General features: G+C 35.6%; 9 protein-coding genes across 11 annotated transcripts in view; 6 read left to right on the forward strand and 3 right to left on the reverse strand.

Annotated features, from left to right (window-relative positions):
- Positions 1-5,268, forward strand: part of LOC130972799 (AMSH-like ubiquitin thioesterase 3) — a 5,415-nt gene extending 147 nt beyond the window's left edge. Inside the window, 15 exon segments of the mRNA XM_057897200.1 lie at positions 1-169; positions 458-522; positions 632-707; positions 832-1,032; positions 1,150-1,241; positions 1,876-1,981; positions 2,073-2,119; positions 2,307-2,631; positions 2,786-2,875; positions 2,972-3,034; positions 3,550-3,579; positions 3,582-3,624; positions 3,963-4,025; positions 4,609-4,661; positions 4,821-5,268. The exon segment at positions 1-169 is cut by the window's left edge and continues 147 nt beyond it. Of these exon segments, the coding sequence (XP_057753183.1) occupies positions 71-169; positions 458-522; positions 632-707; positions 832-1,032; positions 1,150-1,241; positions 1,876-1,981; positions 2,073-2,119; positions 2,307-2,631; positions 2,786-2,875; positions 2,972-3,034; positions 3,550-3,579; positions 3,582-3,624; positions 3,963-4,025; positions 4,609-4,661; positions 4,821-4,874 (1,407 nt within the window). The 5' untranslated portion in view covers positions 1-70 and the 3' untranslated portion in view covers positions 4,875-5,268.
- Positions 5,269-6,523: 1,255 nt separating this feature from the next.
- Positions 6,524-9,638, forward strand: LOC130933250 (protein FAR1-RELATED SEQUENCE 5-like). Its single transcript, XM_057862814.1, has 5 exons — positions 6,524-6,867; positions 6,967-8,860; positions 8,965-9,045; positions 9,334-9,485; positions 9,617-9,638. Exons 1-5 carry the CDS (start codon positions 6,524-6,526, stop codon positions 9,636-9,638), a joined length of 2,493 nt encoding a protein of 830 aa, XP_057718797.1.
- A 7,968-nt stretch (positions 9,639-17,606) lies between these two features.
- Positions 17,607-18,515, reverse strand: LOC130933259 (uncharacterized). The gene has a single exon (XM_057862824.1). The coding sequence runs from the start codon at positions 18,513-18,515 to the stop codon at positions 17,607-17,609; it is 909 nt and encodes a 302-aa protein (XP_057718807.1).
- A 10,798-nt stretch (positions 18,516-29,313) lies between these two features.
- Positions 29,314-30,462, forward strand: LOC130933269 (F-box/kelch-repeat protein At3g06240-like). The gene has a single exon (XM_057862836.1). It carries the CDS (start codon positions 29,314-29,316, stop codon positions 30,460-30,462), a length of 1,149 nt encoding a protein of 382 aa, XP_057718819.1.
- Positions 30,463-36,929: 6,467 nt separating this feature from the next.
- LOC130933277 (transcription factor MYB111) lies at positions 36,930-38,407 on the forward strand. Its single transcript, XM_057862849.1, has 2 exons — positions 36,930-37,192; positions 37,780-38,407. The coding sequence occupies exons 1-2, from the start codon at positions 36,930-36,932 to the stop codon at positions 38,405-38,407; spliced, it is 891 nt and encodes a 296-aa protein (XP_057718832.1).
- Positions 38,408-39,903: 1,496 nt separating this feature from the next.
- On the reverse strand, positions 39,904-44,352 carry LOC130961663 (uncharacterized). Of its 3 annotated transcripts, none has more exons than XM_057887661.1 (6): positions 44,160-44,352; positions 43,397-43,540; positions 43,229-43,287; positions 41,306-43,138; positions 40,798-40,945; positions 39,904-40,683 (listed from the first exon to the last, which is right to left on the reverse strand). In XM_057887661.1, the coding sequence occupies exons 2-6, from the start codon at positions 43,515-43,517 to the stop codon at positions 40,022-40,024; spliced, it is 2,823 nt and encodes a 940-aa protein (XP_057743644.1). In that variant the 5' UTR covers positions 43,518-43,540; positions 44,160-44,352; the 3' UTR covers positions 39,904-40,021. The 3 variants fall into 3 exon arrangements, with proteins under 3 accessions (XP_057743644.1, XP_057743630.1, XP_057743638.1); XM_057887647.1 differs by having other exon boundaries at positions 40,798-40,948; XM_057887655.1 differs by lacking the exon at positions 44,160-44,352 and adding an exon at positions 44,071-44,124 and having other exon boundaries at positions 40,798-40,948.
- A 4,057-nt stretch (positions 44,353-48,409) lies between these two features.
- LOC130962448 (uncharacterized) lies at positions 48,410-50,193 on the forward strand. Its single transcript, XM_057888660.1, has 3 exons — positions 48,410-48,825; positions 48,895-49,127; positions 49,673-50,193. The coding sequence occupies exons 1-3, from the start codon at positions 48,676-48,678 to the stop codon at positions 50,013-50,015; spliced, it is 726 nt and encodes a 241-aa protein (XP_057744643.1). The 5' UTR covers positions 48,410-48,675; the 3' UTR covers positions 50,016-50,193.
- Positions 50,194-53,255: 3,062 nt separating this feature from the next.
- Positions 53,256-54,469, forward strand: LOC130938348 (GATA transcription factor 16-like). The gene is made up of 3 exons (XM_057867149.1): positions 53,256-53,546; positions 53,645-53,779; positions 53,888-54,469. Exons 1-3 carry the CDS (start codon positions 53,526-53,528, stop codon positions 54,173-54,175), a joined length of 444 nt encoding a protein of 147 aa, XP_057723132.1. The 5' UTR covers positions 53,256-53,525; the 3' UTR covers positions 54,176-54,469.
- Positions 54,470-56,325: 1,856 nt separating this feature from the next.
- Positions 56,326-57,433, reverse strand: LOC130939555 (GATA transcription factor 15-like). Its single transcript, XM_057867651.1, has 3 exons — positions 57,187-57,433; positions 56,964-57,080; positions 56,326-56,857 (listed from the first exon to the last, which is right to left on the reverse strand). The coding sequence occupies exons 1-3, from the start codon at positions 57,205-57,207 to the stop codon at positions 56,582-56,584; spliced, it is 414 nt and encodes a 137-aa protein (XP_057723634.1). The 5' UTR covers positions 57,208-57,433; the 3' UTR covers positions 56,326-56,581.
- Positions 57,434-60,948: the final 3,515 nt, after the last annotated feature.

Genomic DNA, 60,948 nt, shown 5'->3' on the forward strand with positions numbered 1-60,948 from the left:
AAAGAAAGAGGCTGATCGATTCAGTTGGAAGAAGGAACTGTTTGTCACTGACAATTTGGTTCCATTGAAGATGAGGATCGACTTGGATTCTATTGCTCGCAGAGTCGAAGTTGACAATCGCATTCCCCTTCGTTATTACTATCGTATCGCCGATAACCTCCTCAAGCAGGTACTCTATTCCCTAATCCAGATTCCGATCCATTCTGTTAGGGCTTTTCCACCATATCTATTCTGGAATCTTCTGCAACCACAGAAATAGGATCTTTCTCTTTCTAGCAACTCATTTAGGAGTGCTTCTATACAAATAGCTAATACACACTTGCTTCCCCCACCCTCTGATCCACCTTCTGCTTATGCCTTTGCCAAATACATCATATTTAGGATCATTAAGAAATGTTCGAATAATAGGTTTCTGAATATAGGAACTATCAATTATGCATTCTGTTTTTGTCAACAGGCAAGTATCTACCGGCAGGAGAACAATATAGTTGACTTGTATATCATACTTCTTAGATTTTCAAGGTAAATTGTTATGTGGATTTCCTTTGTTACCAACTGATAAGCTTGCAGTTTTCTTGGGCATGACCTTCTCCTTTTTCTGCTTAGTAAACTTAATTTTTGCCCTTTGTAGTTTGGTTTCTGAGACTATACCATACCATCGAGATTATCAAGCTTCACTTCATAATGAAAGAGCAGCATATAAGAAGGTTCGGAAATTTCTTTGCTACTTTTGTAATGGGTAGATAGGTGTTTGTTTTAATTTAGTAATTTATGTATTTGGTATTTAGTATTTAGTAATGTTGTGTGTTGCATGTCATTTTTCAATAACAGAGATTGCTAGCTGTAATAGATGAGCTTGAAGCATTGCGGCCTGAATTTAAACTCCTTGTGAACAAATTGAATAATTCACATCTTGAAGCTCCATTGCCTGGAGAAAACAGCTTTAATATGGCTTTGCCGAGTTCAGCAAATTCGTCCTTGGAATGGCCTCCTGTCAATAAAAGCTCTAACTCCCCCATGGATTTTCGACAGGTGGATAGTAGATAATAGAGCAATTTTTATGATTCTTCTGTGCGGGTTGAAAATTTTTTGCTCTGATGTGCTGGCACATAGTTAAGATCTTTTACTGTTATTAATTTCACTCTGCAGTCTGCTGGATTGGGTTCACACTCTTCATGGAAATATAACAATAATGTCTCATTTTCAAATTCCATCCCCATTGACAAGCAGTTTCAGAAACTGTAAGAGTTTTCTATCTAATTATATTCTATTCTTTTGGTCCTTCTATAGTTACATTTACAGGATGACTGTTTTTATGAGCTACATGTTGTTATGGGTCGCTTTGGTGTTCTGGCCATTCTGGAGACCATTACTTTGCTGGTCAGGTTATAAAATTGGATGACCCATGCTCATTGATTTTTGCTTCTTTTGTGTCTGCAATTGAAATTTCTTTTGTGCACTTGGATATGTAAGTGATTACATGTGGCAGATTTAGCGGATGGAAGTCCTTCCTGTCTATGTTTACCCTGATTCCCTCAAAAGAAAAATTAACAGTAATTTATAGGAGAGCAAATAAGATTGTATTATTATTATTATTATAGCAGAGTTTCTTCTTATAGCTCGCTCTTCAAATTGTAATCTTTCTGTCCAATGTCTTGGGTGGTTACATGCTGTTGCAGTCCCTTATCCTGTATTCAGCAGACCTTTAGTGCAAAGCACCTTTTGCTTTTTAAGCATCATGTATGTTTCATATTATCCTTGGGAATTAGGACTTGAGGAAGCTCTGTCCTATACATTCCAGATATTTTCATTTTCTTTTTTAAATGCATCTGTGTTGAAAGAGGAAATACAATAAATGTTTTTTGAGTTCTGCAGATCCCTTAGTGTACCTCCTCCAAAGAAGGAGACTTTGTCTAGACACTCATTCTTAGGGCCAAGTGGTCTTCGGGGCCAATGGCTTGGACCTAGTGCAGAAATTAAGGTAAAAACTCCAGTTTGACTTTGCAATGTTCTAGCAACATCAAGTATCTAAAATCTATAATTTTGATATATTGATATATGTCTTTATGCAGGTTCAATATCCAAGCAGTACTGATCTGACACACGTCAAAGATTCAAGGTTTGGCTCGTTCATTATTATAGTTTGGCTTTCTTTAAAAAAGAAATTATTTGATGTTTCACTTTAAAGGAATCTGATTATAAGCAAATGCTGAACACTGAAGGTCAACATTGTCATAGTTGCTTGTTCAGTTTTGTTTCCCTGGAGTATAACAGCCTTACACTTTTCTTGCCATTCATGCTGACAGCTTGAATCAGGCTGGGCAATATGATCTTGTGGCAATTAAAGAATTGGATCAAGGACCAGCTGCATCAACAATGAACTCGGTTCTCTCATTGGATGACGGAAGATGGTCGCATCCTGCTGTTGAGTCCTGTTCTCCTGTTGTAACTGAATCAAGGGAGGACTCCTTCCAGTTGCTCAAACAACCTTTGCCACCTCCTGTTCTTGCTCAGGTGTATCCCGAGTCTTCTCCCATTCCTCCTTCAAAAGTTGCAGATCCAAGGCCTGGACCAGCTAAATCTTCTCAGGATTCTGGACCTGGTCCCAGTACATACCAACACCTACATATTGTAAGCCTGATTTATTTTACGTTTTAAATGGAATTGTTCAAAGCACATCATGGACTCTCTTGGTCATTCATTGTGACTTGTTCTTATGTGTGGTTTGTTTGGTTCTTAAACCGGGTAATAAATCATTATAAGTTCACTTTACTCTGTGTTGCAGCCTGTGAAAATGATGGAAGATTTTTTGAGACTGGCTTCCGAAAACACACGGAAAAACTTAGAGACATGTGGTGTTCTTGCAGGGTCCCTGGTAAAAGAAGTCATAATTTTGTTTACTTCTGTGTTCCAGAAATATTTTGGTTGCTAATTTTAATATATTTTTGTGCTTGCAATTTCATGTCTACAGAAAAACAGGGTTTTCCATATCACTACACTTATTATCCCAAAGCAGGAGTCAACTTCAGACTCGGTAAGATAATGGTCATGTTTACTCTTGTGGTTCAGTTTTTTGTTTTTAAATGATTATATAGACTGTTTCTTCATTTTTTCTATTTCCAATTTTATCCTGTCAGACAAAGTGAGACTTCTACTGATCTGAGGTTGTGATGCATGGAGTTTATGAGTGTTGCATAATTTGTTCTTATTGTTATCTACTTATCTGAGATTATTTATCTACATTTGTTGTCAAAGTGCTACTAAACCTCTGTTGGAACTGTAAATCATATGATAGGATTTTCTCAATTACTTTTAAAGGAAACTGGTTCTTAAGCCAATTCTCTTGGGATTATTGTTGGGAGATAAAATGATTCTCAAATGGAATAATGCAAAACATATATGAATAGAAGCTAAATACAGTATTCCTTAAAATTAGGAGACTCAAGATTGTAATTCTCTCATGATTCATTAATGATTTTTTTAATTGTTTGTTGTAATTTTAATTATTTTCAGTTGAGCAATGTATGTCTAATTTAATTTCTTGTTCAGTGTTCAACATTGAATGAAGAAGAAATATTTGAAGTTCAGGACAGCTTATCACTCTTTCCTTTAGGCTGGATACATGTAAGCTCCATTATCCTTGACTGTCACTTATTCATTCTTAAGCTCTGACGGTGGGTTGAACCATCAATGTTTTCCCCAATAATAGATAGTTAGATACAACTGAAGATAGAAACCCTTTTGATAGCTAGCAGAACTTATTTGCATCCTTCTTTAGTGATCCTTTGGCGTGTTTGTGAGTTGAGGTTTTGCAGGGAAAGAGAAAGAAGGGATATATTTGAAGAGTAAAATGAACTCATAATTACTCTTCAAACTCTTCCCTGCGCTCCCTTCTCCTGAACATACTCTTATTGTACTAGCTTTAAATGTCCAGTTTATCTTATTTCTATATTTGATTTCAGACACACCCATCACAAACTTGTTTCATGTCATCCGTGGACCTGCACACCCATTACTCATACCAGGTAATATGGCATTATTATTATTCAAATTCTGTGCTATTCACATTGTAGATTTTGCTGGAGCAGTCTGTACATCCCTCCTGTTAAGGCTATGGAAGAGAAAAAGAAATAGTTGCAATAATGCTAGATAATAGATTCTTAGTTGTGGTTTGTAATAGTTCAGATAAAGAAGATAAAAGAGCAAATATCATGAATATTAATAGAGAACTGGTATGTGGTGTGAATTCATTGATTATGAAGATGCATGAATCGGACTAGGCACTTAAAAATAAACCCAATATAATAAAAATTGAAAACAAATATGTATTTGGTATCAGTTAACATGATAAGTTCAGGGTGTATTTTCATACCGACTATCATTTCACTTTTTATGATAACTTGTATGAAAATTTTAAAGTTTAATAACGTATGCTGTGCACAAGGCTAACAATTTGGAGTGCAAGATTTGTGGAAATATGGAGTATAAACTGCTCTCTGTTCTTTTTTCTTTTTCCAACAAAACCACAACTTGCAACGTACAGTCAGCAAAGGCATGTAACTGATGTAAGGTTACCTGAATGGTTGTATATTTTTTTTTCCTTTATAGATAATGTTACCGGAGGCAATTGCAATTGTCATGGCTCCTACAGATACAACAAGGTACATTATTTTTTCTTGCATCTATATGTCATTTTTGTCATAAATTAAACCAGGAAACATCTACAATAACCACCGCGAACAACTAAGATAAATAATGTTACTGTCCTATTTAACTTTTTGCACTAATTGAAGCATCAAACGTTTACTGTTGCACTGCAGTCCACATGGCATATTTCATCTATCCGATCCAGGGGGTGTGTCTGTAATTCGTAACTGCCAACAACGAGGATTTCATCCCCATGAGGAGCCTTCGGATGGAAGTCCAATCTACGAGCACTGTTCTCATGTCTATATGAATGCTAATTTGAAGTTTGATGTTGTTGACCTGAGAGAGAGATGATAAGTTAGTGTCTCTTCACAGATCACAAGTATAGTGGACACACGCATGCCATGTTGAAAGTTGCATGGGTATTATTATTAGTAGATTCTTTTGTATCTATGAACTATGAGATAGAGAATACCAAATTTACCAATTCCCAACCCCATGATTTTGTATTATACGAGTTAGAAGATAGTGATTTTGTATTACACAGGTGAAGAAGTGAGAAGTGTAACATGGATTTGTTATTGTTAATATAACATTTTCATCTGTGCCTAGTTATTGATATATGCCCCCATGGCTAGTTGGCTACTGGCAGAACCGAAGTGTATTAACAAGATAGATATGTTTATTATGATTCATGAATTTCGCTACAACTAATATTCAAACGGGATTGGGCCCACTCCTAAGAGGTGGTGATTACTCATCAATGCTTATAAATTTAAGGGAAATAATATTTTTAAGGTGATTTCTTCCAAACCCATGGCAATTTTATGGGTAAGTTATCCTTGCACATGTGTCTTCATCTCAGCCATTGATAAAAAAAATTTTCAACCTTTCATTAATTGCATTCATTGATAATAGCAAAAGCTTTTAATGAACATATACTATAACAAATACTACATTAATTATTGTATACATATACTATATAGTGTATTGGGGAACATTTATAATTATAATTTATAATCTCTAACTTGTTTTTCATTTTATAAAATACCCTCCATCACTTTCTGAAATTCAACATGCATGTCTCACAAGCCTTTTAAGTCATGTTTCACTTCCTGGAAAACGCATAGAACCCACTGCCCACTGGTTTTTTCGCCTTCGTTCTATACCCACTACCCAATTCTGAATTTTGTTATCCTAGAATCCACTACCCAACCCTGTTTGATTTTTTCGCCTTCGTTCTATACCCAGCGTCCATTTAGCAAGAATGATCTCCTTTGAGTAACAGGTTCCGGAACTGGTACTCTGCTTTCGTCGGATTGGCGTCGACGTCAACTGAGGAGAGGGCGAACGCTAAACTGATGTGGCTCCGGTAGAGAAATTTGTAGCAGAACTTCTGCTAGATCCGAAGTTGTGGCTGTTGGAAGCTGGTTTACCAACATTCATTTTTCGGCTGCCTTCGAATTAGGTGCGTCGGATTAGGTAAAGGTCACCTCCCTCCGACTCCGACAGTGCATTTTTTATCCGTTGAAGCTCAACCTCTAGTTGTGATCAAGGTATGTCCGATTAAGTTTTTTTCTTAATCCAGATTAGTTTAATTTGGATGATAGTCTATGCCTTTTAAACGGTTCTCTGTTTAGGGTGTTGGGTAGGTATCCTTGAATTTGGAAATTAAGTTACATTATCCAGTTCTATGCTGTGGCTAGCTTTGGGGAATTCAAATTAAAACCTAATACTGGGGTCGAAAATAATTGGGTTAGTTTAATTGGTTTTGGTTCATTTAATTTTACATGTAGCTTAGTTTAGCTTCCAGTAGTTGCTGCCATTGGCTCTGTTTATTGACATTTTTGGGTAAAATTATGGCAGGGGTTAAATTATGTCCATAAAGGAGGATGTTGTTAAGAATGATTCTGATAATGATTTGGGTGATGATTTCGATTATCAACCGAATGCAGAAGATGATGCTGATGACGACGATGTGGATTCGCTGGATTCCACTAGCAAGAGTGAAGAAGTTTGTGGTGTAAAAAGAATAGCGGATTTAATGGTGGAGGATATTTGGAACCTGGAGTTTAGGACGGAGGATGAGGCTTGCCAATTTTATACCGCTTATTCTTGTTGGCATGGATTTGTGAGGAAGGACGACGTGGTTAGGGATAATCAAGGTAGAATCATTAGCAGGCAACTTGTTTGCAACAAAGAGGGCTGGAGAAATATGAGGTATCTTGATATGGATGATAGATCAAGGGAGGCAAGGTCACTAACGTGAACCAAGTGTCCAGCTCGTCTTAGGGTAAAGCTTGACTACGGCTGCGGTAGATGGAAGGTATCATGTTTTGTGGAATCTCACAACCACGATCTGATGCCACCCCAATTTGCGCATCTGGTACCGACCAATCGTCGTCTAACTGTGACTGATAGAGTCCAAGTGGAAAATCTTCATAATTTTGGTGTCAAGAGCTGCCATATTATGGGGTATATTGCATTCCAGATGGGTGGATATCGTCATGCTGGCTTCACACGGAAAGATTTGTACAACCACATCGATCGCTATCGTCGGGCAAAAGTTAAAAACGGGGATGCCAATGCGGCAATAAACTATTTGATTGGCAAGTCAAACAACGATCCGCTGTTCTTTGGAAAGTATACGTTCACTAGTGACGAAAGGCTGGAGCATATTTTTTGGGCAGATGGGCAGTCAATTATCGACTATCACTACTTTGGAGATATTGTTGCCTTTGATTCAACCTACAAGAAGAATAAATACAACAAGCCTTTGGTCATTTTCTCTGGATGCAATCATCACGGGCAGACTGTTATCTTCGGCTCCGGCCTACTATCCGACGAAACTACAGAGACGTATAAGTGGTTGTTGGAAATCTTTGTTGAAGCGATGGGTGGGAAAAGTCCAAAAGCAGTAATAACTGACGGAGACCTTGCCATGCGAGATGCAATCAAGAATGTTATGCCTGATGCGACCCATCGGTTATGCGGATGGCATCTGCAGAGAAATGCATGTGAAAATATAAAGAATCCTAATTTCTTGCGCGATTTTAAGGGTCTTATATACGACAACAACGACCAGAGAGACTTTGATCGGAGATGGGCAGCCATTTTGGATAAGCACAACCTTGTTGGCAGTACCTGGATGGAAAAGACGTACGAAACTCGTGAGATGTGGTCCCATTGTTTCCTCTGGGATAAGTTTTTCGGTTACATAAGGACGACATCACAGTGTGAAGGTATAAATTCTCTCATCAGATTTTATGTTAATCGCAAGAACACCCTCATTGACTTCATGCATAACCTGGATAGGGCCTTAAAGGAGTATAGAAACAACGAATTAATAGCTGACTTTAAGTCTCAGTGCTCAGAGCCAGTGATGATTACCTCGTTGGAGGTATATGAAAGATCTGCATCATGTTATTTCACGCGAAACATTTTCAAGGAAATTCGTAATGAGATTCAGAGGGCAGGGACTTTGAATATAACGGTACTAAGCACAACCTTGGACAAGGTAGAGTTCAGTGTGACTGCTCTCGGAGACCCGGCCAAAGATCGACGGGTGGAAGTCGATAGAGGTAAGAATCTGTTCTCGTGCTCGTGCAAGCTGTTTGAATCACGTGGTATTCCCTGTAGTCATATCTTCTGTGCCATGAAGTTCGAAAACATACTTGAGTTTCCAGATTCATTGATATACAAAAGGTGGACAAAGAATGCAAAGAACGAATTTATTAGCACAGAAATGCCTGTGAATGATGACATCGAAAGGGTCTTAAAGTTTCGAGTTGGAGCGTTGGCATCGAATTGCAACAAGCTATGTGATATTGCTTGCAAGGATCTTGCAGACTTTGATGAAGTCCAGTCTGAACTTGTCAATTTAGTTATCCGCCTGCAGTCACGCAAACAAGGCAAGTCAACTCTTAATGTTAACGTGGAAGGCATCAACGATCCATTTGTTGTCAAAAGCAAAGGAGCCCCTTCCAAGAGGTCTTCTTGGAGGAAGAAGAGAGCATGCTCTAATTGCCACAAGTACGGTCATTACTACAAGCGCTGTCCAGATCTGATGCAGCATAGTGTGGAAGGTAACCCTCGCGATCGATCATACGGCAATGCATCAGCCAAGGACTCAGGTTTTAGTCCAGAAAGGTTTGCTAATTCTTCGAGGTCGTTCTCAATTAAGTCCGAACACCACTCAGGACCTAATACTAAGGTACGATTTGTTTATTCGTAATAGGCTCCTGCTGTGAAAATCTTGTTCGGTGTGTGTTCCTTTAAAAACCATTAAACTATGTGAATGTTCCTCTGTTTGGGCAGCCTTTTAAAAAGGGTGGAACAAGGAAGTTTACGGCGACGGGTATGAGGAACCGGAAGGGTAAAGACAACACTTTTGTTGAGGTAATTTTTTTGAATATAAACATCTAATTTCCGTGTCATGAACTGGGTAAATTAATGATGATCTCGGACTTCTTGTCTAAAAAAAAAAAATTTATAAAACAGCGGAGCCTCCATGAAAGCAGCGAATCCATTGACATCGCGTCCACGAATGGTGTTTTCAATAAAAATCTCTACTCTTTAACACAGGTATGATGCGTAAAACTCCTCTTAACCACTTTGCGATGAATGACCATTATGGTTTTATGCATGATTATAGTTTCTGATGGGGGATTATGATGTTATCAGCAGGTGAATGAGTCACAGCAGGACAAGAGACATTCATTCAAGAACTATGAATGCGTTAATGATGTCGTTGATGATAAATGTGATACACGACATGTGCAGATTGATGTCCGAGATCCGTTAACATCATCACTGCCTTGTGGCAACAAACAAGGATCGTACATGGCATTGTTCGCGTCGATGCACAGGACACTTTGACCATTTTAAGTTGTAGTTATTTACGTTAAGTATGAACATGTCAATTTTGGTGATAATGATGTTCAATAATATGTATGTGATTTGCTTACAGTGCTGTGTTCTCGTTGCAGTAAATTGCGGTTGACTTTTGGGTAACGATTTGGAACCATTGTGATTATGCAATTCAGTTGATCAATTAGAGTTGTGTAAATTGATTTTTTTCCCTACTTAGTCCATTATGATGACAATAATGTTGAATAATATGCATGTGTTTTGCTTACATTGCTGTATTTTAGTTGCAGTTTATTGTGGTTGCATTTGGAGTAAGGACTTCCTACCATTGTGGTTATGCAATACAGTTGAAAAAACAGAGCTGTGTTAATTGAATTTTTTTCCTTTCTTATTGCATTTGATTTACCAACCAAATTATTTGATTGAATGGGTTGTAGTCTCCAATGTTGAATTGTTCTTAGATGGTTACGAATCTCTTTTGTAACGTTGAGGTTGTGAATCTACTTTGTTATTATGGATTTCCTGTATTCATTGAAAATTTTATTTAAGGGAAAACGGCACACTGCGTATGAAAGTAGTTTGAAATATATATAGATATATGAAGCAGAGAATTCGTAAACAGAAACACATTTTTATTCGCTCATATCATAGTTTCGATTGTTAGGTTCAATAACATTTTGAGGTTGTTAGAGTCTTACATACTGACTGAATTTAACACTAGAAACAATAAATGTTTGAAACACTGCGGACATTTCTTTTAAGTTGTACAATAACGAATCTTTCTATGTTCTCAGCTACTTGACTACGGCATGACTGTATTTTGACAGGCAGGGTTTTCCTTCCTGGCATTGAGAGCTTGAATATTTCCAGAATGTAATCATCCAGCATCCGTAACATTGTTGACTATTATGACCTGATATTAAGAAAACTCATCACGACAACTATACACATTAGATGAATAAAAAAAATCAATTAATTCAGTAAACCTAAAAAAAAGGATCCACGAAACTGCTAGTTACCCTTTAGCCTTTGGGTTCTAGGTTCTTCATCAATTTCCTTTCCCAGTGTTCCACCTACATACACAACAACATCCTATGTTAAATATAAGTATATAAATTCAAAGAAATACATCACATGGACCAACCATACATTAGTCAGATTATTTTAATAGCTCTACTGCATGCACCCAAACACCATCCGAGACACTTGTACTCTAAATTACAACAAGAAGCATTTTTTTTACCTCTAGACGGATTTCTTCCGTGGAAAAATGAATCAGTGCCGCAGCACAAGTGCCTAAGTTGGTTTGGGAATGGTACTTCTCATTTTCACCATCTTCCTGAACTCTTGGGGGAGAAACAACGTCATCTGTTCCCTTCGCGCATCCTCGTCGTGCATTGAGATGAGATATCGTTAGTTAATATTTTGCTTTTTTCTTCCGTGCATAAGTATGTGGAAAAGGTACCGCGGTCGTAAGTACAACTATTCGTGAAACATAGACGGAGTTCCGCTACGTATTATCGAGGTCTGTAGCCAATGACATGTTGTCGAACTTTAATTTAGTGTGTCAAGCCGACTACAGAAGACGTTCCTTGTTCGGCTAGGTGGGAAGGAGTATCAACTCCAATTTTGTCGGAGCTACCAACTGGTGACGGAATAAAAGTCAGACGGAGGAATGTAGATGATAGTGTTTGGTTAAATGAAGGTTGGTATGCACTTCCTGAGTTCTTAAGACTAAAACATGGATATTTTGTGGTTTTCAAGTACATGCTAAATCCGTATACGAATTAATTGTGATCCACTTTGACTGATGCAAAGTTTGACTAGTCAAGTTTGAAATGTTTTCATAACGACCAGCAGGAAGTGATACGGAAAATCATTTCCCACATCCGGTGCTCGTGATGGAAACGGATCAACTTCGAAAATTCAATCATCTATTCACTCAGTAGGGTCATAAGGAATTCATCATGGATTTACCAGTGCACAAAAAAAATCACAAAATATCTATGCCTTAGCGCTAAGAAACCAACAACTCCATACCAACTTTTATTCAAACAGACACGAGCATCTATATTTTTTCTCAGTCAAAACTTTTTCCCGTAACCCGCTGGTATCTCCGACAATATTGTGTTAAAAGAGCCTAACCAAGTAACCCTGAAAATTTTATTCACATTACAACCATCACGCCATTGTCTTACCTTCATAGTCAGATTTGTTGGCTGCTTTGGATTCGGTTATTGAGTGGCTTCACATGTGACTGCAGTTTCCGGCATCCGAACGGCGACCGGAACCCCATGGCTGTCAATTTCATGGACCAACGTGCATCTTGGATCACAAAAGTCCACCCAGCAACACTTGGAAAGAACACTGCTTCCCGAACACAATCTGAAATCCCAGACAGACACATCAGGTATAAAACACTCAATAAGTCATTCATCAAATCAATTATATACATTAACAACCATGTTCCAACAAAATCATGTCCAAATACACAACCTAAACTGAGAAGAACTTACCATCGTATCGACGAAAGAGCCACTTTGATTTAGCGAGAAATAACCCATCCTGTGAGACGATACAGGGCATCCACGATACTACCGCTAATTGTGACGATTTGTGGAATTAGGGAAAACCTCAACCGAACGAGCGTTAATGGGGTGGAAGACAATCTGCCCATTTGTAAAACCCTCGCTTGGTGTTGGATAGAGTGATATTGGATGTGGATAAAGTCTTATCTCATTAGGATCGGCAATTTGTGGTTCTCGTTCTTCTCTTCCAGATCCACATCTTCTTATCTATGCGCTGGACCTGCAAAATAATAAAAAAAAGGCAGACACTCCACGCTAGACCAGTGGCCCAGCTGAGATCCAAGCCCAACCACAATAAATTACCCAACCTTGAGTGATTAAAATAAACTACGGTTGGGCTATTTTACTCATTGATTGGGCCGAATTAAGTTTTTACTATTATGTTCATGTATCAAAAAGAAAAACATTTTTCATTAAACAAAGTTAAAAAAAAAACTGGTGACATACGGCTTCATTCAAACATTACCGGTGTTTTCATGTTTCTCGATTTACTTTTTTTTCTCTAACATTTTGAGGTCAAACTAAACCAATTTAAAAAAAAAAAACCCCTTTAAATTGTCAATTTAAAACCCAACATATAAAGAGAGTTTCACATACAAAAATACGAGGTTTTGTTGTCTTCCTCGCCTATTGGGCCAGATTTTTTTTTTATTTTTTGTAAAGGCCAGCAAAGTAATGAATTTATTCTGGCTATACTTCAAAATAAAAAAATTAAGGCAACTCTGCCATTTGTACTTGGAAAACTAATTTTTGTCCAATCAAGTTAAAATGGAAAAGTCAATTAAAAAAACGAGCAGAAAAATATAACATTTGCGAATGCGATTCTGTTTTAGTTACTACCAAAAGTTGTTTTCAACTTAATAACAACAAAAAAAAGGAGTCAATATAATTGTGCAACAAACAAGAAACATATAATACTTTCTAAACCTACGGGAAAGGTCTTAGCATGATAATGACAAAGAGGTCAAACACAGGGCCTCGAAGACCCCCACACCACCTGGCTTGAAGTTGCACAATGAAGCAAAGTTCTCCCATCCTCCAGAAATAACACCGAAGCTACCATCCCTTTTTCCACTGTACCTTGTATATGTAGCTTCGACCTGTATGTGGCCATGTGTGAGGATGATAGGGTGCCTCTGACCAGTGAAGTGACTGAGATGAGGGACGTTCAGCTGATTATAACACAAGAAATTTCAGTGAGTATTAGCTAATTTAATGCTTACTTCAGTAAAACAACATTTCAACCAAAATGTTGCAACAACTTAACACTTACCAACAATCGCGACGACATCATGCGAGCAGTTAGGTCCATCACAAAAAAAGGCCACTTGCTTTTGACCTTTGCGGCAACCGCTCTAGCACTAGCTGAAGGAGGGATGTTGATACAATTTGCAATTTCATAATTACCAGTCCTTACATTTGGTGGTTCTTCAGGATCACGGACTTGGTATGAATTCTCAATGCCACCAAAATCAAAAATCCGGACTTGGAAAGTGGAGTTTCCTTTGTGTGTGAAATATAGCATGGAGTCCAGATTGATTTTGTACATCTGATAAAACTCCTCCCAGCCTCGAGTCAATGCAATTTTGCCACTTTGGAGTTGCGTCCAGAAGCACCGACAGGGGTTATTCCTTCCGTCAGGCACAACCAGGTCCAGGTAGGGGGTACGGTTTGGTAGCTCATCGGGAGTTATAGGTAATGACTGTTAAAAATAGGTAAACTTCTGTCAAAACATCTATAGCATTGCAAAAACTTTAAAATTAAGAGGTGTTAAGGAAACGGATGTTAATTACCAGTTTGAACATTGAAGGCCTTATTACTGGCTTCAGAAACCTCAACTTGTAGCTCTGTGTCGTACCGTCATCCATCGCTTGGACTCTCTTACCCTTGTCCTTCGAAGACGTCATCTATGGCAAGTGTCACAGAGTTGCCAAGTTCAAAAAGGAACAAAGTCAGAGTTCATTTAAAAAAACCCATACAGTCGAATCTTCTGATTTAAAATGAACACACATGCATGTTTTTGGAATTGGAAACAAAGTGGTTCAATTTTTCCACAAACAGTGCAACTATATTTTGTTGAAATGGTTTACTGTCGTGATCTATTGAATCTTTAATAGAACAAACTTAATGAAACCTAAATGCATAAAATCCTTTTCAGACGAACAAATCAGAAACCCAAATCAGTCACCCATTCATTTAAAAAATGCTTAACCGTCTTATTTTGATTTTACAAAGATTACATTTTTATTATATTGACACTACATGCAGATGATGATTAACAACCGATCACTATGAGGAAAAGAGTTAGGATAGAGTTTCACCTTGTTTGACATTTTCTCGGAGACGAAGCTATTGGAGTCGATGCCTTCAGCAGCAAATTGTGTGTTAGGTTGGGGTTGCTATGAGGAGTGTTTTGTGAAGGAAGATGGAAGGTGAATAGTGATTACTGAAGGATACTTATGTTACACGCTTGTGAATCAAAAGAAAATATAAAGTAAAAAAATGAGCGGTTAAAAACGCGGTGTTTTTACAAAAAAAAATTAGTAAGTAATTTAGCTACTTAAACTTTGTGGTTTTTGATAATCTCCAACAAATATTCTGTTCTATCCCAATAACTCCCCGTAAATCCCTCTCCTTCGAAGTTCGTTTTCAACGAAATACTAAATAAAATTTAATTTAACTTCAAAAAAAAAAAAGAAATCCTAGGAAAATGAAATTATTAATTGATTGCTATTAACCGCATTAATTTATGCAAAGTTGCTGGAACACATTTTAAGATTTAGGTAAAATAAGTCGGTTTATACGTAACTACTACTATTTCCTTTGAAATTTAAATTCTTCAACAGTTATTACTATCGAAATTAATGCTAGATTAAATTAAAACCGCTAGAAACTCGAAACAAACGTTTTAAAATTTTTAAAATTAAATTCAATTTTTTAAATAATCTGATTATTGGGTATCTTTTTTTCTTTTTTAAAATGCCTGTGACTATCTATTTGATAACTATTATTGTTTATATTTACATTCTTCAATGAAAATTATTAACTACATAAAACTAAAAAAAATCTTTGCACATTTATAAACGACACATTTCCAAAACATTTTGATAATCATGAATTAAAGTTTATTTTACGTTTTCCAAAATTTCGGATAACACAGAGTTGGCTAATATTAAGTACCCTCTACCACTGATTCGACGTTTGGATTAATTTTACATTAAAAGGATTAATAAATTCTCAACTAACATAGTTACATAGCAAAACAACTGAAGAAGAAAAAAAGTTATGTTCATTAATCAACTATTGTTCGTCTGAAAACTTCCTTGGCATCTCCCTCCCTTCAACCACAGCCATCGTTGAAGTAATTAATCAAGAATGGAGTCTGGATTCCGGTAACCATCTTCTTCAATTTTTACCACTTCGTTTGATAGCAGCCGTGTCTGTAAAGAATAAAATGGAGCATATTGAAATAACTGCATGCATTGATTAATTAAATAAAGAGTCACAAAATGTTTGGCTACTCCTTTCTTTAATGGTTTCGGGCCACTCTGTTTTATTCGTTGTTGTTTCTATATGTTGGTTTAGGTATGTTAATGCATTAAGGAACATTCAACAATCGTACAACCAGTTCTATGTGTTTTGGCTCTTTGCAACAGATGTACGTATATCCACAATTTTGCCTTCTTTTGTTGTTATGATTCTGTTAAGAAAACGTTTGGAAAACTAAGTTGCCATGGTTTTGTCTTATTTCGCCACAGGATGATGTTGAATTCCCACCTAATATTGTGAATCTCTTCAAGTAGTACAGTACCACTGATCTTTATTTGGTTGACACTCAAGACAATTGCCTCCACATCACACCCAAGCAAGAAGGTAACAGGTTCTGGATAAAGGGAGCTGATTTAGGGAGGATACGGCGCATGTACAGACGAAGCTCTTTGCTGAGTGTGGAGCTTAGGTACGTCGGCTGGGGAGTATTCTACATGCTCGTCCGGGACATTAACCGGAAAGATGAACCTCCGTGTGTTGTTGATGAACTGTATGCGGCGAAGGTTTTGCCTGACTATATTGTTCAACGCTTAGCTTTGGTGTGCGGGGCTTACTTCAACAAAGAAGCCCAACTTAGAGTCTACCAGACCGAGATGTTCCTTAGGAATCACTGCCGGATCCAACAACAGAAATATTTTGATACTCAGCAGTCAGGGTGAGTAACAATGGATCATTATTTTCTGGTCTAATTTCTCACGTTTTCATGTTTTATGCTTAAATTTTTTTAACTCAACTACAGTGTAAACAAGAGGCAACATGGTGGGGGGGCTGAGGCAGGTCCTAGTAAGCGACAGCGACCCCAGACCTCTCATGAATCGTCTGTCAACCAGGGGTCAAATTAACAGATTTATGCAGACCTATAAACTTTCCTGTGTAGTGTAATTAATCAAAAATGTTATCCTTAATGTGTTATTTTGTATGTGATGTAATGTGTTTGACATTTGGTGATCAGTTGTGATATACTATGGTTTGTATTTATGGTGCATATGTTGCTTTCTATTTTATTGCGACTAAGTTTGTTTATCAGCAGTGTATCGACCAGATACTGACTGCTACTGCATGCAAATACAATGCTACTGAATGCAAATGATACTTTTCGCACGTATCATATATGATAACATTAGTATTTTGGAAAACAATGGATTATGGTAAGCATTACAGATGAATAAAATTTCCCCTTAACAATCAGTGTTACCATGAAAATATAGGTTTAACTATTCTTCTTGTTTAAGATTTGTTTGTGGCCATAACAAAATCATTGTCACAATATTGTATTCCCTCAAGAATGCTGGGTTTATTTGATTTCTTAACTTTGTTATTCTTTAGTTGGAGCACTCTCCCGGTTTTGGGTTTTGAAAAAAGTTAAGAAAAAAAAGAAACGTACTAGATTTCCAAAACAAGTACATTGTCAGTGGCCCACTTAAATGTCATTTAGAATTTTTGGTCATAGTGTATAATCCTTGACATTTGAGAAAGATTTTTTTTTCCTAACAACAGCTTTAGTGGCCACGAATAAAATTAAAACTTATACACAAATTGTCTGCCATATACACCGGTCCGAATTTAAAATGACCAACAAAAAAAGATGAACTTCAAGTAATATTTTTCCAAAAAACATTCCTGGTATGTCTCTTACGTTAGTCCCAGCAAGTTCAAGTACATAATAATATCTTGTGTTTGGGAGGTAGATGGTGAAGGACTCCAAACGACATTAACTTAATTAATGATCGTAGGGTTTGTTATTTCCAATTTAAACTTCATGACCACAGCCGAATAAGGAACCGGATTAATCAAGATTCTATTAACAGAATCAAGTAACATGGAAAGATAATCTAACTTGGATATAAAAAATGAGCCTATAACGTACATTTCATCTCCCTTAACAAGTAAAGATTCTTTTGGAAGTATATTATTTTGAAAAAAAGACACTAACCTTTATCGTATATTGTATGACTAATTCACACAGCGATAATGTGTTCCTGTCCACCATCTGATCCAACATTTCATGCCTTGTATGGTATGATGAACGACATTTTTGTCCCCCATGATAATGCGCGGGATTGATGCGTCGTTGAAAAGAACGAAAGCAAAATCACCCGAGTCTTTGTCCCTCCGAGGCATGACTGTCACCCTTTGAACCACATGACCAAACATGTTGCAGAAAAACTCAGCAATGCCATCTGCAGTGGGCATGGACTCTCGACCAAAGCATACGGTCAATGTCTTTGGACGTTCCGCGTCATCCAGCTCCTTGCAGACGTACTTCTGCTTTCCCTTATCTTGCTCAGTTTGCCTTCCTCCTTGTTGCATATGCAATCCTCGGCCATTGTTATGTCTACTCAATGCATCTGGTGCAACCGATATGCACTGGTCCTGTGTGTTGAAACCCAGTAGTTCTTTAGGAGTCCTCTGGTACTCCAACCACACCGCATCCATCGTTATGTCGCCTAGAATTCTAGCGCAAATGGTTGATAGGGTATCGGGAATCAGAGTTAGGAGGACGGATCTCATCCTATGAACCTGGTATAACGTGAGCTCAGTTTTCAGCACGTGTCCGAGGGTTTCGAGTTTTCTGGACTTCTCCACAACCCCAGAGAACTCCTGAGATAGTAGGCATTGCAAATAGATGACACATTCATCGGCAAGACTGTTCATAAACCAGCCTTCATTTTTTATGGCAGTTTGCACAATACCATTCAGTCCTATTGTCTCCATTGACAATAGAAATGCCATGACCATCAGGGACTGTTTAACTTCACGGTGAAGGACTTGCGTCAGCATCCTGAATGCAGTTCGATCAATTCCATGGAACATTTCCAAACATTTGATTGCTATGGTTGAGGGCTTCCTTCTAGTATCCATGTTGTATGGGTTAGAATTTGTAAGCATATAGTTTGTAGTTGTAGTTTTCTATACTTAGACCACCAACTCATTTCCTCCTTCTTGTAGTCATGCAGCATGGTCTCCACTTTATTGCACCATCTTCTTGCTCGTAGTCCTAGACTAACCATCACCTACCTAAATGGAATATTATTTAATGGCCTTAATTACGTTGTATACATGTATATGATTTTATTGATACCACTAGGTGCGGTTTATAGTTTCTTCTTGAAAAAGAACATGTGATAACTTTATCTAGTAAGGCAAAATTGAAATTAAATTGGGTAAACCTCGCCATATTCTGTGAATCATAACAGGTTATTTAGCATAAGCAGTAATAATTTTTGTATACAATATTATCATTTTAATTTACATTACTGAATAGATCTTACTAATTAATTCTCTAATAAAATTAATATTTATAGACCAAAATAAAAATAATATATAAAAAGTGGGAAACTATATTTTTAATTAAAATTAATAAAACATAAATTTTAGAGAGAAATGAGAATCATTAACAAAAAGTTTAATATTTATGTTGGTAGTAATTGAAATAAATGAAAAAAAATTTCTGATAGGGTTAATGGTTTAGGGTCTTACAGTGAATGATAGCTAGGTCTTTTAGCGAACGGCTTCGTGTATATTGTTTAATGATTGCCGGTTTCTGGTTCAATGCGCACGGTCCAATGTTTATGGTTTAGTGAATAGGTCTTTGACTGAATGGTTTCGTGCTAATGGTATATTGTATGGCGGTTTTCGGTTCAACGTGTACGGTTTAGGGTTTGGGGTTTGGTCGTTAGGTCTTATAGTGAATGGTTCCGTGCCACTGGTTTATCGTTTGGCGGTTTCTGGTTCATCGTCTACGGTTTAGGATTCGCGGTTTGATCGTTTGGTCTTTTAGTGAACGGATTCGTGTATATTGTTTATTGTTTGTCGGTTTTCGGTTCAATGTGCACGGTCCAGTGTGTACGGTTTTAGTGAATAGACCTTAGAGTGAACGGTCTGGTGCTAATGGTTTATCGTTTGGCGGTTTCCAGTTCATCGTGTACGGTTTAGGGTTCACGGGTTGGTCGTTAGGTCTTATCATGAATGGTTCTGTGCCTTTGGTTTTTCGTTTGGGGGTTTCTGGTTCAATGTTTACGGTTTAGGGTTCACGGGTTGATCGCCAGGTCTTTTAGTGAACTGCTTCGTCTATATTATTTATTGTTTGCCGGTTTCTGGTTCAATTCGCACGGTCCAGTGTGTACGGTTTTAGTGAATAGGCCTTAGAGTGAACGGTTTTGTGCTAATGGTTTATCGTATGGCTGTTGCTGGTTCATCGGGAACGGTTTAGGGTTCGCGGTTTGGTCGTTAGGTCTTAGGGTGAATGGTTCTGTGCCTCTGGTTTATCGTTTGGTGGTTTACGGTTCAATGTGTACGAGTTGGTCAGTAGGTCTTATCATCAATGGTCTTGTATATATGGTTTTTTGTTTGGGGGTTTCCGGTTCATCGTGTACGGTTTATGGTTCACGGGTTGGTCGTTAGGTCTTATCATGAATGGTTCTGTGCCTCTGGTTTTTCGTTTGGGGGTTTCCGGTTCAATGTTTACGGTTTAGGGTTCACGGGTTGATCGCCAGGTCTTTTAGTGAACGGCTTCGTCTATATTGTTTATTGTTTGCCAGTTTCTGGTGCAATTCGCACAGTCCAGTGTGTACGGTTTTAGTGAATAGGCCTTAGAGTGAACGGTTTCGTGCTAATGGTTTATCGTATGGCTGTTGCTGGTTCATCGGGAACGGTTTAGGGTTCGCGGTTTGGTCGTTAGGTCTTGGGGTGAATGGTTCTGTGCCTCTGGTTTATCGTTTGGTGGTTTACGGTTCAATGCGTACGGTTCAATGTGTACGAGTTGGTCAGTAGGTCTTATCATGAATGGTCCTGTGTATATGGTTTATCGTTTGGCGGTTTCCGGTTCATCGTGTATGGTTTATGGTTCACGGGTTGCTCGTTAGGTCTTATCATGAATGGTTCTGTGCCTCTGGTTTTTCGTTTGGGGGTTTCCGGTTCAATGTTTACGGTTTAGGGTTCACGGGTTGATCGCCAGGTCTTTTAGTGAACGACTTCATCTATATTGTTTATTGTTTGCCGGTTTCCGGTTCAATTCGCACGGTCCAGTGTGTACGGTTTTAGTGAATAGGCCTTAGAGTGAACGGTTTCGTATTAATGGTTTATCGTATGGCTGTTGCTGGTTCATCAGGAACGGTTTAGGGTTCGCGGTTTGGTCGTTAGGTCTTAGGGTGAATGGTTCTATGCCTCTGGTTTATCGTTTGGTGGTTTACGGTTCAATGCGTACGGTTCAATGTGTACGAGTTGGTCAGTAGGTCTTATCATCAATGGTCCTGTGTATATGGTTTTTCGTTTGGGGGTTTTCGGTTCATCATGTACGGTTTATGGTTCACGGGTTGGTCGTTAGGTCTTATCATGAATGGTTCTGTGCCTCTAGTTTTTCGTTTGGGGGTTTCCGGTTCAATGTTTACGGTTTAGGGTTCACGGGTTGATCGCCAGGTCTTTTAGTGAATGGCTTCGTCTATATTGTTTATTGTTTGCCGGTTTCCGGTGTAATTCGCACGGTCCAGTGTGTACGGTTTTAGTGAATAGGCCTTAGAGTGAACGGTTTCATGCTAATGGTTTATTGTTTGCCGGTTTTATCGTATGGCTGTTGCTGGTTCATCGGGAACGGTTTAGGGTTCGCGGTTTGGTCGTTAGGTCTTGGGGTGAATGGTTCTGTGCCTCTGGTTTATCGTTTGGTGGTTTACGGTTCAATGCGTACGGTTCAATGTGTACGAGTTGGTCAGTAGGTCTTATCATGAATGGTCCTGTGTATATGGTTTATCGTTTGGCGGTTTCCGGTTCATCGTGTACGATTTATGGTTCACGGGTTGCTCCTTAGGTCTTATCATGAATGGTTCTGTGCCTCTGGTTTTTCATTTGGGGGTTTCCGGTTCAATGTTTATGGTTTAGGGTTCACGGGTTGATCGCCAGGTCTTTTAGTGAACGGCTTCGTCTATATTGTTTATTGTTTGCCGGTTTTCGGTTCAATTCGCACGGTTCAGTGTGTACGATTTTAGTGAATAGGCCTTAGAGTGAACGGTTTCGTGCTAATGGTTTATCGTATGGCTGTTGCTGGTTCATCGGGAATGGTTTAGGGTTCGCGGTTTGGTCGTTAGGTCTTAGGGTGAATGGTTCTGTGCCTCTGGTTTATCGTTTGGTGATTTACGGTTCAATGCGTACGGTTCAATGTGTACGAGTTGGTCAGTAGGTCTTATCATGAATGGTCCTGTGTATATGGTTTATCGTTTGGCGGTTTCCGGTTCATCGTGTACGGTTTATGGTTCACGGGTTGCTCGTTAGGTCTTATCATGAATGGTTCTGTGCCTCTGGTTTTTCGTTTGGCAGTTTCTGGACCAATGTTTACGGTTTAGGGTTCACGGATTGATCGCTAGGTCTTTTAGTGAACGGCTTCGTCTATATTGTTTATTGTATGCCGGTTTCCGGTTCAATGCACACAGATCAATGTGTCCGGTCAAGTGACTAGATCTCAGACTGAATGGTCTTCGTGGCCAAGGTTTATTGTTTGGCGGTTTCCCGTTCGATGTGTTCGGTTTAGGGTTCACGGGTTGGCCGTTAGGTCTTATCATGAATGGTTCTGTGCCTATGGTTTTTCGTTTGGCGGTTTTCGGTTCAATGTTAACGGTTTAGGGTTCGCGGTTTGATCGCTAGGTCTTTTAGTTAACGGCTTCGTGTATATTGTTTATTGATTGCCGGTTTCTGGTTCAATTCGCAACGGTTCAATGTTATTATGTTATATATGGAATTCTTATTATTTTTGTTTACATTAACTCTTTTTTTATTATTATTTATTTGATATTATACACTTTTATAATTGTAATTTTTTGTATTATTTTTATTATCTTTTTATGATATGATTTGTTGATTCTAGTAGGTAAAGTAACTTAAACAAAAAATAAATTGTAAATAATAAAAATAATCAATAATAGCATACTAAAACATAGTACTAAGTATAATAAAAATATACTATATAAAAAATATCATAAACATTTGTTGGATTTATTTTAATTACTACCAAGATAAATAATAATTTTTTTTATTATTTTTTAGTATTCTCTAAAATTTATATTTTGTTAGTTTAAATTAAAAATACATTCTGCCAATTTTAATATATTATATTTATTTTAGTGTATAAATATTAATTTTATTATATAATTAATTAATAAGATCTATTCAATTATTTAAATTAAGTTGATAATATACGAAAATTATTTAAGTTGGTCTACATTTTAGTAATTTTTCATCTAAAAGTGATTTTTAGCAGTATAATCCAAACAACACTTATTTTACAATGATTCATTTTGATGCAAAGATTGCCAAACGTAAATCACTTTAAGACAAACTTACTTTTCATCAAAATCAAGCTTGCAGAATTAATTTTAATGAAACTCCCATTTGTAAAATGTAATCCAAACACACACTACTGACTAGTTTTAATGTCTTCGAGTTAATGGTTCGAGTTTTATAGTGAGTATATCCAATGTTATGCTACTAAAAAAGTTCCAAACACATTACTAATAGTTAGTTTTAAGTTTCGTTAATAGCTTCCGGGGAAGGAAGTGCTTTGCGATGAGGGATGTCAAGTTCAGTCTCCTATAAGTGATAGGCAACGGGCCTAAAGGTGGAGAGCAAAAAAGTCATTACGCAATAAATTAGGATCCACCATAACTTAGATGATGAATGACCATGACAAACGAAAAATCAAAGATTTGTGTGGGAGACAGGTAATGGTATACACATAGTTAATGAAAAGGAATATAACTCATAGGAAATGGAAAAAAATTTTCCCTTTTCTCGAGCTAGCAGCAAATACGTGTATTATTTTCATGCTAACCTTTTCCAGTGTTTAGCCGTCGCATTAAACTTTGTTACGGACCAAATCTTTGACCAAGTGTGTGATAATAAGAGATAACAACAAACACAATTCTGTTATATGAGCATATTACTTTATGAGCAACTTAATGGAGACAAGCATTCATTACGAAAATCAATACAAATCTTCCAGAAACGGATTGGTTAAAGAAAAAAAATAGACGGTGACCAGAAAATGTTTAATAGCTTTGACTACAGCACAGGAAATTAAACAAATGTATTGAGCTGAATAACTTTAAATAGATCCAAAGGATCGATACCTTGACTAAACGGAAATAATTTTAAAAAAAGGTGTTTGGTTGGAGCCTTATCTTTTACCAATCAGAAAAAAGATTTTTATGTAAATTATTTTTTTCAATAATTTAGGAATATAAACTGGAAACGTAAACTGCCTCATATATTAGAGGTCTATAGCCAAATATCACTCAACTGTCAAAACTCCTTTGAATAGTAGGGACAACCTACCATGTTTGTTATTCTTTTAAGAAATTGTGCTTGCTAGTGGAGTGTAACTCATTAATTGAACATGTTGCAGTATTTTTCATGTTTTTTTTTAATAAAAAAAATAAACAGCTAAAACACCCAATGGCTGCCAAAGGAAAGCGACGCTCAACACAAAAAATAGAAAATGGAGACGACGAAGCCAAAAAGGAACAAGGTAGAAAAATATCAAGAAAAGTTGTCGACAAGGAAGTGATAGAATTGTCATCAAGGTTAGAATTAAATTACATTTCGACAAACTAGTCAAGTCCTTTTAAAACGATTCCGAATATAAAGTATTCATATTTTTAAGTTTTGTTTCTCACAGTCTCCGAGGAAGCACCATGCATGACCAGCGACTACATGTAAATTTTAACGGTGGAGCCAGCAAAGAGATAGGCGACGACTTCGGTAAAACTACAGTCGTAGAACCTTTCCTAAAAGAAGTTGTAACGCAAATGTCCACGATGATGAATACACTTTCAAACCTGATTGCTTCCCAGACCAAGACGTGTTATCCTGTGTTTGGAACTATGCCACAAACGATTAATCTTCGGAATGGTCCGCCCGATACCTTCAACCCTACAGTCATGCCTGTGATCATGAGCGGATTCAGCATGCCATCCGGTACTCTTGAGAGGAATCTGGATTCCTCCAAGAAGATTAGATCCAACATGTCCAGCATTCATCAAGCCGCGGATTCAATATCGCATATGGCTACAAAGTGTTGTTCAATGTCTCCGAAGTGTGAACAGACACCGCCAGATGATTATGTTATTTGCCGAAGTTTGTTCAGCGATGATGGTACTGGAAAGAAGACAGCTACAGAACCAGTTATAACGAGTAGCTTAGACAAGGCTATATATGTTAGCTACTTCAACCCCGCTGACAGAAAATTGCCACTAGCGAAGGAAACCGCAAAGATACCTGCGGTGGGTTATATCTTGTTAAGTAAGTGTTAGAGATTTGTTATGCTAGTTAAATATTAATAACTAACGGCTTAGTTTTTGTTGTATTAGTGGAAGCCTGTTCTGTTCCGTCCCCCAGCAGATATGGCACTGTGCAAGGACGAAGTTTCAGTCGTAGCCTACGTCTTCGGTTCAGATCTGGAGGATGAAGAATTGAATTCGGAGATAATCTCACAGACAAACTTGTGGCACGCTAATAAGAGAGTCATGTATACTCTACTGCCAAACAAACCATTGGTGGACGAGGTATGGATTTTTCAGTCATTAGCATTCGTTAATTTCTTAAATGAAATTCCTAACATATAAAATAATTTTAACAAGGGAATATATGTTTATATTTTTTCTTATTGGCCGTCAATCAACGAACGCTGAAGCAGATCATAAACCTCACATCTAGCATGCTCATGTGTGATGCACGCAAGGACACCGGTTTTCCCTGCTTATGGTTTTTACCCACTACGTTTTCGGTGAGTGAAAACCATTAAGAGAATCTCCATCTCCTGGTTTCAATTGATCTTATACATGTTTATGAAAAATTATATTTCAGCAATTTGCCCTTAATTGGACTCACTCCCCAAAGACTTTGAAACGCTATTACGCTGAGGAATACATGGGAGAGTTTGAATCGTTATGCAAGGTAACTATGTAATTTAATTCTCGTAATATATGATAATGTAAGTAAAAAAATCTTATTCCAATATAACTTGTTTGTGTATATTTTTGGTAGATTTTTGTTCCGATGAATGAGGATAACATGCACTGGTACCTGCTTGTAATTGACATTGAAAAAAGACATCTAATATTACTGGATTCTAAACCATGCGTCTCAAGCAGAACCAGGCGCCGTCGTTGTGCGAAGCTAATGGTAGTGTTTAAAAATTTCTAATAAGCGGAAGTAAATTCTAAGTTGATTCAACAGACACCAGAGTTGACAATTGAATTAAATTTTACTTTGATTACAGGCACTGTTTATTGAGGAGATGCTTGATGACTCGACCTTCTATGCTAACCAAACAACACACAGACCAGTAATTTTGGAGTATCCTATAATACACCCTGCAGAAATTGGCGAGCAGAACGATGACTCGTAAGAAACCTTACAAGTTATTATTGATTGTTGAGTTCTCAATTACTGAGATGCATCAATGAATTTGCTAACGTGTGATGAATACATTTTCCTTCTGCACAAGTAAAAGAGACCGCTAACATATCTATTGACGTTGTAATAGTGCTATACATTGCTTTTCCGGCCAGCCTTGGTTACGGAAGATAATAATTTTTTACAGAACTATTTCGTCTGCTATGAATTTGTTCCCTTAGGAGTTAAGTCGGTTATAGACTTCAATAAACTTTTTGTTACATATACCAGGAATGATTGTGGAGTTTGGGTGACAACCTGGATGAGGGAGTGCCAATGGAGGAGTAACTACAATATTAAGGTAGTTATAAAATAAAATTCGTTTGATGGTTTCATATATTATCTCAAAATTTTAATCTAACCTATGTGTCTGAATTCTTTTGTTTTTTCTCCTAGGTAAATGATAGCACTAGATTACGGCTGGCTATTGATCTGGTGATGAATCCGTTCAATTTGAAATCCCAAGAAGTCCTTGAAGCAGCAAAGAAATACTACAACGAAATATCTAAAAAGGAAGAGCGATTGGTTAAGGAGTTAGGAAGTATGCTCTGAGTTATTTATACCTAAGGCATTAAAATAATTGTGTCCATTGCATAGACTTTTAATACTATAATGCGTGCAATAAGTTATTCTGGTTATGTTATTTTAAGTACGTTCTGTTAATTTTTTATTGACGTTTTGGGTTGCGCTTACTGAAATTGAAAAAGCTACTGGATCGTAAAAAATATGATTATGTTATTTGAAGTACTTTATGTTAATTTATGAATGCAACAGCACATTCTGATATGTTAATAAAGAAAGGTTTGCATGATTTCGTATATTTTGTCAAACAATTCAGTAAACATGATTTCAATAATTTACCTAAATATGAACACAATATTAAACTTATTATATTTTTTAATTTTATTATGTGTAACCTTCGTTATGTTTATTCATCTAGTGATACGTATACCAATGCGTGGTTATTAAACTACATTTACATTTACCAAAACATAAGTAATACAATTCAATTAGAGTTTATTATGTGTATTTATTATTTAGTTTAGATTTACGAAAAGGTTTGATGAGTGATGAGGTTTGAATCCTAATGGATGGCTTCAATATATCCCGTCAACTTCATTTCCAACCGGTGTGACCTCTGGTTTTACCCTCTTTAAAAGTAAAACTTGACTTCCTAGAGAAAATCATTCGACAACACCATTGTAAACCCTCTCCTAATTCACTCACCGCGCCTATCAACTTCAGAGATTAGTCACTAATATTAGCAAACAAAGATGGAGCCAGAATTTCGGTAAGCAGATAAATATTTTTTTCATTTTGTTAACTATTTTTTCCACACACATGACCATCTGTCCTTGCATGGTTTGTTCTTTTTTAACATTGATTTCTTCTCAAGTTTCGGTTCTGTCCTTCCTTGGTTTCTTATTCTTAACAATACTGACTTTTCAACATTTGGTTCGTGGTGGCTACCGGCTAGTTACGTCAGTGCCTTAAGGAACGTGAGAAGATGCCCTGAACAGACTTTTGTCCTAAACCTATTCCCAATAGATGTAAGCTTACTTCCGGCGCCGCAGACACCACTTCTCCTTGAGGAGTTTTTTTATCTAATTTTTCTCAAAATCTATTTAACATCTAATTTTGTTTCTCTGACTATAGGAAGATGTAAGGATTCCACAGCACATTGTATGGCACTTTTCGTTCTTCACAACCAGTGATCTGTACTTAATAGACAGACAAGACAACTGTCTCCATATCCACCCAACTAGAGACGGTGATAACTACTGGATCAACGCAGCCGACATGGGGAGGATAAGATCTCTCTTTCGACCAACTCCACGGCTTATGCTGGAACTCAGTTACGTAGGTTGGGGTATCTTCCACATGCTTGCATGGGACCATACTCGTTCGGTAGAAATGCCCAGATCCGTTGATGAGATATATGCCTCCAACATATTGCCGGACCAAATCAAACACTGGCTGGCGGACAGATGCAACGTACACTTCAACAAGGATGAACAGGTGGCTGCGTTTGAGACTGAAAGGTTATTACGCCGGCAGCATCGGAGGCAAGAAGGTTCACCACCGCGTCCTCACGAGTCAAGGTAACAATAACTTGTTTACTGAGGAAAGTAAATCTACATACTTTATTGTATTCATTATTGTATAATAAATTTTCCAAAATTACTGCAGGTTCAACCGCTGTCAACAGGGGGGAGGTGCAGTGGGAGGACCTAGTAGGAGGGCAATCGCAGGACCTAGTAGGAGGTATGGAAGAAATTCGCCATCTGACTCTTCCGACTCGTCTGTGAACCAGATAACACCATCATCGTAGGACAAAAGAGGACAGATTAATTTGTTTAAGGTTTATTGGTGAAATAATGTTTTGTAGTAGTGTTTTGGTAGCCATGTCTATATGTACATGTTTACTTTTGTGGAAATCTTCGATTAGTATTCTGTGTAATAGCTTTGATTTTCTGAATGTAAATTATGGTGTTGGACTTCGTTATTTTGTTAATGTATATACATCTATGGGTTTATTTTTGATCAAGTCTCACACAAGTCTACCATCACAAGTATTTTTTTATTCCGGTCATTATTTGTAAGAAAATTTGGTAACAACGACTTTTTTATCATGGGGAAAACTTGAATGTTGTTTACCTGTGGCTGCATGGATGAGGGTGTGCCAGTGGTAGCTGGTAACATCCTAATTAGGTGTTGGAAATACTTTATGCTGAATCTGCGGAAATGATTAATTTGGGAGTAACATGGTTTTCTTTAGGATGAGGGGTTGTAATATTGTGATAAGGGAAAAAAAATTGGAAATCAAGTAAACAGATTAGTGAGTATATCAGCAAATTAAAAGTTAATAGGGAAAATTTGCGGCTGCTTCTAATTTCAAACTTAATAAACAAAAAATCAAAGATAAGCTTATTGGAGTATGTTGGAATTCCAACGGAATTTATTTACTAGGGTAGGCAAAAACTTTGGTAGACGAGACAAATTTAATGGTACACAACACCTAGTTCAAACAGGTTACGATAACACCGGTAAATACAATATTCTGCCACATCAATTCTCGTTGGATGCAACATCTCACACAATTAATAAGTTAGACTAATTTAGGTTCATTACTTAAAAGAGAGCAACAGACTTCAACAATTCAAAAACTACAAAGTAAACACAACCAAAAACCAAGACTACGAAACGCGCGTCTAGTAAAATGACTAAATTCCAACTTCCCTTGCCGATTATTCCGGATGAACTGCTACAAGAAATCTTCCTGCGAAGTAGTGCCAAAGCTGTAGGGAGATGTATGTGCTTGAATAAATTCTGGCACCGACAGCTACGCCAACCAGAGACATGCATACAACACATGCGAAGGCAGAAAGTGTTAGATCAACATGTTTTGTTTCATGTTGGATACTCACTACTGTTAATGGGTTCAGATTCACTATATATAGTGAATGCTGCTTCTGGAGAAGAAGTGCATGTTCAGCAACCTTTCGGAGTTGGCATCCATGGGTGGTTTCGTATTGTGGGAGTGTCAAACGGGAACATATGTTTCAAGTTCTCTCGTGAACAAGACGACACAAGACTTTTGGTATGGAATCCGGCAACACAAGGCTCTAGAGAAATTTCCGACCCCCACAGGGACCACGGTAGATCGTATTTCCCAGTATATGGTTTCGGTCATGTACCAAACTCAGATGCATACACAATCATACATATGTGCAAAAGGGACATAGCTGATGCCTACGTTTTTTTCTCTAGATATTGTTCAAGGCGTTCTACATGGTTTCACTGCGTTGATTGTCTCCCTGGTGTAGAAAAAATTGACCCTAACTCTGTTTTTAATAATGGTCATGTGTATTGGATAACTGGTACAGGAGATAGCTATGCTACACCCAAGTCTGTTTTATGTTACAGTGTTGAAGATGAATCATTTAGCGAGGTGTCTATCCCAGTAGGTGCAATATATACCGTTCACAATTTACTAACCCACAAGGAAAAAGTTGCACTCCTAGCTCATACACACAACGAATTTGGTTATGTCGCAGCAATTTGGCACTTGAATGAAGACGCTGGTGGAAACAGAATATTAGAGCAATACTGCAGGTTTGCGAGTCGAAGCATCAGAGAAAATCCAATACTATTCATGGATGATAACCTACTTTTGTTGGTGAACAATTCAAAGAAAAGAGAGTTACTCGTCAATTACAGGTACAGAGAGCTTGTGTTGACAGAATATGACATCGAACATGGCACTAGAAATCTATTGGTGAGGAGAGCATGGCGATACCCAGAAACGCCACACCCGATCACAGTAAGGTCTACACTCAAGTATTTTGCAGGGATGTTTCCTGTCTAGAAATAATTGACATTTAGATCTACTCCGACTACATGTATTGTGGAACTTGGTTGAAACTCTATGTTTAGTATTCCGGTTGAAGTTAATTATGTTTTTTTTTTGTTAATGAAATCCCCAGAACTGTTATGACACTGGTTAATTCCTAGTGTTTTTTTCTTTCAGTGAATGGCCTTTACAATTGTATGTTTTACATTGGTTTGAAAGAGCCAAAATTAAGAGAAATGGTTGCATAACAACCTCAATCTATCTAATTCGATGTGTCGTGTAGTCTTCCTCATGTACAGGAGATTTATAATGGTGTTATTCTGTTTCTAACCATCCTAGTATAGGGATTATGTGAGAAATAACAGTTAACCTACTAACATTTTACGCGAATATTCAATCAAGAAATGCTATTCCAAAAAAACATTGATCAAATTAACGGTTAACACACACATGAATGGAATAAATAGTTACATGGAAAAACTTGGTTTTCTTTTAAAATTTCGGAGAGAGTTGAGCTTAACAGGTTTCAAGCCAGTTGCTGCATTAATCCTGACTTGAATTATCCACTAATTGTTTTTGTAGCTGGCCCAAGTTGATAGATAGCCCACTTTACTTTTAGATAGACTTGAACTACCAAAAAATAAACGTCTTTCCAGGTTAGTTGACCGAGCCCAATCCCAAGTACGACAGAAAGACTAAATATTCAGTTAATTAAAGTAACAAACGCTGGGGAAAAAAATTTCGATGACCTTTGATCATATACTATGTTACACCTTAATACCTAACCAGAACTGATCCGGGATAATCGTGAATTGAGACAATTCGACCTATAATTCGACCAAAGTTTTCCTATGTAACACGATTCGACCAAAAAAGATGACATATAAACGGATATATAAACGGGCAATGTTACAAGAGAAACTTACATGATGGCCCTGGGTTTTAGGAGAACAGTTGTATACACCACTGCTTTGTTGGACGATGACAGAACCTAGCCCAGTGCACGGTAAAACCTGCAATAAGCCATATACTCATTGAATATTATTTTATAAGAAGAAAAAAAGAGCAACCCAGTACATGGTAACCTGGTAAGACCTGCAATAAGCCATTAGCACTCCATGAACAAACTCCAGCTTGCACTCTACCTCCATGGCCACGTCGCTGAAATGATCAACCCATTAGCATTCGTTCATTTACTTTGGATTATAGAGTAATAGAAATTCAATCAAGTGCATGAAGGAGTGAATAAAGTCAAACAAATTGAGCAAACAAAGGATTCAGCAATAATGGGAAGTTATGGTACTTTAAAAAGTCAGATCTTTCAATTGGAGTATTATACATCATGTGCAAGGGTATAAAGATGATGATCTACAACTTCAATACCTAATGAGATTAAGCCTTTAAAACCCATTATGTTAACAGACAGGCTAGCTTATTTCAAGCATCATAGCTTGCTGAACAATTTATGTGTATTAGAACAAAGCAGTGGCCATTCATCATGATCAAATAAACTACAAGTGTTAAGATTTATTTAGGTTCAAGGGATTAGGAATTTCGAAACCTATGCAGGAAATTTTCTGAAAGGAAAGCAATTAAACTTGACCAACAAGTTGCAATTCAACAAATTTCCAAAGCCTAACATAACATTCTAGTTTACTTTCAGCTTCTTCATTCTATCACAACTTAAAATTTATGCTGCACACTAGTATATAAGAAGAAAAACAGATCTTGTCAATTATCTATTGTGGTGGCTGCATGATTTGTCATGGAAGTCACCAAATCATCGGTGTATATTGTCATGCCCTTCTCCTTCCTACTCTTACAGAATTGCCGAAGATTGAGTTATAACATGACTGCAATCTTAAGCATTCGTTTTACTAATAAAAAGGTTGCTATTTTCTGGTATTCAGGCTGACTTACTACAACATATTAGCCTTCATACGCTATTGAAATTAGTAGGGAACTTTGGTAATTAAGTCACAAAAATAAATACCATAAAACATATACGTATCTATGGGTAAAACAAAAACACGTAACTAGAAACATAAACAAATTCCAAGCATGTTGCCCAAACCAAATGAACGTCTTCGACAATTTTTGCTTTTAAAGCTTCAAACATTTGTGTCTCTACATTCTAGTAGCAATTTTCAGCAAAGAAGGAAATTATTCTTAAGTTTCTGAACCTAATCGAGGTGCTTCGGGTTCTGGTTTGCAGCTAATCAATAGACGTTGTTGATGAAGCCTCCACGTCTCTTACAGCTGCTTCTCTAGCCTTTTTCCTCAACTCTGCTTCTCTACTTTTCTTGTTCAGCAGCTTCTCTAGTTTTGCTATTCTTTCCTCTACATGGTCTATCAAGTTATCCATTCCCAAATGTTTTCCAACATCACTCTGCTTCCCGTCACCCGATCCCCTTGTAGCCTCCCCCGCTCTGATCCTAACAATGTGGTCATCAGCCTAGAGAAAGAACTTGCAATGTGCTTCTGTCACCTACAACGAATAGAACACAATTAATGTAAGGGGTTACAAAATACTCCAATTCAATATAATCCATGTACGTCACTGTAATTAATCCCTAAATTCTACATCTATAAAATCCTTTCAAATTTTAGCATCCATTTTTAATATCAGATCAGGTACCATGTCAATTCTTGTCACAATCATGATTTTTAATCTAGGTAGATCTATTTTGAATAAATCAACTTTTTCCCAATTCTCAGTCATTCATCAAAATTAACTAGCACCAATATCAAATCATATACAAAATCAACCCAATTTAACATCAAATCAATAACAAAGTCAAATCATTTTCATAACCAATAGGCATGCAATTCCCAACAATTCAAAATCACATCCACAACAACTTGAGCAAGGTGGATAATAACCAAAATATAGAGTCTAAAACTCCATTCCAGAAAATTCAAATTTTAATCAAATTTTAGCATAATCTTAGTTCTCATACATAAAGAATTGCGTGGTTACCTTTAATAATGGGCATCCAAAAAATAACCTATTTGGGTTGGTGTCTGTCTTCGATATGTAACTGATGGCATATTTTTCACAGAAGCATTTTGGGGCCACACCATCTATTACATCCTGAGGTTGCAGCGAACTTGAGGTTGCATTTCCAGATCTCAGTTCCCGTTGTCCGCCGGCTCCCCCTATGCCTCGTCTCGTGTTTGAGGAGCATGCATCACTGGCCATCGATCTGATTAACATTTAACACCACCGAAGGACAACTATCATCATCTATTGCATTCGAACTTGAATCAATCTTCTTCGATGAACGGTGATTACAGAAAGTGATTAACAAAACAAATCACGCAAATCGGCTAAAAAAACAAAAAAACGAACGAATGACCTAGATGAAGAAGCAGTAGGGCTTACAAGGGTTTTCCGAGAGCGTTCTGCACGTGGGTCGCCGGAACCTTGCTATCAAGGGGATGACTTACATTCTTCGACGGTAAATCACAGAAAATGACACCCGCGTAACCCTGGACGAAGACGCAGAAGGCAGGGTCTTCCACGGGGTTCGGAAAAATCTGTCCCTGACGATGACTGACCTTGAAATCAGAGGATCGAGGTAGAAAAAGAGGCTGTGGACATTACAGCGGTATTTGGGGAAGGTTTTGCGAGTGGGTCGTCGGAAAAATCAAACGCTTAAGTTAAGGGGTGGGTATAAGAAGCACTGAGGTAGATGAAGGAGCTGTGGATACTACAGGAGTATCTGGGGAAGGTTTTAGGAGTGGGTCGCCGGAAAAATCAAACCCATCACCCACAGGAAGGGTAGAGAAGAAGAAGAAGTGAGATCATAGAAGGGTAAAAGAAGCAGTGAGGTTGAAGAATGAAGCAGTTCTTTTGAAGTGTCTTTTGAGAGGTAGAAGAAGAAGCTGTACACATTGAAATAGTATTTGGAGAATGTTTTGATTTGTATGGTATTTAGGGAGAGATTTGTAAAATCAACTATTTGTGTATTGCATCAAGTATAAATAAGTTATGGGGTATAATGTAAATAATATAAAATACAATGTAGTGTGAAAACATTTAATGCATCAATTAATGAAAGGTTGAAAATTTTTTTGATCAATGGCTGAGATGAAGACACATGTTCAAGGGTAACTTACCCACAAAATTGCCATGGGTTTGGAAGAAATCACCCCTATTTCTAATGGTCCAGATTGGAACTTCCCCCAAATTTAGAATGTAGACACTACTAGAAACCATTCATTGTACTATTTATAGTATAAATGGAGAGTTCATATGAATTGTGCCCCACAATTTCTTTTTCAGCTAAAGGGAAGAAAGGCTAAGATTTTGTTAACCACCTCGAAGAATTTACTCGTCATTAATCATCAAACAACTACTTGCATGTGATTAAAACTGAAGACCACATACCCCAAGCACAGATTATTTTACGGTCGCTTAGGCTCACTGCATTTTGTTCCACTTACTAGATCAGCATTTGTCTTTTTGCTGAAACGTTTTCACCTGTCACAAAATAAACTGACCCAATGCAAGGGATGAAGATTCAAAGAATGATAGTAACCTTACTACTTGCAACGACTCCACAACTAAATAGTAAATAGCAAGTGGTCGGTTGTCTCCTCCTCCACTTGTGTTGTTGTGTTACCTAATATAAAAATAAATAAATAACTTATCTCACAGCAATTACTACGACAGAGTGGTTGTAGGGTCACTACTACTCACTGGAATTGGAATACATGTCACACGGTTGCATCCGTATCCCTCTCATATTAATATTAAATCCTTTCTTACTTAGTTGTATACGCTTGTGTTACTCAATGTTGACTAGAGTCTCTGAACTCTGAAGGATAAACATATCACAACCATATTATTGATGATGACACATTCACCAAGAAACTTGTTCACTTTAAACATTTCGCACTGCCTTCAATCTAAAATACGTACTCATGAAAAATATTAGATTAGTAAGAGTGAAGTAAATTCATAACTTTTACTACAAATCCTATTTTATTTTAAATACCATATTAGGTAGAAATTAATTTATCTTGTGATCTAATAACATCAATTCATAACTTTAAATTATGAACGTAAACTATAAATCAGAATGGAAGTTTAAAAGAAGTGGACCTATTGAAGGAAGGGTCCTATTTTCATTTTTTTTTTCCAGCTTTGTCTATAGGTAATTCATTTCAGTAGTTAATTATTTCCGACAAATATGTCAGAGGAATGTATCTATTCCTCTGCAGCGAATCTTACAAGGAACGAACAATAAAATCTTAGAGGGAAAAACAATCGTTTGATGCTAACTATTACCTAGAGTGTAAAGACTCGACAAGAATTCAATATAGCATGTAATTGCGATCATTTTCTAGTTCAAAAAAAGCATTTTCTATCATCATTATTCAACACAACAATGTCATGCTTAAACATTACTGATGAAAACTCAGTTTCACGTAAAATTGATAACTGAGAACAGTTAAATGACTAAATTGATTTGACTAAATTTTCATTTAACAGCTCTCAATTATCAACTTCACGTGAAATTAACTGCACCTGAGTTTTCACCAATATTACTATATTCATTCCTGACTAACCAATAAAGTTTGGACTAAGACATGGTATCATGATAAGTGATTTCAAACACATACGTAGTATCTGTGTATGAATAATCACACATGCAAGCATCTTCTAAGTTCTAACCTTTATTTATTAACTAGTACATTATTGTACATACAATAACATTCTTAATTTAACTAGTGATAGCAAGCTTTTTAATTTAGTTCAAAATGAACACTATATTATTTCGTTCTAAATTGTAAATTGTATTGATCATAACAAATATTAATGTACTTGAGAGAAACCAGAAAAGTTGGACATGTATATAAATAAGCAGACAAAGAAGGTGTATGTATGTGTGTGTATACTGTATAGTATTCAAGTCATAAACATATATAGTAGGTTTGATATATGTATGTGCGTGGAATGAATTGAATATTGAAACCCCATTTATTACTCTGACAAGGAGGAGGGCCTCTAGGGGGTAATAATAAATATATAACCGTAACATATACGGTTTTTATAAGTTGATCTTGTGGTGGCAAACTGGCTATACTAGTAGTAGTAGTAGTAGTAAGTAGTTTAGTAACCCAATCCTCTCATGAAAATGAAAAACGTTACATTACTTTCTTACTTACTTACTTACTTACTACATTGCTTGGAACAAACTCTATCATCATTTGTTATGCATCTCTCTGACAAATTCAACCTAAGACACTGTACTACTGTAGCACTTGCATTATATTATTCATCCTTCTGAGTTATTATGTAACTTACTTACCTACTTACCAAAGTAGAAACGTCAACATTGTAGCTAGTAGCTCATACTATGCATATACATATATATATATATATATATATATATATAGTTTCATTGCATTTGCATGAAGCAACTACTATCATCACTCTATTGGTAGGTGTTGTTAGCATATCATCATCAACGATGGGAAGAGCTCCATGCTGTGAGAAAGTGGGGTTGAAGAGAGGAAGATGGACAGCTGAAGAAGATAGGATATTGACTCAGTACATAGAAGAACATGGGGAGGGTTCATGGAGGTCGTTGCCCAAGAATGCTGGACTCTTAAGGTGTGGTAAGAGTTGCAGACTCAGATGGATAAACTACCTCAGATCAGATGTCAAGAGAGGCAACATCACTCCCCAAGAGGAAGAGATCATTGTCAAGTTGCATGCTGTTCTTGGTAATAGGTATATATATAAATATATGCTGCCTCTCTCTAATCACAACTTGATATGTTTAATTAAATTGTTATTTAATACCTAAAGATAAATGTTTGTGAATTTTCGCCCTTTAATTACAATACTACTTCTACTAGTTTTCTATTCCCTTTCCTTAATTATTTTATATTATCATTGCTGTTCAAAACATGCATGAAAAATTACTATCATAAATAATAGTGATATGCTTAATTAGCTAGCTTTGAGTGAATCCATAGAAGCTAGCACTACACATATAGAAGAAATCTGATATAGTGGAAAAGAAGCATCAATTATATTCCTAGCTAAGACTAATATGAAACATTAAATTAATCAAAACTGAAAATAAAATGATAATTTTTCCAAAGTTAAATTTTCCTCAGTTGTAAGTTCTAATAATAAGTTAATAACCAACCACCATAAGCTAATGCTAATGCAGGAGGGTATGAAAATTAGCATGTGTTTACAGTTGTAAAGAAATGAATAAATCATAATTTACCAAAGTAGTTTCTTGTATCTGAGTGGGAAATAGTTAATTCTATTTTGATGATGTTTTGTTTGGTATGTAATAATTGTAGGTGGTCAGTGATAGCAGGGCATTTACCAGGAAGAACAGACAATGAGATAAAGAACTATTGGAACTCTCATCTCAGGAGGAAAATTTATTGCTTCATGAAATCTTTGAATGATTATTCCTCCTTCCCTCCCACCATTGACATTGCTGCATTAAAAGCTTCCAAGAGAAGAGCACCTACTCGATCTACTGCACCTAATAAGAACTTAGAATTAAGGGACACAAAAGAGGTGATAATGCTTCAACAACCAAGCATTCAAAAGAATAATGGTGATCATGATGATCATGAAGCTTTTAATGATGAGGAGTTGGGAGCATATGAATGGTTAGATGATGAAATAATGAAACTTAGTTACATGTTTGAGGGTGGTATGCTTGTAAACTATGGTGATAATAATAATGAAAATGATGAAGAGGAGAACAAGAGTGTTAGTGATTGGAACACTACTAGTGCTACTACACCTCCAAGTTCTTCTTGTTCTTCTTCTTCTGTGAGTTCTGTGTATGATTGGCATCATCATCATCATCATCATGATATCCAATTGGCAAGTAGCAGTGTTCAATCCTATAATAATAATCAATGGGACCTTTTTGAACAAGATCAGATCCCTACTACCTTATGGGGTAGGTAAAAATTGTATTTACCTAAACATTACTTTCATGGTCATTCATGTAATCATTTTGTCGTGTAAAAGTCAATAAAGGTGTATTATGTATGCATGCATGTATTAGTGTGTTCTATATGTTCCACAAATGATGCTAAGGTTTCTTGTTTAGAAAGCTGTTATAATATGAGACATAATTAAGGGGTGTTTTCTATTGCCTTTTATTTTGTGCTGGAAATTGTCTAAATTTTGTCCTCTTTATGATTTTGGGAATACACTATTTTGTGTTTGAAAATAATAAAGTTTTAGTTTCTTTTAGCCAATTTTCGGCGTATTTTTTTTTTTTCATTTCTAAAATTAAAAGTGAAATTCGAACCGAAACTTTTTGGTGAGAATAAAAAGATTATTGTCAATGAGCTATAACTCAAATGAGATAATTTCTCTATACTCACTTAGAGATAGGGAGTTCGAGATCTTCAATTTTTTTTATATTGTTTAATTTTTTTTAACAAAAAATCACGAATCAAAAAATTCAATTTGTATTTTTAAAAATTAAGAATTTTTTAACATTGAAATCGGACACTCTAATTTTTATTTTCAAAATAAAAATTAAAATCGAACTCTTCGATTTATAATTTGTCTTTCTTACTCAAATAAATCGAACAATCCGATTTAATTAATATCAATTTAAAAAAAATAACTTCATATATATAAAAAAAACTAATTTCTAATAATAAAGTACTACACATATTTGATCCATATTAAAAAAATTAGCAGTTCATTTTCGACTTCGTAGAGAACATCTATAATTAAATGTACCAAAGCTAAGGAGTGTATAAAAAATTTGTGTGCATGAAAGCTACCTCAGCTTCATGAATCATGATAGTCCCATATTAATTCCCTATAAATTAATGTACATAGATAACAATAATCTTAATGGGCACTCGAATTCCGTTTTTATGAGAGCGACCTATGACCAATGTCTAAGTCTGAATAGTATAAGGGAATTGGAACTTAATTTTATCCCTTTTTATTTATTTAAGAACTGGAATTGTGTAAATGCAACAAAAACAAAAACGATTACAGTTTATTAGTTTAGTTGATGTTATATCCAAGAGTCACCAAACAATAAAACCGAAAAGAATTCAAGTAGCATTTTAGTCTCATACACATATCCCTCTCTTTGTGATTAATTAATTATCATAATCTATATTCCTATAATCCTATATAAAGTAGTTGAACCACTTTAATTTTCATTTGGTCATAATATTTATTGCTCATAATATCCCTGTGATAATACTACTTTACACACAAATTTTTAAAACAGGTTCAATCTTTAATTTAGAATAGAATGATTTAAATGTTATTACTATCTTTTAATAACTAGCCAAAAAGATGAAATAGGTACCTATTAACTATTAAGCCGCAAGTTTTAATAAGACATAATAAATGTTCAACTTCACCATAATAAACTTTTGTACCATGCTATGATGTGGTGTGACATGAACGAAACCAAGATTGTTTTAGACAAGCAAGACTGAACAAAATGAAGAACTTGCTATTTCCATGAATGAACCAATAATAACTCAGAGTTTCAGATAATAAAAACAATAATTTCATGGCCACTAAAAAGATCAGGGGTTATAATTGCAAGATATCAGCAACAACATCATCAAGCAAGGAATTCAGTATCTGATCCTCAACCTCTGCACCAAGTTCAAATGCATCAACCTCAAAATCTAGCCATCTTCCAAATTGATGGCTCATATCCTTGTCCACAAGCTCATCCACCATGGAATCTCCCATCCCTCTCCAGCTTGAAATTTCCTTGTACACTTCCTTTGCCAACCATTCATTTCTTCTCACCATTTCAGTCCCTTTGGCCCACATTTCATATCCACCATTAACACAACGCCTGCATCTTAAGTCCAAATATTCACTCACACAATCAAATATCACTTTCCTCCTTATCTTACATTCTCCACCATCACTCTCATACCCTGCTTCTCTCTGGCTTTCCAACTGGTTGAATAGATGAGGGTTCACAATTTTGTGAGAGCGGCCGGAAGCGAAGTCCATGTACATTTGTTCAACATTGCATAATATCTCTTTTACATAATCCAACTCCCATGTGGTTGATAATGCACTTGTGCTTGTGTGCTCCTTATTTACCATCATAGTCCTGGTTGATGTTGAACAAGCTGAATCACACAACTCTGTATCAGCTTCTGCAGAATAGAACTTCCCTGAGAAATTCAAACCATGAACTTCCTGTGCTTGAGCAGATAAGCTCAACTTGCTACCTGAAATAGATAGAGTCAAGATTAGCACTCTGGAATTGCAAAATAACAGATTATGAAAGAGGGAATATGTTGGCTATTTTTAGGCATGATGAACATAGATAGTGCTGCTGTTACCTTCTGTGCTAGTAGCATCGGTGCTGAATGAAGATTCAAAGGTTGCTGCTGAAAATGAAGGTTCAAGAACAGAGATTGGACTTGGCAATCGACAATTGAATGAATGTGGTTCTACAAGATTGCTCTTGCACTCTTCCATCTTATCACCCTGCTGATATTTTAAGTTAGTTACCATTCAATATTGAAAGCCTAACAGGGAATATATGCAGAATTGCAATCGTACTTCCTCATTTCAACGGTAGGGTAATCACTTGTAATGTCAACTACCCAGTTTCATTTTCACATTAATAAATGACATTCACACAGATTTGGTTTAAACAAGTAACACAACTCTATACAGCAAAGCAACATAGCAAGACGTTACTACCCCTGTATTAGCCTTTCTCTTTTTGGGAAATCGGAGGTAATAAAAAATATGCTTAGAAACATAACTATGCTGCTGATATTGTTCATGCATGCTTGAAAGGGGAAACAAAACAAGCCAACAAGAGTTAATATTGTAACATACCCATAGTCTATGTTTGGATGATAATTCAGGAAGACCTGTGAAAGAAACTGCAGAATCAAGGCTTCCGCATAACTTATCAGCTAAAAGCAGGTCCTGGTCCCTCTTCAGTTGCAACTGTGGAACGAAGTTAACTGAATCGGGCGTGGTCACCACATCTTTTGATTGTGGTCCTGTACTAGAAGATGGCCTCACTTTAGAAGAGTCATCACAAGAGTACTCAAGTCCATTTGTCAATTCCCTCAACTTCTGTTCCAAAAGAATGCCTAATGCATCACCACCAATCACATTGTATGCAATGGGAGACCTTGCATTGTCTGTGTCAAGCAGCACTCTTTTGATGTGATGGTCAAAGGGAAGTACACCAGTTTTCATGCCAGATTTTCCAGATGTTTCAAAACTGGAATTGTTTCTCGCCAACGGCGTGGTGAAGGTGAAGGAAACTACATCCATGTCTTTCTTTTTTACTTCATCATCACTATGGCGCTTATTACTTACTAGACTAGACTGAACAGGCCTCTGAGTTTTATCAATAAACAAATTATCAACAACCCTATCATTCCAGTCCCTATCTGTGGACCTCTTCTTTCTTGGGAAATTGTTTGTGTGGGTATACAAAACTTCCTTTTCACTATCTGTCAGCTGTGTGGCCGATTTTTTGGAACCAACTTTAGATTTTGCAGGTGTTTTACTACTAGAGCTTCTATGACACCCGGAGTCCCCCATCAGAGATTTTCTACGGTGTGAATTTGAAACTATTTGCTTTGATGGTTGTTTGTCTTTCTCAATTGAATGGTTTTGTTTCAGATTATTCTGCTTGAGAACACCAGAAGCGTTCTGACTAGAGGGCTTCTTATGCAAACCTTTTTGAACATTTGCCCTGAGAGGCTGGTGAGTTTTAGCATCAGAATCTTCTTTCTGATCCACCAAACTTCTTCCACCACTTGAGTTCAAGCCTTCCCTTCTTTGAACATTCACTTTTGCTTGGATGGCAAGGGAAATAGACTTCCCTGCATTCTTCACAGACGAATCTTCTTTTGCTTCGGAAGAAGATCGGGTGGGAGCATCCACGGACCCATTCCAGCTTTTGTTCAAAGATTGTCTCTTTAGATACTTGACAGAATTAGATTCAACTGACCTCTGAGAAGGTTCAGAAATCCTGCTAGTTCTATGAGAAACTTCCCCTTTTTCTTTGAGATCTCTAATTCTAGGGGGCATTGAAGTTGACCCAACTAGAGGACCTTTCTGTGAAGCCTCTGCTTTTTCTTTAAGATCTCTTACTCTCAATGATACTGATGATGATGATGCAAGGTGTGCTCTAGCCTTTGTAGTAGCTTGGGGGCTAGGTTCAATAATTCTTGCAGCAGCCTCCATTATATAAGCAGCATTATTTGTTGGAATAAAGCCAGGACTCTTAATAGGGGACAAAAGTTTATGGTGTGTGACAGGAATTGTTTTAGCCGCTTTGGGAGGCATTACTTCACTTTGAAACTTCTCAATTGGTCTGCTAAGGTTGTTCTGAGGCTTTGGCTCAATGAAGTTTCTAGAAGAGCCCTCAACCTTTTCAACCAACTTCCCGGAATACAGGTTCTGATGGCCATGCTGATGATTGAGATTAGTCCTCCAGTACTGCACATCTTGAAGGGATCGGCTATCAAAATATGGGGAAGAATATGGATCATGAAAACTGGAAGAGGGCAAGGAATCCAATCCCATAAGCCTAGCAACCACACTAGGTGCCCTTGTTCCGCACATGTCGTCATCTGTAACGGATGAAGCATAACTGTGATCACTACTTCTAATGCTTGCTCCTACTCCAATCTCATCTTCATCAGCCTGGAATAATCAAGCAAACAACTATCAATTTCTTCCATAACAAAATATAAATACTGAGAAAACAAGTGATAGTGATAGTGATACTCCCACCAGATAGGGCTGCATCATTGACAAGTTGCCATCAATTTTTCTTCTCTGTTTCAAAGATCCTGCAGATGATAAAAGAAAAGGATACCAAGATAAAAGTGAATTAGACAATAATTGACACGAGACATAAACACTCATTTGTATTCGTATTCAATATAAACAGACAAGTACCTGGCAAATCTGACTTGGTTGCAAATAACTTCTTCCGTGATTTCGAGGTCCAGTCGAATAACCGGAAAAGACCACCAACATACCCACCTTCACTTTTTGTCCCTTCTTTTTCAACTCCCATTTTCAAAGCCAAATCCAATTGACCTTCAGGACATATTAGATCAACAAAGATGAACAATTGAACATCATTGATCAGGCAAGAAGAATAATAATCTACAATCCATCTAAAGAAGCACAAAGAAAGCATGTTTGAATTTTGAATTTGAATCCTAATTCATAGCAGAAAACAAAGGAACATAACTATTTATTATGATTTAGGAGCTAATGCAGCCTAAACCAAAACATTGCATTGCAGCAATATTGCATATAAAACACAGTCGACAACTTTTCGATAAGATTATTCAGTGCATCTCTAAATAAGGATACAATTGGACCGAACTAAGGTCAAGGCAAATTCACTTTATAGATCAAAATCTGCTTTTCTCTAAACCTCCAACCTCTTGGCTTGGATTAACTGACACAACACCAGAAACAAAATTCTCACATTGATCCTGAATCCTAGTGCTTCTGATTTATGAACTGATGATAACTTATCACTAAGCAACTAATCAATAGAGATACACATTGGTTACTTAAATTCAGCTGATCAAATAGGAAAATCTGAAGAACCTAACCTGAATTTGAGGTAAAATAAAGTGTAAGGAGTAAGGTCCCATTAAAGGAAAGAATCAAACTTTAAAGTGGCATTGATGCAAGAGCTTACAAATAAGGCAAGAGATGAATCAGCAAAGCATTGGTTCCTGAAGCAGCGTCCACCACCAGAACAGCAAAGAGATTTCGAAGGTGAAAAGGAAAAACTAATTAATTAGTTCATTCATGAGAAAAATGAATGAATTGATTTTTGAGGTGAAGAAGAAGGGAGTGTGTGAATGTGATTGTGAATTGTGAAGGGAAGCAAATCGAAATAAGAGAGAGACAGAGAAGGTGTAGTTTAACGTTGGGGAAGGGTACAAGTACAATAATTTTTGAAAAATAAATAAATAAATAAATAAATTATTTGTTTTGTTTTGGTGTAGGAATTAGGAAAAGAAAAATAATGTATTGGGAATTTGGCACTGGCATTGGCATAGGCATAATTAATTAAATTGAGAGAATGAAAGGAGTTTCATAACGTCTCTATTGTATTGTATGGTTGGTTGTGGAGAGGGATTACATTTCAAAATTCAAATTGCCAAACAAGGCAAAGTGGTCCAACGAGACCGGATTGCACCGCAATGTGTTTCGTTGATTGACGCGCCTATCGTTGACTGCCACGTCATCCCATTATTTTTTTCCCGGAAAGAATAACTTGGGTTGCTTTGGCCCATTATGTTTCATTGGTTATACACTTTGGGCCCTTTATGTTCGGGTTTCCATTAAAATAATCTTATACGGTTCACCCAAAAAATAAAAAATATTTCACTGCATTTAAATATCTAATTACGGAATAATATATTAATAAAAATAACTATTTTTTATGTTAATTACATTAATAATCATCTTAATAAACTGATGTGAATGTACTATTGTGTAAATGCATTATACTATCACATTGACTAAAAATAATTTTTCAAATTTTTAAATTACTCTATATCCAACTACAATAATTTAAAAAATATTTATAACCTCTTATTAAATTAAAATAAAAAAGAAGTTAAAAGTCTAATTTTTTTTGGTGTCTAAACAAAATAAGAAAACAAAGTAAACTAATTGAATTGAGTTAGAGTAAATAATTTGTTCAAGATCTTTATTAGGAGAATTTCAAATGACATAATTCTGATAAACCAAACTTCCATAACGCGCTAACCAATTTGCAGCTTTGTTTGCTTCACAACCAACCCATTCAAAATGGACGACCCATCGTTTGGCCAAGAGCTCTTTAATCTTAGCAACTAGATCAGAAATATCGGACATGCCACCATGGACATTATAATACAAAAGATGCAAGATATCCAAAGAATCAATTTCACATAAAATATATTTAATGTCACACTCCCAAAAACTAGAATGAATTCTCTCCAAACAGCGAATAACTCACATCTAAAAATACTACCCGAACAACTCATCACCCAACGGTCATTAGAATCTCTTCTAAATAAACATATAGTTCAATTTAATAACTAAATAAACAAAATCAAAATACATCAAATGAACATTCTAAAAATATAAAATTTATTACTTATAAATAATACTTGAATACTTTATATCACGTACATTTGAAGCAAGTATCACCTAAAGATTGGTTTATTGTGGAAAATCCTCTGCTAGTGAAACTTGACTTAGTCTGCCTGGCACTTTGGCAGCAACTTGACACTGCTGCTATGTGCCGTTTTCTTTCTGCCATTATTGCAGCATAGATGTGATCTCAAGAGAGCTCTCCTTGCCAGTTCTATCTCCATATTGGATTTATTTATTTCTTCGAACGATGTTCCTTGGTTGTAGCTCTCAGGTTCTCTTGAACTAGTCATGGTTCCCAGTTTTTGAAGATGCAGAGCCAAGATGGTCAAAATTATTGCTATATATGATGCTGAGATCAGTGTCAAAGAATGCTTGGTAATTTATAGCATGGTAGGTGTCTATATTTAAAGTGGTTTTCTTATATATATATCTAAACAAGATGCTATAAGATTAAGATCAAGATCAAGCAGCAGGATTATCTGGGGTGCAGAAGCCAGAAAGAATCACTTGTGATATAATTAATGTTCATATTATCTGTGGAATATGTTAATGCTGTTTTACATATTAAGGAAACTTAAATGGTTGATTTAATTTTTAAGTAGCTACATGAAAACCGTGAATCAAGTTTAGTTAGGTAACCATTTTTGTTGAACAATATGAACAACCACCAATCAAATTAAAACACACCACACTTCTAAATTAACCCTCTAAATTTTAATATTAAAATAACCATCCGTACACTAGTAAAATGAACATCCGATATATCTATTGTTTACATTGTTTAATATTTTCATTGTTTACCTATACTTTTCCTAAAAAAAATTGTAGAATTGTTAAATTAGTTATTCTGCATTAAATCAAAGTTCACAAGAACACGACATAAGATCCAAAAATGCTATTATGAAAAAACGGGCCTATAGAGAAAAAAGATTCAAGATCCAAGGAATTTCGAATTCTTTGAAGTTTTGAATTGATACCCTGATATCGTCATATAAAATTTATTTTGAGACCGTAAAGGTTAAAATACATATAACGGATATAAAAAGAAAAATCATTATTCTAGCAAAAGGAGAAGAAAATGCTATAGGTACAAGTTTGGTTATTATAGTGACAAGATACATGAACCAACTTAACTATTAGAATATTTTTGTAGATACTTTTTCTGACGTAGTCTTATAGCTGAACAAGTTATTGGTTTCCATTATTTATCATCAAAGTAAAAAATACTCCAAACATTACCATAATAATAATGTGATGATGATGATGATAATAAAAAGCATAATAAAAGATTTCATAGTGGTTAGAGTGGTGGATATAAATTTGTTTTTATTCGATTTGGCAGAAGTTATATATTATTCTTGGAGTAGCACCAATGCTACCGACTTCACATTGCTATTTGTCAATTCCATATAGTTTGGCATCTATTATCATCACTTTTCGAAGCTTATCAGCAATTTCCACCTCATAAAAGTCATTTTTTTTTTCTTCAAAAGAGAGAAATAAAAAAAAGACTTTTATAGTTATGCCCAGCCAGCACTTAAAAAAAGACTATTGTTGAGGTTGTAAGATCAAGTAGAATAAGGAAATTGGTGTTATATTTAATTTGCTTCAAATCTGAATAGTAAGGGAGTACAACTTTGACCCACGCTTGCCTTGCCTTTCTTTATCTCCTCTGTTTGTTCATCAAACATTCTCTTACGCTGTTCACAACTTTTTGTTTTTCATTTCCTGTCTAAATAGGGAGAATATTATATGTTTAATACTTTAATCTGACTAGAATTCATAGACATTCGAAGTTAAAAAAAAAAAAAAAGTATAGGTGAATAATTTCTAACGAAAATTTTTTAAATAATTGTAATTAATAATTATTAAAATCAGATCTAATCGTTCAGTTCAATTAGACTAACTGAAAAATATCAGTAATCGATTTAAATCGATAAATTGGTTTAAGATATTTGATTTTTAAATTTTAACCGATTTAAAATAATAAAATAAAAATTTTTAAAAATAATATATTTATTATATATAAATATATTATTTTAACTAAACACTCACTTTGTAATTATTTTTTTGCAAAGTTGATAATGAAAATAATTAGATGATTTTGACAAGTTTAAATAAAGGGTAAAGTATTAAATTGGTCATCTATGTTTAGACATTATGTTTTGGTTTTTAAGGTTTAAAATATCTTATTTGAATAAAAAAAAGTTTTATTTAGCTCCAATGTAGTGTCACCGTGAGATCAAAATTAAATAATTAATGAAATGTTCTACAAGATAACGGTACAAGAACAAGGTCGATAATTTAGAGAACAAATACAAGTTTCAAAAGCACAAAATCAACCGTAAATGCATCAATACATTTATTTATTATTTTTTTACAATTTAAATGAAATATTTTCTATAAAACTAAAGAGAATTATAAATAAATTTATTGATACTTTGTGCCTTTGGAGCTTGTACTTGTTCTTGTACGGCTATTGTCATGTATGACATTTCGTTAATTATTTAACTTTGACTTTACGGTGTGACTACATTGAAACTAAATGAAACTTGTTTGGATTCAACTAAGACACTTTAAATTAAGGACTAAAACAAGATTACACCAAAATATGACGAACCAATTTAATACTTTACAACTTTACCCTTAAATAAATTATTATCTAATAATTTTCAATTTTCAAATTCATAGACAACTCCATATGAATTTCTGCGAGTTTGATAACCGATTCTGTTCTTAAAATGTTGTATTATATATAACGAATGTCGTTCATTGACCATGAGAAAGAGAAAAGTGAATTAACTGATGAATTGAGAAGAGGCATAAGAGGTTGAGGACGTGGTTGTTGTATGATGAGTCATGAGTCTAGCTTTATTTATTAATTAAGAAAAAAAATTGGCATGTGTGATGAGTGTGAATGCTAATTCGTATTAAAATCCACACACATATGACATTATATTGGGAATCTTGGGGCTTCATCAAGCTTCAAGTAACCTTTGCTCCAAGCAATTCTTCTTCCTTCATACAAATCCATCTCTTGCAAGACACAATTCAATTCAAGAATGGCAGTTACACATGCTGATCTCGAACCAAACACAGGGAACACATGTTTGATGAGCAGCAAAACTGGTGTGTTCCTCGTACTTCTCACAATCCTATTGGGACTCTCCTCCTTCACTCTCTGCCTCATAGCAGAAGCCACACGTTCTCAGGTACATAATAATAATCATCATATTAATTACTCAAATCTCTTAATTAATATATAATTAATGATATGGCAGGTGACATGGATGAACACAAGAAAAACAGAATGTGTATACAGAAGTAGCGGGAAAACGCCATTGGTATGTGCTGCTTGTGCTTTTGTTGTGCTAGCAATCGCCATGGTTATGGAACATACTTATCTCTTAATCACAGTTAGTAAATCATCGCCAACCTTACTCCACTTGGATCCTGAATCCCCTTCTGCCAACTCCTTAGCCTCCCATGCTGGATTTTTCTTCATCGCTACCTGGTAACACTCTTTCCTTCTTCATTTCGTGCTTTAATGTTCATTTCTAGTAAACTTTAGAAATTTAGAAAATCATATTCAAATTAAACCAGACTTCAATTAAATAACTAAACCTTAAATTTATGGTTGAAAGTAATAATGGAACTAGAATAGTAGAAGCGGAGAGAAGCAAGTAGGTGGGATTATTGGAGGAAATTAAAGCACATTTACTAAAAAGATAAGAAGGAATAAATGCTGATAATGATTTTGCATATGGTGCAATAATTCCAAAATTAAATAATTATAATGCAAATTAAAGAATTTACTTTTAATATATTACTAATATAAAATAATTATATATATTAATTATAAAAGATATAGATATAATTAAAAATAAATAAATAACATATACAAATATATAATATTAATTAGTTAATTATTAATTTTTAGTGTACATCATAAACTTTAAATTCTGAATGAAATGAAGCACTGTACTTAGGTAAGCATCAGTGAAAACAACATGAAACCTAACACGTGTCAGATTGCATATGTTGTTATGTTGGATATAGGATATGTTTTGCGATTGGGGAGATTCTGCTGCTAGCAGGAGTGAGTGTAGAATCAGGGCATCTGAAGAATTGGTCAAAGCCAAGACACACATGCCACGTCATCAGAAGAGGATTGTTCTCTTGTGCTGCTGTCTTTGCTTTGACCACAGTTTCCTTAGCTTCTGCCTTATACCTCATAGCAGTTCGTGCCCAAAGGTTGTCACGCCAACTAGAACAACATTCTAGAACCCAAGTTCTTCACACATCTGAAGCCATTGTAGTATTCCATGACCATGCCAATGCTTCTCCTTCTCCACCTCAACCAACGAAAGACACTACAATATTTTCCGTTTACAAATTATAGTAAAATTTGAGGTAGGTTTCACAGAGTGATTTATAGAGAGAGAAAAAAATGAGAGGAAATATGGGATAACATGATGAGTTTTGATCAAAATGCTAACTATGTAAACATCATTATTATAGCTGCTGATATATTGAGAAAGTCTTGAATCTTCTACAGAAGAAAGAAAAAAAAAAATCTTCCACTCGTAGGAAATTTCTGTGCTGGTATGGTCTTAAAGTTTATGTTATTTTTTAATTGAACAATTTAAAAGAAGGGCCAATTTTTTTTCTTTAACAATGGGCTAATACTATGTCATAACTAATTGAAATTAATAAATCAATGGGACGGTATTAAAATGATAAAACGGCTACAAGTAAAATCCAATTTATATGCCAAGACTGGGCTTGGCCTTAAAATTATAGCAACTGAAGAATCAAGAATGATTCAGAGTCTGTATAAACTGTTTGCATTCGTATTTTTTTTGGGTTTACAAAGGTCCCTAAGGCCCAAACAGAAACCTAAGCTAAAGTGCTAAACAGTAACTGGAGGGATGGCAACCCCCATATCATCACTCATAACTAGCCTCTGGTTCATCCTTGGAGGGGGGAATTCCAGTATTTAATAGAATTATTTCAAGTTTCTAGCGTATGAAGCTTGACGGAACTTTTTAGTTTATCTAATATTCAGGTCCAATTTAGTAGGTGACTAGGTATGTAACTTTTCTTCAACTTAGTCCCATTATTTTTCCGAGTTAGTGAGATATGGCTCAATGTTTGCATGTTTAAATTGACACTCTATTATTCTATCATAAAAAAATTGACACTCTATTTGCATCCATAACTAGAAAAAAAAAGCACTTTATTTGTGATAGTAGACTTTGATTGCAAGAAGTTTACCCATTGGTAAAGAATTTTGAAAATGAATAAATTGTAGTCCCATTTTCATCTTTTCAAGTTTTTTTTTTATGATGAACAATCAATATCTCCATCTGCATGATTGAAAATTTATAGATACTCTAAATAGAACTCTAAATAAACAACGCAAAAAATAATATTCTACCCATCATTAGACCGCACATAAATTTTTAGAAAATATCTCATTGATCAAGTATAAAAAACAAAGTATAAATAGAAATTTTTGTACTCAGTAAAAGAAGAACCAAACCAAATCCTAAAATAAACTTAGGTTCAAAAAAATCAGAATCAAAGTGAACAAAACAAACAAAGGCTAATCCAATAACATATATAGATTGCCAGAAAATGATAAAAAAAAATTAAATTTTTCGTCATTAATTTTGTTGAGTAAACGAAGAACCTTTACACCCATTCTCAACCTCCATGCTTCTTTATAAGCACTCTGTGATAAACAAAACGTCACTAGAAACACTTAATCTCCAACAACTTTTATTGTGTTTGACCCATGGAAGAATTTTTTTTTGTTTGTGTGTCTAAAACTCAATAGAGAAGGAGAAGACAGCTGATAAAAAAGAAAGGGTGTAAGGTTTCAGTATGGGAAGATCTCAAACGTCCTTATTTCAAACTTCTCGACGTCTTTTGGCTATGTTCAGTGTGGTAAGAGTTAGGTTACGTCATTAACGGCGTTGAGTTTAGGTGCCAAAAAATATATGAAAGACTAATATGGTGCATTTTCTCGAATATGAAATTCAAATGATAGCTATTAAAATTTTAGGGACTAAATCAGTACAACTTGTTAATCTTATAAACTAAAATGGGTCTTACTCCTAGTAGGTGACAAGGTGTGTAAAGAAAAGTCCTTTATTTATGATAATAGACTTTGGTTGCAAGAGTTCCATCAACTAATAAAGACTTTTAAAAGATGAATAAAATGAGTCCCATTCTTATATTTCTAAAATTTCTATGATGGAACTTTATGTCCATCAATACTTCCATCTCTTTGGTTGAAAATTTACAGGTATTCTAAATAGACAACACAAAAAATTAATGTTCTACCCATCATTAGACCACAGATAAACTCATTTGTTGCAAGAAGTCCACCCATTGGTAAAGAATTTTGAAGATGAATTGAGGCACCATGTATTGACAAAAAAAAAAGGAATTGAGGCACCATGTGAAAGCTTTCGAATTGAACCAATTTGAGCTCAATTGGCAACACTAAAGACCACTAAAATATAGCACGATTCCGTGGCTCATTCAACAAGCTATTTTACCTCCGGACTCAAGAATTTGACGCCAATCTCTTCATGAGCTCATTCTTCCATTTTTTCTTCTTGTTTTTTGGGAGGTTATATAGACATTTTTTATGGTTGGTTGTTGTTATTCAAGTTGCTAATTATCATATAAAAAATTACATAAATAAGTTCCCTTTTTTGCCAAATTCTAAGTCTCCCCCCTTTAACTATACATCTAATACTACTCTTATCAAATTAGCATTTCTCATGTACATGAAATCATGAATTTGAAATAAAATAAGAAATTGACCTAGTTGAGACTTGAGAATGGCCATTGCTTCGCAAAATATACATGATCCGTCGGTCAACTTTCCTCATGAATCCTAAATTCGAAATGGATTTTATGTTTAGAGACAGATAATGACAACCACCATCAAATAAGAACTCAAGGGGTGCAGATGACTGTGGTCAAGGGTTTGAGTCAGAGCTTTTAGCCTTTTACATATTTTGGCTTTACTAATTAAATCTATTATAATATACGATGTTGGTACTTGAGAATTAATATAAGGTGATCGGGTTTAATGATTTGTCTTGAAAGCTCCTTTAATTTTGTTTACATTCAAAAGTTGAATGAGACACATCACATTGTGAGAATAAGGCATTCTTTTTTCACACTGTCCTAATATGAATATAATAGAACCAAAGCTCTCATTTACTCCGAGTCCGAGAGCATTTAAGAAATATATTAATGCATTTTTCTATTTAATAAAATTTATTAGTTTCTTAATTTAATTTAATTAAATGAATAACAAAAAAAAGAAACCAATTAAATTTATAATAATTTATTGATTAACTATAAATTTTTAAATAAAGGTTAAATTCACAGCAAATTAATCTTTGTCTTATGAAACGAAGGATACCTGGAGGAGAAAAAAGACGCCATTTCCAAAAAGGACAAAGTTTAATAGTAAGAATAAATGGCGCGTATATATTGATTTGGGGAGTGATTTGGCGGGGGGAATGAGAAGGGCTTTATGGTAATTTTAGAATGCAACGGAGAGTTAGGGTTTTTGTGGTGGCCGTTTTATAAAGGGGGGCTCCTCTTTTTTATTTTTGATTAGATCTGCTGCGGCCGTTGCGCGTGTGTTCCCTTCCCTCTTTCTTTCGTTCTCTCTTTCACTGCCACACTCTCTCTTTCTCTTTCCTTTTCGATTCTTCTTCGCACACCACACACTCTCTTCACTCTTCGCTCACTCACTGCATGCCTCTTTGCTCTCCACTCACTCCTTCATTTCTCATTCCACTTCTATCTTCTCTTCTCTTTCTCTCTCTCAATTCGATCATTCCATTTGCTCTCAGATCTTGGATTCTCCTTTCTCAACATGGTGGATTCAACTGGAAAAGTGAGTACCTACTTACTCTACCTTCACGATTCATGATCCTCTCTCTTTGATTCTCAACTACTCATATCTGATCACCTTAATTTGTGCTCTGATTGCAGGGATCGGACTCCGATGATGCAAGCCCTAACTCCGCCGCCGCAGGTAAAAGTCCAACAACCGAGCAGAAGAAGACGTGCGCCGACTGCGGTACCTCCAAGACTCCTCTCTGGAGAGGTGGCCCCGCCGGCCCCAAGGTAACGCCGCCACCTACACCTACTGCCTCACCTTTCGTGATCTACCAGATCAGCTCACGGAAGCACTTGATCTTACGTTTCTTACATTTGAATGTGATGTTTTTTCAGTCTCTATGCAATGCCTGCGGGATCAGGAGCCGCAAGAAGAAGAGAGCCATTCTCGGAATCACAAGAGGAACCACCACCACCGACGATGTTAAAAAGGGGAAAAGAAGCAACACCGTCGCCAATAGTAATAATAACAAGTTTGGGGATAGCTTTAGTTTCAAGAAGAGGTGGATCACAATGGCGAGGCAGCGATCGAATCCTGCGCACACCCACAGGAACAAGTTGGGAGAGGAAGAACAAGCTGCTTTCCTGCTCATGTCTCTCTCTTATGGATCCGTTTATGCCTAAGAGAATCTCTTCAATTCTAGAATTATATTAATCAATTAATTAATTAATTAATCAATCAATTACTAAGAATATTGCAGCTAGCTTAGGCTATGATTAGATTTTGTTCTACCATGCACTTGTACCGCCTCCCCCTAACCCCCTTTCTAAGTGTATATGTAATTTGTTTCTATCGATCCATCTTGTTGAGTGTGTGATCATGAATTGTTAACAAAATCATTCAAGTCCAATTTTGGTGATTTACTTATCCTCGTTTCTCATGTTGTAATAAAATTTGACGCTGCGGTCCAATTTTTCCTTTTTCGTTTTCCTGCATTATCTATTCTATTGGCTCAATTTCTGCGGCGTTCAATATGAAAAAGCAAATGTTGCGCTATGTAATCTTCATTTGGAATTTGTATGAAATTGAAGCGAGTGTCGATTTGCTTGCTTGACAAAGTTGAAAAGGGCGGGATGCTTTACACATTAGATTTAGTTGATGCCATTGTCCAATGGGATTATTTTTTTGTTCAATAATAGTGCGAATTATTATTTTAGGAAAAAAGTATTTAACGAGAATGCTAGAATAGGTCGCAATTGGGGCAAAAACAAAACAAATTTGAAGACGAAAGAAAAGGGGAAATCTTAGTTGCCGCTTGTTTGGATCGTGCTTTTGCCAACAACTATCCTTTATTTGTCAAGCTTTTATTTTTATAAAATATTTTCTAATTTTTGTATATTTTTTATGCAATAAACACTTTGAAAACTTGAAAATTTAAAATTTTCAATACATAATTTGTATGTTTAACACATTAACAAGATATATGATTTAAGATACATGATATTCAACTTATAAATGTTTTAGCTTTTACTATTCTTGTTTAAACGATGAGGGGAAAAAATGAAAAAGAAGGAACTAGAATTAAAGAATAAATCTTTAATTTAATCCCTAACACTTCTGTTGAAAGATTAAATGCTAATCTCCGTTATATAGTTTCAGCACCATTGTTTTCAGCCACCTCTTATCCTTACTTCCAGATTTCTTCTCTTCTATATATACGCTTTCAAGCAGAATTTAGACATAATAAAAGTTATATTTATATTAGTTAATAAAGCTAATTCGAACTACATATGTAAGAGAATAGATTTGTTGAAGTAAAGCCATATTTAGTTAAGATGTAATCTTACCTATTTGTTGGCGTTAAGACAAGGAAAGAAAAGGAAATGACACTATTTTTTTGAAAGAAATATCAATAGATAAAAGAAATCTTCTGACTTGGAAAAGAAATGTTCACTTCTAATCATCTAATGTGAAAGAAAATGAGGGGAAAGGATGTAAAACGCCATTTGTATCTATATTTTAGTTTTAAGAAAACGATATCTACTAACAATTGCTTTAGAGGTGGGTACTAGTTAAGAATATCATTAAAAAAATTATTAAAAATTAGGATCGTGCTAAGAACATTTGTTAAAATTACTTCTATTAAAAAATTTTAAAATTTTCTTCACTAAATACCTTTAACAAGTGATTTTAAATGAATAAAAAAATTATTAGAAAATATTGAAAAAATAATATATAAATCATAGTAACTAATTTGATAAGTAATTTTTTATTTAAAAGCTCCAACTTTAATAGGCACAAATGATGCGTACGAGTGAATGACGGTGGCCTTGAAATGTGACGGACAAGGACACAATCACACAATGACACAAGTGTGTGAGTCTGACTGCTGATTCTTGAACCTGAATAGCCTTTGAATGTACATGTTTAATGTTTTCTAGAGTCAAACTAGCGGGAACTATGAATTTCACGTTCCCTCCTCTTTTAAATTTCTTTCCTTTTTGCCACCCTTCTGACTTTTTTGAAATACAAATTAGTGAAATTACACATTACGCAACGGGAAAAAAGATTAGATGAATCAACAAACCTAATCATGAAATTATACCGCCATTTTTACTTGGGCAAGTCCTTACATCAATTTCACATGTGTATATGACACAACTGATCCCCGATCTATAATTGTCGGTGTTGTAGCCTTGGAAGAAAGAGTTGATAGTGCCTGAAATTAGATTGCAGTGTCAAATTCTTCACAAGAATTTCGGGTGGTTATACTTATACCAACAAAATCGCAATTTAGGGCATGAAAAAGACGATGCAAGAAAAAAACAAGGCGTAACAATGAGAAACATAGATAAATAAAATTACCAAAATTGGACTTGAATGATGATTTCGTTACATTCTCATTCATGATCACACACTCATCACAAGGAAACAAATTACATATACACTTAGAAAAGGGTTAGGGGGGGAAGCGGTAGTACAGGTACATGGTAGAACAAAATCTAATCTAATCTAATCTAAGTCTAACTAATCTAACTCCAATAAACTCTTAGTAATTAATTAATAAATTCTAGAATTGATAAGGGGATTTAAGCATAAACGGATCCGTAAGAGAGGGACATTAAAAGAACAGCTGCTTGTTCCTCCTCTCCCAACTTGTTCCTGTGGCTGTGCGCGAGATTATTCGATTTCTTCGTCATGACTTGCCTCGCCAATGCCATAAACCGCTGCTTGAAATTCAAGCTATTATTGGCGGCGGTGTTGCTCCTTTTCCCCTTCTTAACATCGTCGGCGGTTCCTCTCGTGATTCCGAGAATGGCTCTCTTCTTCTTCCGGCTCCTGATCCCGCACGCGTTGCATAGAGACTACACAGATCGAAATAGAATGTAAGAAACGTGAGATCAAGGAATTCCATGAGCTGATCTGGTAGATCGCGGAATGAAATTGAATCGAAACACAAGGCGGCGTTACCTTAGGGCCAGCGGGACCACCTCTCCATAGAGGAGTCTTAGATGTGCCGCAGTCGGCGCACGTCTTCTTCAGCTCGGTGGTTGGACTCTTACCACCGCCGCCGGAGGAGTCCGATCCCTGCATCGCAGCACAAATTAAGGTGATCAGCTATGACAAATTGGTAATCAAAGAGAGAGGATCACGAATCACTGAATCGTGAAGCCAAGAGTAAGTAAGTACTCACTTTTCCAGTTGAATCCACCATTGTTAGGAGGCAGAAGAGAAGATCTGAGGTATAGGATGGAGGTAGGGTGAATCAGAGTCAGAATGAGAAGCGAAATGAGGTCAGAATGTTGGAAATGAAGAGCGGCGGCGGAAGAAGGCGGCGTGCAGTGAAGAGTGAGAAAAGATAACAAGTGAAGAGAAAAGGGAAGGTCTCACCGGCCGCAGCAGATCTAATCACAAAACAAAAAGAGATGCTTCCTCCCTTTATAAAACGCCACCTCAAAAAATATAAAAAGAAAAGAAAAAACCCTAACTCTTCGCTCATTTATTAAAATGACCGTCCTGCCCTTCTCACCCAACTCATCACCCGCCAAACCATTTCTCAATTCATCGAATGCGCGCCACTCAGTTAGTTATTCATTTACTTGCTAATAATATAATTGAACGGTAAAATGCTATGGTAGTAGTTGAAATTTGAAAAGAAAGGCCAAATTATTATTTATTCATTATTACACGTAAAGTAGACACAGCTTTCGTCACTGTATCACTACATCATTATTCAACGCAGTCTTCCCGTATATAGGTTTAATTTGAAAAGGAGGCTGGAATTAAATTACTTCCTCTTCTTTCCCCAACAGCATATCATTTTTCTTCTTAGCATATTAGTAGGTTTTAACCATTAAAATTTACTATTACTATTAGTAGAAAACACAACTAACTATATATAAGAACACTAAACGAAATAATATCTATAATTTACCTTCATACTATGAGCAGATTTTCATCACCCTGGTGAATGAAATGTCTTGTCTTGGTATATTTCAATTGTTTCATGAAAATTTTTAATGCCTAAATCTTCTCCAATTTTTAATCCCTTAGCTTCTATCAACATCCGAAATTTGGACACACCAGCTGACACTTCTATACATAAAACTCGCAGAATGAATCCAGACCAAATAACCCTAAGTGCTATAGACTTGTATTTATGACAAAAACTACAAATTAAAAAGAAAATTATTTTATGCAAAGTCATTATATCCTTACTGCTAAAATGGTAAGTGCTGGGGATTGGGATAAAGATGGGCAATCGATAAGGACAGCTCCTTATGTGTAGATATATTTCATACTACTTTTTGTTGTGAGGGTACATCGAGCAATTATGATTTTGGTTTTTTTGTCTTACTGCTGTCTGTTTTCTCCATCTCATCCCATCGCGGTTGCAATTTGGAATTCGCAAAGTAAACCACACTTGAAGACAAGTTTATAAACTGCTACAAATGTGTATGCTTTTAAATTTTCAATTATAGTTTTCGGAATGTAATGAAACAACTTTATTGATCAGTAATTTTAACTTTTAACACCCACTAGACTGAGACCCGCGCAACGCGCGGTGGATTATTTATATTATATAGTATATTTTAATAAATGTTATATTAAAAATATTTTAGAGAATATATTATAAATAGATTTTGAATTTATTTATTTTTAAAAAAGACAGGTTATTTATATTAGAGTTATATAAAACTGCATTTTTTTTTATTTTTCGATTTGTATTAATGGCTACACTTTGTCTTTTCTTGCAATTTTTTTTGTTTGTAAATAATGAAAAAATAAATGAATGAGAATGAAAAACATATAAAAATGTTATATTAAATTTAAGAAATTTTTGACAATTAGTATAAGAGATTAAGAAATGAAGAGTAGTAAGAGTCTTAATATGTATAAGTTGCAGAATTTGAATATTTGTAACTGAAGTTTTTTATAATTATTATTATTATGACACTTTTAATGTATATTTATTGCATTTAATTAGTACTTGATGTTTCAATTGAATAATAATAAATAAGAGTTTTTTGTTTTAATTTTTTTAAAACATTTTACTAAATAGTTATTGGTTGATTTTCATCTAGTAATTTTGGGTATTAACTCTTCTAGTCTGTCATTACCACTGCAAATCCTTCTATAACAAAGAGAATAAGACATGGTCAAAGAATGATAATCCAGTCTAAGTAAATTGTGGAAACAATACTACACATGTGGAATAACAATGTGAAAAAGAGGAGCACCTAAATGTAAATTGTGAAAAAAGTATTCCACATGTAAAATAACAATTTATAATTTGATGATGAAATATTGCAATCGATAGTATATAGGGAGCAATAATTTTAAATGCACATTAATTTTGGTTGAGTGTTGGACAGAACCATTTATAAAAGAGGAATACATAAACTTGTACTACTTGCAATAAGTTCACAATTAAAATGTTATTATTTATAACAAATAAACAGGGATATTGAAAATGATATTGAACAATGAGAAGAGTAAACGGCAAAGTTGAAAATCTTTAGGAAGATACCTGAGAAAAATTTCCTACGTTAGCGACGCCGAATGGTGACGTTGGTCTGAGACCCAGAATCAAGCTCTAGAGAACTGTTTACAAAAGAGGAATACATAAACTTGTGCTACTTGTAATGAGTTCACAATTAAAATGTTATTATTTATAACAAATAAATAGGGCTATTGAAAATGATATTAAACAATGAGATGAGTAAACGGCAAAGTTGAAAATCTTTAGGAAGATACCTGAGATAAATTTCCTATGTTGGCGGCGCCGAATGGTGACGTTAGTTTGAAACCCAGAATCGAGCTCTGACAGAAAAACCGCAAGAGGAGGAATGGAGTTTGCCCTGGTTTCTATAATTTATGCAATGCGGCTCCACCGAAGATGGACATTGCGATGTACAATTTGTTTTGAGGGAAAAACAATGGCTCATGGGACCGGAAGAGGATGGAGGAAATAGGATGGGATCGGAAGAGGATGGAGGAAATAGCATCTTGGTACGGAGAGGTGCTAAGAGGGTGAGGTTTTGAGAAAGGTAATAAACTCTTTGATTTTGAGAGCTTTTTGTTGGGGTAAATGTTAATTTGTATTTTTGTTGTTTTATAAATAATGATTGATTTAAAAAAAAAGTTAATTTGTTGGTTTTTATTATGTTTTTTAATTGTTTTTTGTGTTTTTTTATGTGAAAATAAAAATTAATTTGGCAAGATTTGAGTAGTAGATTCTAAAATTTTGCCAAGTAAGCATTGGTGTTGACATGGCGTTAGTAGAAGAAGAGAAATAACTTAAAAACAATATGGATAAACCTATGTACCTACTTTTATATATTAAGAATAGATAGATTGGTTTTAGTACAATACAACTTTTTAGCCACAGGCTACAGGCACATGTCTACCATCTTGTTGCTAATTTTTGGTTCAGCATATAGTATGAAAAATGTTGTGTATACCTTGAATACATGAACTGAAACACAAATCTAATCTTTTGATTTGTGAAGTTTAACTTTTTTTTGTAATTTTTGAACACAAAATTGATTCTCCAATTTGTGAATTTACACGAATTTGATCCTTCAATTTATGAACTTTAATTTTTTAAAACTTTTAAAACACAAAACTAACCCTCTAATTTATAAACTTATATAAATCTGATTCTCTAATTTGTAAAACCCCAAAATTTAAATTCAACTTTCCTCAAATCCGATCATCAGTTTTTCTTCCTCTAATTGAATACCTCCAATTTGTGTTTTGAAATTAAAAAAAAAAGAATCTATATTAATTAAAAATATACAAACTCTCCATAACCATAAACAATACATCATGGAGATCATATCCAAAAAATGAGACTATTGATTTAGATTTAATTTGTTAGGCTGAACCGTGTTTCAAATTTGTTTATAAAGAGATTATGCGTCTGTGAGCCCCTTATCTTTCCAAATTCCAA

The sequence above is a fragment of the Arachis stenosperma genome, chromosome 1, assembly GCF_014773155.1.
Source record: "Arachis stenosperma cultivar V10309 chromosome 1, arast.V10309.gnm1.PFL2, whole genome shotgun sequence".
Taxonomy (NCBI): domain Eukaryota; kingdom Viridiplantae; phylum Streptophyta; class Magnoliopsida; order Fabales; family Fabaceae; genus Arachis; species Arachis stenosperma.

Excerpts from the sequence above, each read along its gene's own strand:
- LOC130933250 (XM_057862814.1), top strand. The coding sequence starts at position 6,524 with ATGTCCATAAAGGAGGATGTTGTTAAGAATGATTCTGATAATGATTTG. Across the intron at positions 6,868-6,966 it reads GAGGGCTGGAGAAATATGAG|ATGGAAGGTATCATGTTTTG; the intron begins GTATCTTGATAT and ends CGGCTGCGGTAG. Across the intron at positions 9,486-9,616 it reads TGTGGCAACAAACAAGGATC|TGCTGTGTTCTCGTTGCAGT; the intron begins GTACATGGCATT and ends ATTTGCTTACAG.
- LOC130933259 (XM_057862824.1), bottom strand. The coding sequence starts at position 18,515 with ATGGATACTAGAAGGAAGCCCTCAACCATAGCAATCAAATGTTTGGAA.
- LOC130933269 (XM_057862836.1), top strand. The coding sequence starts at position 29,314 with ATGACTAAATTCCAACTTCCCTTGCCGATTATTCCGGATGAACTGCTA.
- LOC130933277 (XM_057862849.1), top strand. The coding sequence starts at position 36,930 with ATGGGAAGAGCTCCATGCTGTGAGAAAGTGGGGTTGAAGAGAGGAAGA. Across the intron at positions 37,193-37,779 it reads CATGCTGTTCTTGGTAATAG|GTGGTCAGTGATAGCAGGGC; the intron begins GTATATATATAA and ends TAATAATTGTAG.
- LOC130961663 (XM_057887647.1), bottom strand. The coding sequence starts at position 43,517 with ATGGGAGTTGAAAAAGAAGGGACAAAAAGTGAAGGTGGGTATGTTGGT. Across the intron at positions 43,288-43,396 it reads AACCAAGTCAGATTTGCCAG|GATCTTTGAAACAGAGAAGA; the intron begins GTACTTGTCTGT and ends TATCATCTGCAG. Across the intron at positions 40,684-40,797 it reads CGATGCTACTAGCACAGAAG|GTAGCAAGTTGAGCTTATCT; the intron begins GTAACAGCAGCA and ends TATCTATTTCAG.
- LOC130962448 (XM_057888660.1), top strand. The coding sequence starts at position 48,676 with ATGGCAGTTACACATGCTGATCTCGAACCAAACACAGGGAACACATGT. Across the intron at positions 48,826-48,894 it reads CAGAAGCCACACGTTCTCAG|GTGACATGGATGAACACAAG; the intron begins GTACATAATAAT and ends ATGATATGGCAG. Across the intron at positions 49,128-49,672 it reads TTTTTCTTCATCGCTACCTG|GATATGTTTTGCGATTGGGG; the intron begins GTAACACTCTTT and ends TGTTGGATATAG.
- LOC130938348 (XM_057867149.1), top strand. The coding sequence starts at position 53,526 with ATGGTGGATTCAACTGGAAAA. Across the intron at positions 53,547-53,644 it reads TGGTGGATTCAACTGGAAAA|GGATCGGACTCCGATGATGC; the intron begins GTGAGTACCTAC and ends CTCTGATTGCAG. Across the intron at positions 53,780-53,887 it reads GTGGCCCCGCCGGCCCCAAG|TCTCTATGCAATGCCTGCGG; the intron begins GTAACGCCGCCA and ends ATGTTTTTTCAG.
- LOC130939555 (XM_057867651.1), bottom strand. The coding sequence starts at position 57,207 with ATGGTGGATTCAACTGGAAAA. Across the intron at positions 57,081-57,186 it reads TGGTGGATTCAACTGGAAAA|GGATCGGACTCCTCCGGCGG; the intron begins GTGAGTACTTAC and ends GCTGCGATGCAG. Across the intron at positions 56,858-56,963 it reads GTGGTCCCGCTGGCCCTAAG|TCTCTATGCAACGCGTGCGG; the intron begins GTAACGCCGCCT and ends CGATCTGTGTAG.